This window comes from Bos indicus, chromosome 14, assembly GCF_029378745.1.
Source record: "Bos indicus isolate NIAB-ARS_2022 breed Sahiwal x Tharparkar chromosome 14, NIAB-ARS_B.indTharparkar_mat_pri_1.0, whole genome shotgun sequence".
Classification (NCBI taxonomy): domain Eukaryota; kingdom Metazoa; phylum Chordata; class Mammalia; order Artiodactyla; family Bovidae; genus Bos; species Bos indicus.
The window spans coordinates 80,988,484-81,060,572 of NC_091773.1; the positions used below are offsets into that span (position 1 = coordinate 80,988,484).

The 72,089-nt window shown below is 41.5% G+C and overlaps 1 long non-coding RNA gene across 2 annotated transcripts; it reads right to left on the reverse strand.

Annotated features, from left to right (window-relative positions):
- Nucleotides 1–28,383: 28,383 nt before the first annotated feature.
- LOC139186980 (uncharacterized) lies at nt 28,384–44,676 on the reverse strand. Of its 2 annotated transcripts, XR_011570687.1 has the most exons (3): nt 39,187–44,676; nt 31,761–31,884; nt 28,384–31,009 (listed from the first exon to the last, which is right to left on the reverse strand). It is a non-coding gene; the product is annotated as an uncharacterized lncRNA (long non-coding RNA). The 2 variants fall into 2 exon arrangements; XR_011570686.1 differs by lacking the exon at nt 39,187–44,676 and having other exon boundaries at nt 31,761–38,572.
- Nucleotides 44,677–72,089: the final 27,413 nt, after the last annotated feature.

A 72,089-nucleotide genomic window follows, 5' to 3' on the forward strand; every position in this document is an offset into this window, starting at 1 on the left:
AGAAAGTGGTCAAAAAAGGAAGAGAAAGCACAAATTTGACTTCATAGCACCTTTGCGAGTCTAACCACCCTTCACGTTTGCTGTTTCCACATTTCTACTAGCTGTGTGGCGATCTTACGCACTCTCATCTAATACGGCATCTCTGACTCCTGAAGTAGAGGCAGCAGCTGCAACAGGAAGCACAGTTCACGGAGGGGAGAGTGTCATTACCAGTGACACAGAATCATCATTGCCCCGTCACCATTAGTAAGCCTACCACACTCCTAAACGGGGCAACGTCAGTGAAAAATCGTGACATCAGACTTCCCTACCCATGCCTAATCTAGTTCACAAGCCAACCTAAAGTTGGGAATACTGATTTATTACCATTTCCCAATTTTTTTCCTGAAGGCACACTGTATAATTTGAATAACAGATTTCTGGAGTCAGAGCCTCATTACTGCAATGATTCAGCCCTCTATATGTATCATTTATAATACTATTTATGTCCATTTCATAAAAGAGCTGCAACATTTTCTCCATCAATTTCTGCTGCAAATTGCAAATGAGACAAAAGCCTTTCACTTGCATATATATCATAATGTTGCCCATTGATTATAGTAATGTTTTTCAAATTTGATAATCACAACCAGCCATTAAAAGATTACTCCTTTCTATAAACTATAAAGCTTAAAATCATTAAACAGATTGGAAAAGCAATTATTAAAGCTATTTAGCAGAAAGTTTCTCTCAACAGAAATTTTATTATGCCTAATTTATGAGATCTTATACCAGAAGATGGCATAAATTTCCTTTTCTCTCTACGCTCCCCTTGAAGCACAGAAAGGACCCAAAAAATCATCTCATTATTATATTTTCACATGAAACCCAGAAGCTTACTCAAAATTTGTTACACAAAAAACTATCCAACAGTCTCATGAATGCAACTGAAGAGTCCGACCTCATCTTTCACAATGACTGCAAGAATGTGGATTTACCCAAGGGGGTCCATCGTGAGCATGAAATTAAGTATTATTTGGCTATTGACCTTGAATGGAATTCAATGATCTAGTTACAGGCAAAATCACCTCTGCACATGTTATTCATCATCATATATCACTGTACTTAAGAACATGGATACCAGTACTGAGCTTGCAGACAAGTCAATGCCTAAAGCCTTTAAGTCAAACTCATGTTTCCTCCCTGGCTTTAAGTTTTCCCCTTGGATGGATGAGGGTAGTAATCTTGCCCATCTCAAAGGATTATTGCACTGGTGAATGACCGATGCACAGTGCCCGGCATACAGGAAGCTGTTGCTGTTTAGCTGCTAAGTCGTGTCTGATACTATTGTGACCCCATGGACTGTAGCCCACCAGGCTCTTCTGGCCATGGGATTTCCCCAGGGAAGAATGCTGGAGTGGGTCGCCATTCCCTTCTCCAGGGGATCTTCGGAACCCAGGAACTGAATCCACATCTCCTGCTTTGGAAGGTGGATTCTTTACCCCTGACCCACAGGGGAGCCCTAGGAAGTACACAGTGGGCAATTATTATCATGGAAATTTTTCTCTCACCACACACTGGATCTGCAGTTCAGTTAGTGGGCAGTTAGAAGGATTTTATTTGGGAAATAGAGTGACAGCAACAAGGTAGCAGAAGAGCACTTTTTAGCCCTCTCTCCCCACCGAGAGGAACACAGATTTTGACAAAACACTTACAGATAAGAGTACCTTTGTGAGAGCTTGGAAGTACAGTGGAAAGGTCCTTGCACCCCACTGAAGCAAAAAATCTGAGAACAGATATATCAAAGAGGATAAGAGAAAGTTTCACTTTATCCATAGGAGCCTTTGCCAAGATGGTACAGTTCAGGGCTAAGAGAGGCCTCTCAGCCCATGATTTCTGCCATGAAGAAAGTGACAGCATCGTAAATGACCACCTTCACAGCCGCAAGGACACTGCCAGGAGGCCTCTGCTTCCCCAACCAGCAGGCTGAAGTGACCAGCATGGCTGATTAAACTGTTGTTAAGTTATTGCCAGATTACATTTGGATGTTTTACCTATATTTTATAAAACCACAAAGACGCCACCAAAAAAACTGTTAGAACTTTGAACAAATTCAGTAAAGTTATACACAAAATCAACATCCAAAACAGCACTTCCACACACCAAAATGAACGATGCTGGTGGCTTCCAAGTCACAGGTGCTGGAGGGAATGGGAAGATGCTGGTCACCAGATACAAAATCTCAAGTGTACGGGGCAAATAATTCTGGTAATCTAATGTGCAGCGTGGCGACTGTGGTTAACGACACTGCATTACACACTTGACATTTGCTAAGAGGCTGGACCTTGGACGTTCTCAAAAAAATGTAACGATAATGGTACCTATGTGAGGCGATGGATATGTTAATTAGCTCAACTGTGGTAATCATTTCACAGTCTGGGCTTCCCTGATAGCTCAGTTGGTAAAGATCCGCCTGCAATGCAGGAGACCCCAGTTTGATTCTCCGGGTTGGGAACATTCACTGGAGAAGGGATAAGCTACCCACTCCAGTATTCTTGGGCTTCCCTTGTGGCTCAGCTGGTAAGGAAAATGCCTGCAGTGCGGGAGACATGGGTTTGATCCCTGGATTGGGAAGATCTCCTGGAAAAGGGAAAGGCTACCCACTCCAGTATTCTGGCCTGGAGAACTCCAAGGACTGTATAGTCCATGGGGTCTCAAAGAGTCGAACATGACTGAGTGACTTTCACTTTCACTTTTCACAATCTATACATATATTAAACCATCACTTTGTACATCCATATATATACTTTTTATTTATCAAATATACCTCAATAAAGATTAGGAGGAGAAATAGTATGTAAATAAGTTTTTTGAATCAGTAAAAAGACTGAGCTAAAAATGGAAAAAAGCAAAAGATTCTATGAAGCACCTCTAAAATAATAGTATGCTCAAATGACCAATAAAAATTTTTATTAAGATGCATGTAATGCATTTCTTACAGAAATAAATATGATGAAGCATGCACCAAAAGAGAATATTTCAAAATTTCATAGCTAAATATTTTATTTTCCTTCATCCCCAAAGAAACAAATAAAATAAAAAGGAAATTAATTTGCACATTTTCTGAAGGCTTCTAAATGTTCAATAAATCTAGCAGGCAAAGGCATATAGGTGTAGGCAAATCAGATTTACTGATTCTCCCCTTGTACTCAACGTTATTCACTCACTTCTCAGGTTACATAGGAACTGGAGTACTCAAAGCATGTAAGCTTTATAAACATTATTATTTTGATAAGTAATTTTTATCCATAACGTTTTATTATTTCTATAGAACACTGAGTTAGGTCTCATATATGGCAACTTAAATTGAGACTGCCATCAAGAAATCTAAAATTAAGAAGCAAGACAGACTACCATATAAAAGAACAAATAAGCCCATAGGTTAAGACGTGTACATGTCTTATGGATACTAGTATCAAAATTAGCAGAAATGTAAAAATAATAACAGTATTTTACAGTTAGCACTTCTCTAATATACATGTTAAATGCTTCTCAGACTAATACTCTGAAATAAGACTTTATTCCCATTTCATAGGTAAAGAGACTGACACCAATCCTGACTGGTATGTATTCATTTTCTACTCATGGCACTCACTGAGCATTTCTGAACTTTCCTTCATTCTCCTTGGTGTGTGTGGGTGTGTGTGTGTGGGTGTGTGTGTGGGTGTGTGTGTGTGTGGTTTCTTAAAATTTTAATTATTTTTTAATTGAAGGATAATTGCTCTACAGAATTGTGTTGGTTTCTCCCAAACATCAAGATGAATCAGCCACAGGTATACATGTCCCCTCCCTGTGAACCTCCCTCCCACCTCCCTCCCCATCCCACCCTCTAGGTTGATACAGACCTCTGGGTTTGAGTTCCCGGAGTCATATAGCAAATTCCCGTTGGCTATCTATTTTACACATGGTAATATATATTTCCATGTTACTCTCCATACATCCCACCCTCTCCTTCCTCCCATCCTCCCTTAGTTTTAATAAAATCTCTCAAAGCTTAGCAAGGTACATGGCACTCAAGCTAGAGACTACATTTCCATCTGAGTAAGCTCTGACCACCAGGCAGTGAGTTGAACTGAGCTGTACAACCTCCAGATTCCATAATTCAGGTCCCTTTCCTTCTTACTCCCTCTCTCTTTCTGCGGGCTGCAAAGCGGATGTGATGCTGACTTCATCCTCAGGAGGAGGACGGCACCGCAGGAGATAGTGGAGCACGGGGATGGAAGGATCTCGGCCTGGGAGGAACTCCCGAAGCAGAGCTGCCCCCCTTCCCTACACCCTGCACTCACAGGTCTGTGTGGTTGCCTAAGAGACACACAAACCCCTCTCCTGTGTTATCTGAGCCCTGTACCTGAGGTCTTGTTCTCTCCTCTCTGTCTCATCTCCATTTCTCTTTACATTATTTCAGCCATAACCTTACCAATCCATCACTGAAGGAGCTAGAGATCACCTGGCTAGAGATGCAGCAAGAAGTTGGTCCTTAATCCTAACCCCTGAGTCTACACCCTTCACGTTTACCTTAGGGAAACAGACTCCTGGCACAACAAACAAGCATGGCTGCAGAGAAACGTGTTATAGTGATTTTCTGGATCTTCTTGACTTCACATCCTGTGGAACAGAGGATGTTAAAAGTAATATGTGCTTCTTTCTCCGTCTATTTCACCAGAGTCACTTCTTAAAAAATAGAGTAAGCATAATGGTGAGTCTCCTCCATTTCCTACAGAAACGGCCACGTCTGTTAAACACAAGGAGCTTGCTGTCTCCGCAGCAAACCCAGCTGTTTCCGCACCAGAAGGCAAGCGCGCTGCGGGGGCGCCGGTCTCGCGTTCTGGCACATTCTCCCGATACAGCTCTGAGCCTGAGTCAGGGCCGCTTCCCTTTCTTCACTGTTCACTACTGCACCCATCTCGGCACGAATCTTAACTTTGCCACAACAAGCCCACCATGCGTTTTTATGCCTCTGTTCTCTTCCCTCATTATACTGCTTTTTGCTGATTTATTTGTCGCCCTCTGGTAAAAAGAAACACAATTTACTTTTAAAAATACGTACACGGATAAAACTATACACACATACGCACAAGTTCAAAAACAAAGCCAAATATATATCCAACTATGTCTGATAAAGTAAGGCTGTACCAATGTTAACATGTAATAGAATGGTCTCAATATTTAAATACAACACAGCAAATAATGTCCAATACAAACATGCTGGAGTGATTTTACTAAACGTCATGTACCTGCTTTCCTTGTTACCAGATCAATCCAGTGTAGAACACATGTGGAATACCTGCTGATCTGACCCACTACTGATCTTATTTCTTTTGTTTTTAATGAAAGCCATGGTTGAAAACCCTAATTTATACAAACAAGTCATTGTGAATTGTATTAAGGACAGTACCTTCTAGATAACAAGAGAATTCTTAAAGTTAATTGAAATTAATAGTAAAATTAAATTCTGTGATTATCCTTCAGTGTAAATGAAGAACTACACTATAATATGTCATTTATGTCTTTAGACACTAGGTTTAACTCAATTATTTGTTCAGGACTTTGAAAATCAAGTACATCTTTTATTTAAATGTTTCTCTTAATCTTTCAGATATCTCTTTTGGAAGTAACAATTAAAAATTTGGGATAGAAAAGTGAAATGTAATACTGTATCTAATTTTACTTTTTTCAAATTGTCATTAAAAGTTACAATGCTGAGAAAAAAATAGCTGTGGCCATTACTTGTAAATCTCACTGTAACAAGAATTTTTTATCTCAGATATATCTGATTTGTTGAACTATGTCATGTAATTTCAAATTTAATTGACTTAAGGCTGTCAAAAATATTTTTTAAATATGCTGAACTCTCTTATCTAAATATTGTCTTTAGCTTACTGGTGTGACAAACACACTGACCCCGGCAGTTCCTGATATTTTTAAATAACTCCACTGTATTTTCTAGTTATACTCTCTGCTTCACAAACTCCTGATTCCTTCACAGTTTTTCCACTTTATATTAATCGATAGTACATTATCCTCATTCTATAGATATATCTCATTCAGTTGTAGTGGATTAAATTTAAACACAATAAACGTTTATAAAATCATTTTGCCATATAACTCAGGCCTAAAATTTTGTAACCTGCAAAACTGATACTATCATCAACTTATAGCATAAAATCTCCATCAGCTGTTATTCGTGTAATAACTATTACTTCTAAGCATTCTGCAACTGTGCATATTTGAGAGGACAGCGGGTTACTAGTAAACCATGTAGTTTTAAGTCGTAAGTTGTTTTATCACCAAAATCCCAAGTACCTCACCCGTATCTCCTGAAAGAAAACTTTTTAGCATCTTAATGAGACGTTTTTCCTAATGGCGCCCAATCACAACCACATTTGTCTCTACTGAGGATTTCTCAGACGAGGTCAGGGGGGCCGAGCAGGACACAGGACTCGCCTTGTCCCCTGAACACATCAGAAACGCACGTCCCCGTGGAAGGATTCTCACTGGAACCAACTGGACGCTGGCAGGACGGCTGCCGCAGGACCCGAGCTCTGAGGAGGAGTCCCGGGGGCTGGGTAGGAAGGGAAGGGACGATGGGTGGGCCCTGCGCGCCTGGGAGGGGCCCCGGGGAGGAGAGGGACCCTCAGGGAGCGCCCCCTGGGGAGTGCGTGCTGAGAGCCACACAGTGGGGACCCCGGCCTGGGGTGCGGCCCGGGGACTGATCAGCGCGGCTGGCTGGGGCGCCTGTCGGAAGCCTGGTCTCTGCTACCGAGGGATGTGCACACGTGTGTGTGTGTGTGTGTGTGTGTGTGTGTGTGTGTGTGTGTGTGAAGTCATGTCTGACTCTTTGCGACCCCATGGACTGTGGCCCACCAGGCTCCTCTGTCCATGGGATTCTCCAGGCAAGAATACTGCAGTGGGTCACCATGCCCGCCTCCAGGGGATCTTCCCGACCCAGGGATGGAACCCGGGCCTCCGGCACTGCAGGCGGGTTCCTCACCGTCTGAGCCACGAGGTAGCCTTTCCCTCCTCCAGGGCATCTTCCCCACCCAGGGATCGATCCCGGGCCTCCCGCACTGCAGGCGGGTTCTTCACAGTCTGAGCCACCAGGGGCGCCCGGGAGAGGCCAGCGCTCGCACGTCAGGGGAACGCGGCCCCTCAGACCCGCCCCTCGGCTTCTGCTCCCGCAGCTCTGGACTAACACTGGCCGCTGACGGGCGGTGACGCCGGCTGGGCGAGGAGGAGCCCGCACCGGCTCTGCCTGAGCTTCTCTCATCTCCAGCCCGGCCTCCACCGACTGACGGCCGCCAGCACAGGCTGCGGGAAGAGGGACCTGCGCTCACACCTGACCCAGCCCTCCCGCCGCAGCCCCCGGCACACGGACTGCAGAAACGCTCCCCTACACGGACACCCTTCAGGACCGCGATAATAACTGCTCCGCCTGCCTCCATGAGAGACGAAGATAAGCAGATAAGGAAACAAAGGGCTTTGTTTCAACTGAAAGAGGAAGAAGACGTCTCTGAAAAAAACTAGTGAAAAAGAAACACTTCACCAAAAAGTTCAAAGCATTACTAAGAGGAATGCTGACTGACTTAGGGAACAGAATAGATGAGCACAGGGAGAATGTTAACAAGGAAGGAGAAACACAGAAAAGAAGCAGTCAGAACTGAAGAACACCATAACTGAAATAAAAAACACACTAGAAGGAATTAACAGAAAACTAGGTGATACAGAAAAACACGTTAAGTGATCATCGAGAAGACAAAATAATGGAAATCACCCAATTAGAACAGTAAAATAATAACAAACCATTTTTTAAATGAGAATAGTTTAAGGAATCTCTAGGACAATGTCAAGCATACCAACATTCGCATTATCTGGGTCCCAGGAGAAAAGAAAGGGGTCAAAAATGTATTTTATGAAATTATGGCTTGAAACTTTACAAACCTGAGGAAGGAAACAGATATCCAAGTCAGAAGAACAGAGGGTCCCAAACAACAACCACACCAAGACATACCATTATTAAGACGGCAAAAGTTAAAGAGCATCCAAAGGCAGCAAGAGAAAACAAAGAGTCATATGCAAAGGAAGGCCCCGTAAGACTATCAGGTGATTTTTCTGCATAAAATTTGCAGGTCAGAAGGGAGTGGCATGACATTTAAAGCACTGAAAGGGAAGACCTGCAACCTAGGATACTTTACACAGTAAGATCATCATTTAGAATTGAGGAGAAGTAAGGAAATTCTCAGACAAGGAGAAACTAAGAGTTCATCAATACTACACCCACCCAGAAAGAAATGTTAGAGTCTTCTTAAGTAGAAAAGAAAAGATTATATCAAGAAGTAAGAGCTTATGGGAAAAGAAAATTCCCACTAGTAAAAGTAAACATATAATAAAGGCTAAGGATCAACCACTTAAATAAGCTAGTATGAAGATTAAAAGACAGAAAAATTGTAAAATCCACTATAACTACAATAATCAGGAAAAGGATAAACGTAAAGATGCAGAATAGACATCAAAAACACAAAACGTGGGGGGAGGGTATTATTTAGATCTTTTAGATTGTATTTCAACTTAAATGACTACCTGTTTAAAACAAGCAGATGTAATTATAGGTCAACATATACAACCCCCAGGTACTCACAGATCAAAAATAATAGATACACAAAAACAAGAGAGAAAGCCTATATGTACAAGCTATGTATAATGACACGTGTTACACTCAACATGTCAGCAGATATGGAAGACCCAGAAGTGGCCACAAGACTGGAAAAGGTCAACCTTCATTCCAGTTCCCAGAAGGCTAGTACTAAACAACCTCAAACTATAAGACAATTGCACTCATCCCCCACGGTCCTACGGTCATGCTTAAAAGCTTGCATGCTAGGCTTCAGCATTACACCAATCAAGAACTTCCAGGCATCCAAGCTGGGTTTAGAAAAGGCAGAGGAACCAGAGATCAAATTGCCAACATTCACTGGATCACAAAGAAAGTTAGGGAATTCCAGAAAAACTTCTATCTCTGTTTCATTGACAACGCTAAAGCCTTTGACTGTGTGGATCACAATAAACTGTGGAAAGCTCTTAAAGAGATGGAACTACCAAACCATCTTATGTGTCTTCTGAGAAACCTGTATACAGGTCGAGTAGAAACAGTTAGAACCCTGTGTGGAACAACTGATTGGTTCAGGATTGAGAAATAAGTACAACAGGGCTGTCTGCTGTCACCCTGTTTGTTTAACTTATACGCTGAGCACATCATGAGAAATGCCAGGCTGGATGCATTACAAGCTGGAATCAAGATAGGCGGGGGAAACATCAACAACCTCAGATATGCAGATGATACCATTCTAATGGCAGAAAGTGAAGAGGAACTAAAGAACCTCTTGATAAGGGTGAAGGAGGAGAGAGAAAAATATGTCTTAAAACTAAATATTAAAAAAACTGAGATCATGGCTTTCCTGGTGGCTCAAACGGTAAAGAATTCACCTGCAAGGCAGGAGACATGGGTTTGATCCCTGGGTCAGGAACATCCCCTGGAGAAGGGAATGGCAACCCACTTCAGCATTCCTGCCAGGAGAATCCCCTGGACAGAGGAGCCTGGTGGGCTACAGTCCATGGGGTCACAAAGAGTCAGACATGACTGAGCGACTAATCACAAGATCATGGCATCCAGTCCCATCACTTTATAGCAAATAGAAGGGAAAAGGTAGAAGCAGTGACAGATTTCCTCTTCTTGGGCTCTAAAATCACTGCAGGTGGTGATTGCAGCCATGAAATCCGAAGATGATTGCTGCTTGGCAAGAAAGCTATGACAGATCAGACTTTGTGTTGAAAAGCAAAGACATGACTCTACTGACAAAAGTCCGTATAGTCAAGGCTATGGTCTTCCCAGTGGGCACACACAGTTGTGAGAGCTGGACTGTAAAGAAGGCCAAGCACTAAAGAACTGATGCCTTCGAACCGTGGTGCTGGAGAAGACTCCTCAGAGTCCCTTGGGCTGCAAGGAGATCCAAGCAGTCAATCTTAAAGGAAATCAATCCTGAATACTCATTGAAAGGTCAGATGCTGAAACTGAGGCGCCAGGATTTTGGTCACCTGATGTGAACAGCCGACTCATTGGAAAAGTCCCTGATTCTGGGAAAGATTGAGGGCAGGAGGAGAAGAGGGGGTCAGAGGATGAGATGGCTAGGTGGCATCACTGATGCAATGGACTTGAACTTGGGCAAACTTCGGGAGAGGGTGAGGGCCAGGGAGGCCTGGTGTCCTGCAGTCCCTGGGGTTGCAAGGAGTCGGACAGGACTGGGCGACTGAACAACAACATGTATAATGACCTGTCTGTCACTAATAGGTTTGCATTTGCATTGAATTTTATACTTTGATAAAATCACATTTGAAATAACATTCATTTTCAAGTCTTGCCCTTAAGTTGTCTCTTGGGGCTATAGCTTACAGGAAATCAAAGTTTACTAACCAGAACTACAGTGGCATTGGACTGTATCAGCTTAGCCAATCTAAATCCGCATTTCCTAGAATCTTGTATGGCTCCAACTGAGACTGACCACAATAGAAATTTGCAGGATATTAATATTTGAAAATGAAAGTGAGGAAACAACACTTTCCTCCCCTTCTCTCCCCTTTCCTCCTTTTTTCTCTTCCTTATTTCTCATCTTGAAGGTCATTGTAAGAGTGTCAGGCAATACAGCAGCTCAGGCACCTCACTGCTGATCTGTTGCAAGCTCATCTTACTGGTAGGAGGTAACAGCCAGGCCCATGGCATCTCCTATAGCTTCCCAGCTTCTAGGGGATTCCCTCCTTATGCTTCTCCACAAGCTGGGAAGGTCTGTGTGTAGTACTATAAAAAGGATGCCAGCTTCTACTGCAGGTCACCCACCCCATCTCACTGAGTTGGAGATGCTGAATGACTAGATTCTAGCATGTCCTTGCTCCTATTTCATGTCCTATTCTCCGGCCCACAGCAACATCAGGTCTAACACCAGACTCAAGAATCCTTGCTTAGACATATCCATTAGGTCTCATAATTATAAGAGCTAAGTGAAAGAAAGTGAAAGTGAAGTCTCTCAGTCGTGTCCGACTCTTTGCGACCCCATAGACTGTAGCCTACCAGGCTCTTGCATCCATGGTATTTTCCAGACAAGAGTACTAGAGTGAGCTACCATTTCCTTCCCCAGGGCATCTTCCCAACCCAGGGATCAAACCCAGGTCTCCTGTGTTGTAGTCAGACGCTTTACTGCTTTACCGTCTGACTACAGTATTCTATATTACTCATTCTGGTTGTTCCTTCCTGACCAAACCTTGACAATAGTCAACATTTTCTCAATGTTGACCATTTCTATTTCCATACCCAACAGCTGAGGGCTTCCCTGATGGCTCAAACGGTAAAGGATCAGCCTATAATGCAAGAGACCTGTATTTGGTTCCTGAGTCAGGAAGATCTCCTGCAAAAGGGAAAGACTACCCACTCCAATATTCTTGCCTGTAGAATTCCACAGACTGAGGATCCAGTGGGCTGTAGTCCACAGGGTCTCAAAGAGCTGGACACGACCGAGTGACTAACACACACACACACCCCACAGCTGAAACATAAACATGCCTCTGTATTTTTACTTCATTATCTTCATTCTAATAATAAAAACTACTTATCTAAAGGTGGGACCAGATGCTATGATCTTCATTTTCTGAATGTTGAGCTTTAAGCCAACTTTTTCACTCTCCACTTTCGTGGCATCCGGTCCCATCACTTCATGGGAAATAGATGGGGAAACAGTGGAAACAGTGTCAGACTTTATTTTTCTGGGCTCCAAAATCACTGCAGATGGTGATTGCAGCCATGAAATTAAAAGACGCTTACTCCTTGGAAGGAAAGTTATGACCAACCTAGATAGCATATTCAAAAGCAGAGACATTATTTTGCCAACAAAGGTTCGTCTAGTCAAGGCTATGGTTTTTCCTGTGGTCATGTATGGATGTGAGAGTTGGACTGTGAAGAAGGCTGAGTGCTGAAGAATTGATGCTTTTGAACTGTGGTGTTGGAGAAGACTCTTGAGAGTCCCTTGGACTGCAAGGAGATCCAACCAGTCCATTCTGAAGGAGATCAACCCTGGGATTTCTTTGGAAGTAATGATGCTAAAGCTGAAACTCCAGTACTTTGGCCACCTCATGCGAAGAGTTGACTCATTGGAAAAGACTCTGATGCTGGGAGGGATTGGGGGCAGGAGGAGAAGGGGACGACAGAGGATGAGATGGCTGGATGGCATCACCGACTTGATGGACGTGAGTCTGAGTGAACTCTGGGAGTTGGTGATGGACAGGGAGGCCTGGCGTGCTGCGATTCATGGGGTCACAAAGAGTCAGACATGACTGAGCAACTGATCTGATCTGATCTGATCTATCTAAAGGTAATTGTGTTATTTCAACTAAAGTGTTAGTATTTATCCCAAACTCTAAAAAGTCATATTCCATGATGTTCTTTCAATAAAACTCATACAAGCACTGAAACTCAGTCTCAATGCTTTGCCAACTGTGAGTTAGTTTATTCTTTACTTTGTTTCACAATTAAATGTAAATCTCGTTAATATAAAATTAATTCATACAATATTGGCACCTCAGTCAAGTGATGGTTGGTATAGCATCGTGATTATAAATATAGATTGCAGAGTCAAACACCAAGTGTTGAACCCAGCTTCTCCTCACACTTGCTGTGTATACTGGACATGTTACTTATCTCTCTTGTCCTTCATCTCTTCATCTGTAAAATGGGACTAAGAAGAGTCCCTATGATTATAGACTTGCTGTAAAGATTTAAAAATTAATGTAGTGAAAGTTTTTAGAACCATCCCTGGTGTAATGTAAAGAAAGACTGTATTGACATTAACTAGCTATTATTATTGGAGAAGGCAATGGCACCCCACTCCAGTACTCTTGCCTGGAAAATCCCACGGACGGAGGAGCCTAGTAGGCTGAAGTCAATGGCGTCGCTAAGAGTTGGACACGACTGAGCGACTTCACTTTCACTTTTCCTTTCATGCATTGGAGAAGGAAATGGCAACCCACTCCAGTGCTCTTGCCTGGAGAATCCCGGGGACGGGGGAGCCTGGTGGGCTGCCATCTATGGTGTCGCACAGAGTCGGACATGACTGAAGCGACTTAGCAGCAGCAGCAGTAGCTATTATTATTAAATATATGCCACAAATTCAGATAAGACACTAATGAGCAAAAGAACAAAGCTCTTTCTAGCTAGTAGGCTGCATTTATAACTCCTTTCCACTAATATTCTGTCTCATAACAACTCACAAGTGGCTACAGCATAAATTCTAAAGTGCCCTGTTCTTGCTAACAATGCCTATAACGCACTCTAATATTTTCTATTATTTTCTATTTGATTTTATTAACATGCTGGCCACATAACTGTTCCTCTAGGGAATTTATTTTTTTTTGTCTCAGCTTCTTGACTTAGACCTGGAAGCCTGAAACAATTATGATGGGAAAGCTGGGCAGAGCTACAGTGAATTGCTTAAATTAATCAGTTCCTTCCCCTGGAGCTGTGATAAATTCCCCAAAGTTCATCCTGCTACGTGATGGGGGAGGAGGGGGAAGGATGTTGAGAAGACCTCACCAATATCCACTATCATACATGTATTATCACGTCTCTATGAGTAAATATTTTGGGAAATTCTCTTTTTCTGAGCTTTGGTCCTTAACATTAACTCCTGTCACGTGGGTTATGACGTATTTTAATACAATCTCCTAAGACTGCCAGCTCCCACGCCAAATGCTGCTCATAATCTACTAAGTTGATTTCATGACCTACTAAGTTCTAATTTAGCTTACAAAACCCTGTATTACCTTCGGTGGCAGAGCTGTCAATCCATGCCTTCTCTTCCCAAAAGAAAAAGAGCAAAAGTAAAGAGCCACGCAGAGGCCGGGATCACCTTCTGGCACCTCATTTGCCCCTTCCTGGCCACCAGCCACTTCAGTGCTTCCATCAGCCTAGTTGTTAATTTTTTCTCTCCCTAGTTCCCTAACCTCACCGTGTAGCATTTAAGAACATGAATACTAGAGTCAGAGACTTGAATTGGAGCCTCAGTTTTGCCCGATTAGTTCTCTGACCTTGAACAACACTATTTACCTCTTTGAGCGTCAGTTTTCCCTACGTGCAAAAATAGGGTACTGTAATCAACACATCCATAATGTTAAAGCGAGGACCAAATGAGATAAGACACGAATACCTGGAACACATAAAGTACTTAATGTAAATCAGCCGTGAATGTTGCTCTAAAAGCTAACTCACATAATAAGCTAATTGCTCATTTTTATAAAAGACTACGTAAAAGTAGCCTCCAATTAAAATAAATAAGTAAATTAAAAAAAAAAAAAGAATGGGCCAAATTAAATAAATAAATAAAAGACTACTTAATGATTCCATTTCCAGGACACTAGATGTCAAAAACTTTAGCAAAGAACTTCTAACTATAGAATGTCAAAGATCAGCCAGCTTACAAAGAGAAACTTTATTTATGGCCAAAAAGCACTTCTCATGTCCTCAGGTCACATTTGTTGCTGCTGTTCAGTCGCTCAGTCGAGTCTGACTCTTTGCGACCCCATGACTGCGGTACGTGAGGCCTCCCTGTCCCTCCGAATCTCCCAGAGTTTGCTCAGACTCATGTCTGTTGAGTCAGTGATGCCACAGCTCAGCGTCAGCGTCCAGTCGGTAATGCCACTGGGCGCCGCTGACACGTCACAGTACAGACATCTGTATATTTGACTCTATTGTTGCTGAAAAGAGGGGAAAAAAAGAAAAAAGCAGACTTTTTTTCTTAAAAAGTACTAACAATATTTCTCTTTGTCTCTGAGTTAGCCTGGAAATATTTCAGAATTAGACCCATGGAAGTAAATTATTTGACTTTCTTCTTCTAAGACTAGTATTTTAAAAAAAGCAAACCTTAAGAAATGATTACACATTGAGCTCTTTGGGAAAACAAGTCAAGACGTGAATTAGCTGAATGAAAACTGTTTTTAGAATCATTAACAATCTGCATGACACCCCCCAACCCTCCCCCAATGAATCTTCCAATTTGCCACATGCTATTTTATACTTTTGTTGAAATCTATTTATGTATTCATATTACTTATTCACAGCCAGGAGAGCAGAGCCCTAAAACAGAAATCACATTAAATGCAGCAGACAGAATGTGAAAAGGCTGTAAAATTACCCATCCATAGTTATGGAACTGTTATTAACCCTATGGCAACAGGCCAATCTAGAGAAGTTGTTTAAAGTTGTCGTTCAGAGAGTGTTAGCGCTCCACTGTGGTCCCATATTTTTCACATCCATTACTTCTGATTCACAAGTTTTCACTTTGGTGATGCGTAACATTTGCCTATTTTTCACCTCCATTACTTCTGATTCACAAGTTTTCACTTTGGTGATGCGTAACATTTGCCTATTTTTCGCATCCATTACTTCTGATTCACAAGTTTTCACTTTGGTGATGCGTAACATTTGCCTATTTTTCGCATCCATTACTTCTGATTCACAAGTTTTCACTTTGGTGATGCGTAACATTTGCCTATTTTTCGCATCCATTACTTCTGATTCACAAGTTTTCACTTTGGTGATGCGTAACATTTGCCTATTTTTCGCATCCATTACTTCTGATTCACAAGTTTTCACTTTGGTGATGCGTAACATTTGCCTATTTTTCGCATCCATAACTTCTGATTCACAAGTTTTCACTTTGGTGATGCGTAACATTTGCCTATTTTTCGCATCCATTACTTCTGATTCACAAGTTTTCACTTTGGTGATGCGTAACATTTGCCTATTTTTCGCATCCATTACTTCTGATTCACAAGTTTTCACTTTGGTGATGCGTAACATTTGCCTATTTTTCACATCCGTTACTTCTGATTCACAAGTTTTCACTTTGGTGATGCGTAACATTCGCCTATTTTTCGCATCCGTTAGTTCTGATTCACAAGTTTTCACTTTGGTGATGCGTAACATTCGCCTATTTTTCGCATCCGTTACTTCTGATTCACAAGTTTTCACTTTGGTGATGCGTAACATTTGCCTATTTTTCGCATCCATTACTTCTGATTCACAAGTTTTCACTTTGGTGATGCGTAACATTTGCCCGTTGGTAGTATTGCTTTTTGCAGTTAGTTATAACTAAATAGAAGTTATATATTGTATTTTGACAACAAATGCATGAGGTAGATTTATGTTCATGTGTTCAATGTTATACAGTTCTGAATATTCAGTTTCCCAAAAGCGAACTTCAATGGCTTCAGCTGCTACCCATAAGCTTCATTTGGTACTAAACAGAGGCACTTTAGGCTAGAGGACATGAGTGAATGGCTAAAAGAGGGAAAGCTGAATAACTCTACACACACAAAAAAAGAGCCAGGATTTGATCCTTTGAGTTTTTCCTCTCTTTCACTGCTTTGATATAGGAGTATCTTATGAGTGAACTGAATTCCAGTAAGATAATCAGCTATGAATGCACTTTTAATTCTTTCAGTACACTGTAGTGATACATCATTCTTTAGATTTATGCTTCATTACGCTGAATTGAAATGGCTAAAGAAGACCTAACTTATGCCTGGAATAAAATGGGAGCATGAAAAGAATAAAAAGCTAACTTTGTATCTCTGACTAATTATAGAACTTCTTTGTATAACTGATTATATTTTGAGATGAGCTTTTACTGTCTCCAGTGTTCTTGCCTGGAGAATCCTATGGATGGAGGAGCCTGGTGGGCTGCTGTCCATAAAGTCGCACAGAATCAGACACGACTGAAGCGACTTAGCATGCATTTACTGTCTTATGCTAAAAAAAAATCCATCCCATTACATTCTGATCATTGCTTCTTCTAATATACTTAGTAAAAAACTATTCAGTTTTTCTTAAAGGATTAAAATTAAGCTAAACAACAAAAAGAAGCAGAATGCAAAGATGTAGGAAGGCAATCACTACTAAATAATTTGTATCTTCAACAATAACAACTCCTAAAAATGCTTTCATAATTTACCATGTTTCCAGAATAACCTGTATAAGAGTGCAAAACAATTTTACAAAGCTCAAAACCAAAGGAAATTAAACAATTTATTATTTATAATATATGCGTACATGTTCATTCCTTTCAGTCACATCCAACTCTGTGCAACCCCATGGACTATAGCCCGCCAGGCTCCTCTGTCCATGGGATTCTCCAGGCAAGAACACTGGAGTGGGTTGCTGGGCCCTGCTCCAGAGGATCTTCCTGACCCAGGGATCGAACCCGGATCTCCTGCATCTTCTGAATCACAGGCAGATTCTTTACCACCGAGCCACCGGGGAAAAAGCTAATGAATGATGCATATTCACTTATAACCAAATAGAAAGTAGAAACAGAAATTTGAATAGTGATTACCATGGTAGGCAGAGATGTATGATAAAGGAAGAAACTTGAAAGATGAAAGCTATTGCTGCTGTTCCAGGACAAGGGTTGGTAAACTTATACCCACAGGCTAGTCCCATTGTAACCTGCTGGCAAGAGAAAGATTTCCTGGTAGACAACCATGTTCATTTGTTTACATACTGCCAAGTGAAAGTCTTCATACTACAGCAGCAGAGTTCAATCTTCATTCGTGTCCGACTCTTTGCAACTCCATGGACTGCAGGACACCAGGCTTCTCTGTCCTTCACCATCTCCTGGAGTTTGCTCAAACTCATGTCCATTGAGTCGATGATGCCATCCAACCATCTCATCCTCTGTCGCCCCCTTCTCCCCCTGCATTCAATCTTTCCCAGCATCAGGGTCTTTTAGAATGAGTCAGCTCTTCGCATCAGGTGGCCAAAGCATTGGAGCTTCAGCTTCAACATCAGTCCTTCCAATGAATATTCAGGACTGATTTCCTTTAGAATGGATTGGTTGGCTCTCCTTGCCGTCCAAGGGACTCTCAAGAGTCTTCTCCAACACCACAGTTCAAAAGTATTAATTCCTCCGCGCTCAGCCTTCTTTACGGTCCAACTCTCACATCGATACGTGACTACTGGAAAATCATAGCTCTGACAACACAGACCTTTGTCAGCAAAGTGATGTCTCTGCTTTTTAATATGCTGGCAAGATTTGTCATAGCTTTCCTTCCAAGGAGCAAGCGTCTTTTAATTTCATAGTTGCAGTCACTGTCCACTGTGAATTTGGAGCCCAAGAAAATAAAGTCTGTCACTGTTTCCATTTTTTTCCCCATCTATTTGCCATGAAGTGATGGGACTGGGTGCCATGATCTTCGCTTTTGAATGCTGAGTTTGAACTCAGCTTTTTCACTCTCCTCTTTCTCCCTCATCAAGAGGCTCTTTAGTTCCTCTTCACTTTTTGCCATAAGGGTGGTATCATCTTCATATCTGAGGCTTTGATGTTTCTCCTGGCAGTCTTAATTCCAGCTTGTGATTAATCCAGCCCGGCACTTTGCATAACGTACTCTGCATATAAATTCAATAGCCAGGTGACAATATACAACCTTGTCACACTCTTTTCCCAATTTTGAATCAGTCCATTGTTCCATGTCCGGTTCTAACTGTTGCTTCTTGACCACACACAGATTTCTCAGGAGACAGGTAAGGTGTTCTGATATTCCCATCTCTTTAAGAATTTTCCAGTTTTTTGTGATGCACACAGTCAAAGGCTTTAGCATAGCCAGTGAAGCAAACAGATGTTTTTTCTGGTATTCCCTTGCCTTCTGCATGATCCAAAGCATGTTGGCAACTTGATCTCTGGTTCCTCTGCCTTTTCTAAATGCAACTTGTATATATGGAAGGTCTCCGTTCACATACTGCTAAAGCCTAGCTTGAAGGATTTTGAGCATTACCTTGCTAGCACATGAAATGAGTGTAACTGTGTGGTAGTCTGAACATTCTTTAGCATTGCCCTTCTTTGGGATTGGAATGAAAACTGGCTTTTTCTAGTCCTGTGGCAAGAACTGAGTTTCAATATTTGCTCACATATTCATATTGACTACAGCAGTTAAACAGCATCGTCTTCTAAATTCCAGTTAACTTTTTGATCAAATACAAATTAAAGTACAGTGTTTCTTTTTAATGCTTAGCTGTCCTTATACACCATTTCATTAGAGCAAGTTTATGTATAGACCACTGATTCTCAACTAGGGTCAATTTTGACACCTCTCCACCCCCCACATGGAACATTTGGCAATATCTGGAGACTTTCCACTTGGCTGTTACCAACAAGTTACCTAGTAAGTAGAGGTCAAGGATGATATGGAACAGCCTAGAATGTACAAGGTAGCCCAGATCAAGAAAGCCCCAAATGTCAATTGGGCCAAGGTTGAAACACCCTGATAGAGACTCTTGGATTGAATCAGAGAAAAATAGAGTCAAGATTCTTATGGTGAGGCCAAATTCAACACAAGAGATACCTCTTACAAAATTCCTTCTGGATTCGGTCCACAGGATGCATACCCAGGGGCTTCCCAGGTGCCACAGTGGTAAAGAATCCGCCTGTCAATGCAGGAGATGCAAGAGACGTGGGTTCCATCCCTGGGTCAGGAAGATCCCCTGGAGTAGGAAATGACAACCCACTCCAGTATCCTTGCCTGGAAAACTCCAGGGAGAGAGAAGCCTTGCAGGCTAAATTCCTGGGGCTGCAAGGAGTCAGACAGACTGAGTGACTGAGCCTGGACACACAGCCAGACACACACGCATCCTACACACCTTTGTACAAATCGTCCACACGGTGAAAAGGCTCGCTGCTCTCTCCATGATTCAGACATCCTGGGTGCGTACTTTTCTCAAATCAAAAGCATCCTTCAGTCTGAATTCCCCACACATACGGATTGCCCACGTTCATTGGTGTGTTCTCCATGCAAGGAGACAGCACATGGACACAGGATTTTAATCTGTCCCATGGCTTACACTTCATCATTTCATGTAGATAACTGACCATCTTTCAACAATACGGATTGCCAAAGGACACTTCTGCGAGGCATCTTATTTGTTATGCAGCTTCAAGTAGAGTGTGTGGCATCCATACCTGCCTTGATCCACATCCAAATGATATTAGTGAGCAGCATTTTTAAAGAATGTCTGGAAAATTACATGTCATGAACTTCAACAGTCTGGCTGTCACCACTAGGAGGAAAAAAATGATTTCAGCAAATGTTTCAGATGTATCCCAAAGAGGCAGTGAACATTTTCATTGAAATAAAAAATCTGTTTTATAATTAGTATTCCATATGTAACTGTTTCCTTTTTAATTTTACTGCATTAATGGGCATTTCTAATCTTCACAAGAAGATATATGACAGCTTTGTTGTTCATTAAGTGTCTCATTAGTAGCCTCTGACAAAGTAGGATTCTAAACAACCAAAATTAGTAAATGTTAATAGCCAATTCTGAATCTTCTAAAATGCATGCTCTGATGTTCATAATCACAGCTAGCATCCCCATTATTATTTACTTATAGATGTTGTTAATAAAGACCTAGTAGAAACACTTATTAAGGAAATTGAAATAGTTTCTCTGCAAATTAATTAATCAATGTCTTTTTCTGTGTGGTCTATTTTAAATTGCAAAATTATTTGGGTTTACAATGTGCCTTAATATGTAAAGTTCACCAAGTGAAATATAAGACATTCTCAGAATTAATCTTAATTAATTGCTCTATCCACGACTAACCTAGACAAAATTATAAAGCAGATAGTATACATCTCAGCGTGCTTTCTATCCAATATATTTAGAGGTGCAAGAGCCTCTTTTCATCATTTTATTTTATTTTTAACTAACTTCATCCCTATCGGTTCCAGCTGTTCACGTTCCCAACAGTGCAGTTACTGTTGGGAACACTGTGTGGTTCAGTCTATCACACAAACGCCACACCCACAAATCCAGCCAGAGCGAGCCGCCTCTACCTTGAGCTACCTCTGAAGCTGTTGTAAGACCACCACGCCCTTCACAGTGTTACTGTCTAAAGGCAACTATTTGCGTAGCATGCTCTTAAGATTCTTTTTTTAATTATTTCCTTATTTGGCTTTGTGGGGTTTTAGTTGCATTATATGGGATCTTTCCATGCAACGCTTGGATTTATTTGCCCTGAGTCAGGGATCAAATATGTGTCCCTGCATTGCAAGGCTGATTCTCAACCACTGGAACACTAGGGAAATCCCAGACCTTAAGAGTCTAAAGGCATGTTCTTTCATGTTTGAGAATTCATCTTAACATTACATTTTATGTAAAACAGCAAAATATTACTATTAAGTATGGTGTGGAAAGTTAAGAATATATGTTATAATTCCTACAGCAAATCCTTAAAAAGTAATGTGGAAATGCCAAAGTTAAACATGGATTTAAAAAAATTTTTTGATTAATCATAAATGACAAGAAAAGAGGAGCAGAGGAACAAAAAATAGAAGTGGCAAAGAGAAAATAAATAACAAATTGACAGACTAAATCCAACAAAACCAATAATTACATTAAATATTAATAGACTGAACATGCCAATTAACAGAATTAAAATATCAAATTCAATTTTAAAAAAGGAAATCCCAACTACATGCTGGCTATTGCATACATAAACTTTAAAGATAAAGAACATGTAGACTGAAAGTAAATAGGTGGGAAACATAATAGATTGCTAACAGTGAGCAAGAAAAGACTGAGGTAATGTTATATCAGACAAAATATATTTCAAGCCAAAGTGTACCCTCTCTATGACCTGAGTGATAATAAAAATACATTATATGAAATAAGTAGGATGCAAATATTGCTGTTTTGCTTAGTTGTGTCCAACTCTTTGTAACCCAATGGACTACAGCAAACCAGGCTTCCCTGTCCTTCACTATCTCCCAGAGGTTGCTCAAACTCATGTCCACTGAGTTGATGATGCCAACCAACTATCTCATCCTCTGTTGCCCCCTTCTCCTCCTGCCCTCAATATTTCACAGAATCAAAGTCTTTTCCAGTGAGTCAGTTCTTCGCATCAGGTTGCCAAAGGATTAGAGCTTCAGCTTCAGCATCAGTCCTTCCAATGAATAGTCAGGGTTGATTTCCTTTAGGATTGACTGGTTGGATCTCCTTGCAGTCCAAGGGACTCTCAAGAGTCTTCTCCAACACCACAGTTCAAAAGCATCAATTCTTCAGCTCTCAGCCTTCTTTATGGTTCAACTTTCACATTCATACATGATTACTAGAAAAATCATAGCTTTGACTATACAGACCTTTGTCAGCAAAGTGATGTCTCTCCTTTTCAATATGCTGTCAAGGTTTGCCATAGCTTTTCCTCCAAGGAGCAAGAGACTCTTCGGTTTCTCTTTGCTTTCTGTCATTAGGGTAGTGTTATCTGCATATCTGAGGTTATTGATATTTCTCCTGGCAATGTTGATTCCAGCTTGTGCTTCATCCAGTCCAACATTTCTCATGATGTACTCTGCATATAAGTTAAATAAGCAGGGTGACAATATGCAGCCTTGAGGTACTCCTTTCCCAATTTGAAACCAGTCTGTTGTTCCATGTCTGGTTCTAACTGTTGCTTCTTGACCAGCACAGAGCATACAGTTTTCTCAGGAGGCAGGTAAGGTGATCTGGTATTTCCAACTCTTTAAGAGTTTTCCACATGCAAATGAAATCATCCATATAAAGAAATGTTTAACTTTAATGCTTAATTTAAATCTAGTTTCTTAAACTTCTGCCAGAAGAAGCTAGAAACAGTTCAATAAACCAAGAATAAACAGAAAAAAGGAAAAAACAAACATAAGAGTGGAAATCAAAGAAACAGAAAACTGGCAATTGAGAAATCTCAAAATGCCAAAAATTGTTTCTTTGAAAAGATCAAAGAAATCTATCAACCCCGGGCTATACTGATTCAGAGAAAGAGAGACAGAATGCAAATTATCATGATCAGCTTTGAAAGAAGGCTCGTCACTACAGATCTAGAAGACATTAAAAGGACAATAAGGAAATATTTTGGCTCAGCAAGTAAAGAATCCACCTGAAATGCAGTATACTAGGTTAGATTCCTGGGTCAGGAAGATTCCCCTGGAGGAGGAAATGGCAACCCACTCCAGTATTCTTGCCTGAAAAAATCCCACGGACTGTGGCCTGGAGGGCTACAATCCAAAGAGTCACAGTCAGACATGACTGAGTGACTGAGCCCTCAAGGGAAATATTTTGAATAAATGAATGCCAACAATTTGGACTAGTTGATAATATCTACTGTGAGAAGCTGTTGAAAAGAATAATGCATATAAGAAAATGTAATTTGGCAAAACTAATACAATTATGCAAAGTATAAAAATAAAATTAAAAATATATATATAGGAAAATGTATATAAAAGGCTTAGGTTACATTGGTGCCAACAATAACTCTCACACAGCCTCTTAACTCCATGGGCAGGAGTAATTCACTTAATAAGTGAGAAAAGAGGAACTTAAAAATAATAACTAATTTTCAGGTTTACACAGAAAATAAAGAAGAGTTGTTATTTGAACTCATTGTCTACTTGGCTCTAAAGTTTATGCCTTCTTTTCTTCCAGAAACATTTTAGTAAAACTTGGCTGTTTCCAAGAAACACCCACTACATGCCCATGAATAAAAGGGAACCATAACACAGCAGAAAATTTACCATATATCTATGGGCTTCCTTGATAGCTCAGCTGGTAAAAACTTCACTTGCAATGCAGGAGACCTGGGTTTGATCCCTAGGTCAGGAAGATCCCCTGGAGAAAGGATAGGCTGCCCAGTCCAGTATTCTTGGGCATCCCTTGTGGCTCATCTGGTAAAGAATCTGCCTGCAATGCAGGAGACCTGGGTTCGATCCCTGGGTTGGTAGGATCCCCTGGAGAAATGAAAGGATACCTACTCCAGTATCCTGGCCTGGAGAATTCCAAGGACTCTATAGTCCATGGGGTCAAAAAAAGTCGGACGCGACTGAGTGTCTTTCGCTTTTCACTTTCACTATGGTTTAAAGAAAAGGAACTAGTGAACGCTCAAGCACCCCAGCAAACTCCAATATTAAAGTCACATTCTTTCTTAGGGGCTATTATTAGAATGCAAAAGTAGGAAGTCAAGAGAAGCCTGGAGTAACAGGCAAATTTGGCCTTGGAGTACACAGTGAAGCAGGGCAGAGGCTATAGAGTTCTGCCAAGAGAATGCACTGGTCACAGAAAACGCCCTCTTCCAACAACACAAGAGAAGACTCTACACATGGACATCACCAGATGGTCAATACCAAAATCAGATTGATTATATTCTTTGCAGCCAAAGATGGAGAAGCTCTATACAGTCAGCAAAAACAAGACCAGGAGCTGACTGTGGCTCAGATCATGAACTCCTTATTGCCAAATTCAGACTTATTGAAGAAAGTAGGGAAAACCACTAGACCATTCAGGTATGACCTAAATCAAATCCCTTATGATTATACAGTAGAAGTGACAAATAAATTCAAGGGATTAGATCTGATAGAGTGCCTGAGGAACTATGGATGGAGGTTCATGACATTGTACAGGAGGCAGTGATCAAGACCATCCCCAAGAAAAAGAAATGCAAAAAGGCAAAACTGTTGTCTGAGGAAGCCTTACAAATAGCTGAGAAAAGAAGAGAAGCAAAAGACAAAGGAGAAAAGGAAAGATTATACCCGTTTGAATGCAGAGTTCCAAAGAATAGCAAGGAGAGATAAGAAAGCCTTCCTCAGTGATCAGTGCAAAGAAATAGAGGAAAACAATAGAATGGGAAAAACTAGAGATCTCCTCAAGAAAATTAGAGATAAAAAGGGAGCATTTCATGCAAAGATGGGCACAATAAAGGATAGAAATGGTATGGACCTAACATAAGCAGAAGATATTAAGAAGAGGTGGCAAGAATACACAGAAGAACTGTACAAAAAAGATCTTCACGACCGAGATAATCATGATGGTGTGATCACTCACCTAGAGCCAGACACCCTGGAATGTGAAGTCAAGCGGGCCTTAGGAAGCATCACTATGAACAAAGCTAGTGGAGGTGATGGAATTCCAGTTGAGCTATTTCAAATCCTAAAAGATGATGCTGCAAAAGTGTTACACTCAATATGCCAGCAAATTTGGAAAACTCAGCAGTAGCCACGGGACTGGAAAAGGTCAGTTTTCATTCCAATCCCAAAGAAAGGCAATTCCAAAGAAGGTTCAAACTACCGCACAACTGCACTCATCTCATATGCTAGCAAAGTAATGCTCCAAATTCTCCAAGCCAGGCTTCAAGAGTACGTTAACCATGGATTTCCAGATGCTCAAGCTGGATTTAGAAAAGGCAGAGGAACCAGAGATCAAATTGCCAACATCCATCCTAAAGGAAAGCATTCCTGAATATCCATTGGAAGGACTGATGCTGAAGCTGAAACTCCAATACTTTGGCCACCTGAACCGATTGGATCATCGAAAAAGCAAGAGAATTCCAGAAAAACATCAACTTCTGCTTTATTGACTATGTCAAAGCCTTTGACTGTGTTCAGTTCAGTTCCAATCAGTTCAGTCGCTCAGTCATGTCCAACTTTTTGCAACCCCATGGACTGCAGCATGCCAGGCTTCCCTGTCCATTGCCAACTCCCGTAACTTATTCAAACTCATGTCCATTGAGTTGGATCACTACAAACTGTGGAAAATGCTTAAAGAGATGGGAATACCAGACCACCTGACCTGCCCCCTGAGAAATCTGTATGCAGGTCAAGAAGCAACAGTTAGAACTGGACATGGAACAACAGACTAGTTCCAAATCAGGAAAGGAGTACATCTAAGCTGTATACTGTCACCCTGCTTATTTAATTTATATGCAGAGTACATCATGTGAAATGCCAGGCTGGATGAAGCAAAAGCTGGACGAAATATCAATAACCTCAGATATGCAGATGACACCACCATTATGGCTGAAAGCAAAGAACTAAAGATCCTCTTGAAGAAAGTGAAAGAGGTGAGTGAAAGAGTTGGCTTAAAGCTCAACATTCAGAAAACGAAGATCATGGCATCCAGTCCCATCACTTCATGGAAAATAGATGGGGAAATGGAAATAGCAAGACTTTATCTTTTTGGCTCCAAAATCACTGCAGATGGTAACTGCTGCCATGAAATTAAAAGACACTTTCTCCTTAGAAGAAAAGCTATGACCAACCTAGACAGCATATTAAAAAGCAGAGACATTACTTTGCCAACAAAGGTCCATCTAGTCAAAGCTATGGTTTTTCCAGTAGTCGTGAATGGATGTGAGAGTTTGAATATAAAGAAAGCTGAGCGCTGTAGAACTGATACTTTTGAACTGTGGAGTTGGAGAAGATAAGAGAGTCCCTTGGACTGCAAGGAGATCCAACCAGTCCATCCTAAAGGAAATCAGTCCTGAATATTCATCGGAAGGACTGATACTGAAGCTGAAACTCCAATACTTTGGCCACCTGATGCGAAGAATTGACTCATTGGAAAAGACCCTGATGCGAAGAACTGACTCATTGGAAAAGACCCTGATGCTGGGAAAAACTGAAGGCAGGAGGAGAAGGGGACAACAGAGGATGAGATGGTTGGGTGGCATCACCGACTCAATGGGTATGAGTTTGGGTAAACTCTGGGAGTTGGTGATGGACAGGGAAGCCTGGTGTGTTGCAGTCCATGGGTCGCAAAGCGTCAGACACTACTGAGCAAATGAACTTAAGGTTAGGGTCCTGAATGGACACTGACATAAAGCTTAATATGGACACTGAACTATTAAAGTCAAAGGACCTCTATGGAAGAACCTGTCCTCAAAGGCATTCCAGTTTGAGACTGTCGGCTGAAAATTACAGCTGCAATCTAAAAGTAGAGAGTTATTTTATTTGGTGGGAATTTTTAGGACTCCAAGCCAGGGAGACAGTATCTCAGTAGCTCTGAGAAAACTGCTCCAAGGAGGCTGGAGGGGGAGTCAGGCAATATACAAGTTTGCCACGAAGGGAGCAGGCAGTCTGGACATCAAAGATCAGGTATGGGGGAAGGAATTTCGTGTTCTCTGTGGGGGAAGATGCAAGCCGCTGGGTTTACTGGTTTCATTCCTTTCGTATGCACCACAGCTCAAATCCTGTTTCCCTGTTCACCCTAAGGAGTGGCCCAAGGCTGCTTCCTGCATTCCCCGGCTCCTCCGCAATCACCGTGCGGGTGGGGTGCCAGCGTCCTCTGGATAGCAGTTTGGGGAGCCCACATTCACAGTTGGAGACCGGACGTCCTGATAGCTGCGACATTTCTTATCTACTGATATGGCAGGAGATAGTTTCATTTCACAAGACTCAATTTCAGAACAATAAAGCCTATGCCTTTTAAATGATGTAACATGATGCTTTAGTAATAGATACAGTTTACCTTAGTGGATGCCTGTAAAAAATTATATCTAAATATTATTCTGTTTTCTTATTACCCCTAACGTTCTAGTTGTCAAAATTGTATATTGTGAAAATTTTTTTTAATTTTACTTTTAAATTTAAAAATACAGTATAATAATTTGCACTTTAAAATTCTAAAATTACAATTAAATTTTAAGTACTATGAACATAATATAAAATAACCATAATCATAGTAACTTCTCTAGGTCAGGAAGTAGGTTTCATACAGCTTAATACTTGCTATTAGATAGTTAGAATAGGAAACAGGAATCCAGAATGGCGGTGGCTAAAAGACAAGGAAGGGAAAAGCCCTCGAAAATAGAACAAAGGAAGGTCGGAGGACCTAGTGCAGACCTCAGGGAGAACCAGCAGCACTCCTGGGTAGCCCCGATTACACAGCGCAGGCCTAGCGGGGGAGGAAAAAACACGCAGAAAGAGGCGCCACAGGGCCGGGGTCCCTCTCTCTCTTTCTCCCACGCTCTCTTTCTCTCTGTCTTCTCTTCTCTTTGCGTCTTTTGGGTCGGCACACGCCTCGAGGATGTATTTTCCTTTATTTTCTAAATAACACTGAGCTGTAACACGGAGCCATAACACTGGTCCATCCAAGGGCTGTAACGCTGGTCCGTCGCTTCCAATTTTTGTTGTGACGAGGCAGAACCGAGGAAATTACATCCTCCCCTGACACTTGCCATAAAAATTCAGTGCCATCCAAATTACTTATTTATTTTTACTGGCATATAATTCCTTCACGGTGTTGTGTTAGCTTCTGCCGAACGACAAAGTGAATCAACCGTACGTACGCACATAGTCCCTCCCTGGTGAGTGTCCCTCCCGCCCCCGCCCCATTCCACCCCCCCTCCCCCCCCTCCCCCCCTTAAATAAGAGTGGAAAATAAGAAAAAAGACTTGGGATATGAAATAAAAGCTTTCCCAGGATTCTGATAGAATGAAGTGCGAAAATAACAGCTGTGCAGCAGGTCTAGGAAATAAGAGGTCCAAATGAGAACAGGAACTTAGTGGGCTCTAGGAAGAAATTTGGATGTGAGAGCTGCACTGTGAAGAAAGCTAAGTGCCGAAGAATTGATGCTTTTGAACTGTGGTGTTGGAGAAGACTCTTGAAAGTCCCTTGGACTGCAAGGAGGTCCAACCAGTCCATCCTAAAGGAGATCAGCCCTGGATATTCATTGGAAGGACTGATGTTGGAGCTGAAACTCCGATACTTTGGCCACCTCATGCAAAGAGTTGACTCATTGGAAAAGACCCTGATGCTGGGAGGGATTGGGGGCAGGAGGAGAAGGGGACGACAGAGGATGAGATGGTTGGATGGCATCACCAACTCGATGGACATGAGTTTGAGTAGACTCCGGGAGTTGGTGATGGACAGGGAGGCCTGGCATGCTGCGATTCATGGGGTCGCAAAGAGTCAGACACAACTGAGCAACTGAATGGAACTGAACTGAACTGAGGAAGAAATTCCTCCTAAAGAAAACCATAAGAAACAACACAGAAATGCAGTTTATGAAAAACTCATCTTTGTTATGTGAAGTCAATGACAGTGTGGTGTGATTTACAGAAATTTATGAAGGGTTGGAAACGCTAACCCAGGGACTTCCCTGGCAGCCCAGTGGTTGACTCTGAAATTCCACTGCAGGGGCGTGGGTTCAATCTCTGGTCAGGGACCTGAGACCTCACATGCTGCTGTGGTACATCCAAAAAAAAAAGTGAATCCATTTGTCCTTAATCTTGGTGATATTCTTTTTCTAACCATGAAGTATTAACAGTGGACCTTTAGGAAGGAATTCTAGCAAGTGGTAATGATTCTAAAACCAAAAATATTAAAACAAAATTTATTTAGAATCAATATATGAAAGATCCTAAAGTATTTATTTAAATATAGACAATACATGAAATATTTATCCAGATGTAGGCAAAGGATAGGGTAGTTACCTCAAGTCAACCTCTAGATTAACAGTGAAAGACCCCATTATGCTTGCAAAATCAAATATAAATATTATTAGTAATAATAATGTGTAAGTAAAACTATAGATGGCACAATTAGGAGAGGAATGATAAGGGTACTGACAATTATGTCTTATATTAGTGCAAAACCAAGAAGAATTACTGCCTGATTTTGCTGAAATAATAAGTGTAAGTTGATAAATAATGCTTAATGTTATGAAAGTGAAAGTGTTAGTTACTCAGTCATGTCTGACTCTTTGCAACCCCATGGACTTCAGCCTGTGGGGCAACTCTGCCATGGGATTCTCCAGGCAAGAACACTGGAGTGGGGGCAGCCGTTCCCTTTGCCAAGGGGGTCTTCCTGACACAGGGACTGAGCCCAGATCTCCAGCGTTACAGGCAGATTCTTTACCGTCTGAGTCACCAGAGGAGAGTTACTGTCTGGATTTGAGGAATAGTAAGGATAAGTTGACAAATAATGCTTAAAGTTATAAAAGGAGCTAATAATACAAATAACAATGATTGAGAAAAGAGGAAGGGATGGAAAAATATGAGTTAAATACCAATCTTTCCTAGTAGAGGCAATAGAGTTGATATTTCAAGAAATACCTTATTATCTAGATGCATGGGATTATCCAACAAAAGATCTAATAACAGTTGAAAATGATTGTTTCTGACAAGGGAGTATAAAGGATAGAGCTTTTCATTATAAGCTTTTCTGTACTGCTGGAATTTTTAGCAACCCATTCTGTTTTGATTGCAACAAATAATTTTAAATAAAATATAAAACAAAGAGAAAGAGTATTTCACAGATAATAGCATATAACCTTGACTAACAAATGAATACTCTGAATATATTGCCATTGACATGAGCAAAAGAAGCCTATAAAGGCAAGAATAGAACAAATTTCTTTAAGAGGTAGACAATGGCTATAATTCATATAAATTATTCTAGATGCAATTTCATTAGCAATAAAACAAAAATTGATACAGCAAGAATAATTCTACTTCTAGAAGTTCTGCAAGCAATGCTCTTGTACAAGCTAAAGGAAATGTCGAGTCACAACACTGCAGGGCAGCTTCCGGGCTAAGTCAGCCCTGAAAAGATCCAGGTCATCAGTAAATCAAGGACTGCAACAAATTCTTAATGGCATAAGAAGGTTTAACTCTATCCCAATAATGAGATATATAAATAATGAAAAATGTCGGCCAGAACAGTCTCCAGCAGAATTTCTGAGCCATCCACAACGCTTTCATTAAAGTCTGACTGTCACCAACTAATATAACAGAGAAAACGTCTCCTTCAAAGCCAAGACCTTAGGCTCCAGAGGCCTTTCTCTTCACTTGCAGTCTTTTACTCTATGTCACCTAAATGCCCAGACTATTTTAACAGTTTCAGAAACCTCAGACCCCAAACTACATAAGGAAGATGCAATGTAAAAGTTCACGATTTTACATTCAACAAGCATAAATACTGAAAACACCAATTGTCTTACAGAGAGTTTCAGCCAGCTCTGGGAGTTGGCGATGGGCTGGGAGGCCTGGCGTGCTGCAGTCCATGGGGTCACAGAGAGTCGGACACGACTGAGCGACTGGACTTCTCAGCTTCATCCCTTCTCCACGTGAACTGGATTCAGCTGTGAACACATCCATGACGCATCAGGTGCTTATCAGGACACACTTGTTCCCACCTGCTTCCTAAGAGTAGGTATTCTATTTCTGACCACAACCTTGAAAAATAAGCACATTTTCTGTACTCCACATCTGCAACTTGATTTCAGGGAAAATCTACTATTCTCACACAGTCATCTAGGTGCTACTCAATATCTTATGGTGAGTAGTATGGTCCAAAGAATCTTTCTGCTCTGAAATGCATTCAAGTAGATTCTGTTATGTTAGTTACTACAGGACTGCATGACCGGGTGGATTACACTGCTTGTGCCAAGACGGGGAAATGGGGCGGGAGATCTGTGTGTGTGTCTTTTGTTCATGGTCCTGGGAGGCGAGGCGTTATTAAAGTTACTAGAAGGAGGGAGCGGGAGGAGATCATAAGTCATATTATGTAACATAACAGTTATAGTAACTGGTACTCCAAACAGATTTGTAACTTCTTGTAAAGCACTGTAGTATGACTCAACTGCAAAGCTCCAACAAGAAACACGATGCAAAACCCAAGAAAGCCCGAGAAACACAGGCAGTAACAGTGAACAGTATCAACAATTAAACGACAAGTATGAGTACTTATGAGTCATATTGTTTACCTCTACTTACGTTTATCTATATTATCTTATTTAATCTCAAAAAATCCTATGCACTGAGTGCTATCACAACCCTTATTTCATTGATGAGGAAACAGAGACTTGGAAAGGATATCTAACTTGCCCATACCTCGCAAATGGTGTAACAGTGATTCAAATCCAGACAGTAGAATTCCAAATCTGACATGATTAAGCACTCAGCTCCTGCATAGCTCAAGGGGGCTTCCCCGGTGGTTCGGTGGTAAAGAATCTGCCTAAAATGCAGGAGACAGAGATTCTATCCTTGGGTTGAGAAGATCCCCTGGAGAAGGAAATAGCAGCCCACTCCAGTATTCTTGCCTGGGAAACCACATGGACAGAGGAGCCTGGTGGGTGACAGTCCATGGGGTCAAAGAAGACTTCGCGACTGAACAACAACATGGGTCAAGACAAAGACTTACACGTAAAGAGTAGACGACTGATTTTACTGAAGCTGAGCTAAAAGATACGCATTAGGGATCCAAAAAAAGGGTTATAAAGTAAAATAAGAAAAGGGGGGTTAACAACCTGTGGAGCTAGTACTAAGAAAAATTTAAAAGTGCCTTAATCTCTTTTGTAAATATATCCCAAAACCCAAGACCGATACAAGAAGTAGTTAGGTATAAATCACAATTAACAAAATACGAGAAAGGCAGAGGTAAGGTGAACATATTTTAAGAGTTTATTTGTAAGCAGTTTTAATTTAATAGCATATTTTAATAAGGGCTTCCCTGGTGGATCAGGCAGTAAAGAATCTGTCTGCAATACAGGAGACCTGACTTTGATCCCTGGGTCAAGAAGATCCCCTGAAGAAGGAACTGGCAACCTGCTCCAGTATTCTTGCCTGGAAAACTGCATGGACAGAGGAGCCTGGTGGGCTACAGTCCATAGGGTAACCAAGAGTCGGACACGACTAAGTGACTAATACTTTCACTTTTTAATAAAACAAGTTAAATTTATTTCTATGCATAAACAAAGTATTATGAAAGGAAAAGAAAGTATATTTAAAAAACTAAAGGGTCTAATCTTATTTTAAAAAGACTGATATACAGCGATTTGTATGGTAAAGGGAGGTGATGAAATTATGAGGTTCAGTATTACAGAGGTTTAATAGGTCATTAATATCTATTTCTGTGTTCAATCTGACATTCGTTTTTCTCTTTTTCTGTAAGCGTTATGGCTGCAACTACGTTTTCCCTATTTGCTGAACTTTGAACCTGATACCCATAAGACCCTCAGTAGTCTTTCAAAAGAAGGAATTATCTAGCCTTTTGGAGAATAGAGTAAGCCCAACCTAATTGAAAAGACTCAAGATTCTATAACTCTGGATCTACTTTGGGACAGAAATTTTTTCAAGACCATTTGGAGTTGAAATACTATCTTCTTTGAGAATTTTGTTTTCTAAGAGTTATCAATACATTTAAATATTAGATTAATAGATGAATAGGTGAAAAGATAGGTAGGTAGGTAGGTAGAGAGATGGACTGACTTGATTTCTAAGAAAACTTGTGAACATAGAATGTAAACTATGATGTAAAAAAAAAAAAAAAAACAAATAGTGTAGTCAAAAGGAAAGAATTAAACTCAAAATTCTATCCAAAATAATTCACTTTTGAGATTTTTCCTATAAATTATTTACTCAAGTTACACAGACCAAATGTAATATTCTATGTCAGTGGGACACTTCATGGCTTGTCACCTTCATATGTAAAAACAACTTTTTAACTCTTTTTTCTCGAGCTGGCTCAGGTTCCCACAAGTTTCTCTCAGATACTGCCAGTTAGCACAGTGTGATTGCTACATGTAATACAATATGACAAGACTGCCCGTTAATGTGTTCTCTACAACACCCTGAAGTAACTGGCTCAATACAATATTTAGAATGGTGCAGTCAGCTGGGAAATCATGCTCTTGACTGTAGTGACTGCTGAGCACAGATTGTGGCATTTCCCTCCAGGCTTTCATCCCTGAGCTTGCAGGGGCAATTTGTTCCCCCTGGAATCAAGTGCTCCAAATCAAATAAAAGTTTTAAAACAATGTTTTCTTCTCTAGAGCACAGACTTCAAAAGAGAATAAAGAGGATTCTCCTGCTAAATTTACTATTTTCTTCCTTTCTCTACAAAAACACTGGTCACACTCAGTCCCCATTAATTGCTCAACTACAAAGTTTATTCAGAACTTCAATGTAATTTATGTGGATTCATTACAACAGGAGAGGTTTTTCTAAACGTTACTTTTCCAAGCCTCATTTTTTTCCTTATCTAGTCAAAATACAAATGTAGGATCCACTGTTAAACTGCATTTCTCTAGCCATGGAACATAAATGTCTGTTTCTCTCCAGAAATCATCTATCACTTACAACAGAATCTCCTGGGGAGTTGTCTTTATTTCAGATTTACTGGATCAGAATCTCCGAAAAGGAGGCAAGATAAATTGCATTTTAACAAGCTTCACAAAAGCTTTTTGGACATATTAAAATTTGAAAGTATTAAATTATATATTCCATAATTCCTCATCTTGATTGTAGACTTATTAATTGAAGCTTTATGAAGAAGTGAAAAAATAAACATTATGTATATATATAAAAATGTATGTGCACATATATATATAATACATTAGTAAAATATTATAATCAAACTTCAAGACTTCAAACTCAGACCCATTAACTATAAGATATTTTTTTAATTTTCAAATAAAAAGGTAAGCCATACTAAATGAAACTTAAAGGGATTGAGGTTCTTATTCTTTTTAACATGGATATGAAAATATCGAATTCAGGACCAAAAGTTAGGTCAATGAACTCATTGCTCATTCATTCTTTAGCTGATCCGTGTCAATCCTTCTCCTAAGTGCTGGAGATAGAAACACGAATTAGATATACTCCGGCTAGTAGAATAAACACAAAAAACAGATCTCTGTAACATAATGCAGTAAATATAGGCAAAGGTATATCAGAAGCACCAAAGAGTACAACTATCTCTGGTTGGGTAATGAAGGGATAGTGACAAGAAGGCTTTTTGGACATGACTCATGGGTTGAGACTTCAAACAGAAGAATGAGTTAGATTGCTCAAGAGTATGAGTTAAGAGGATTGTAGGCAGAGACACCAGAATGAACAAAGATATGGAGACAAGAAAAAGCATGCTTTGTGAGATAAACTGTGAGTAACTCAGTGACCTGAAGAGAAAAACCAGTGTCAGGAATTGGTTTAGATTTGAAACTTGAAGACAGGCAAAAGTCAGATCATTAAATGCCTGGTAAGACATGTGAACTGCCTTGGATTTTAAATACTTTTTACTTTGCTCTTCCCTTCTCCCGGGACTCCAGTTACAGGTTTGCTAGACCGCTTGGTAATACCCCCACAGTCACTGAGATCACACGCGTTTCAGTTTCCTCTCCCCAGGCCTCGCTGTCTGTGCTGTCTGCATCCATATACTCAGGCTCACTGACCCCTTCTGCAGTGTCTCACCTGCTATAAAGTCAATCGAGGGGATTGTTTTCTGATTTTATTTTTATCTCTAAAACTTCCACCTCACTTTGTATCCTTTACTTCTCTTCTCTTTATGCTCATTTCCTTTTTTTCGCTTTTTAAGCCTTTTTTGTATTGAAGCATAGTTGACTTGGGCTTGCCTAGTGGCTCAGATGGTAAAGAACCCACCTGCAGTGCAGGAGGCCCAGGTTCACCCCCTGGGTGGGGAAGATCCCTGGAGGAGGGAATGGCTGCCCACTTCCTGCCTGGAGAATCTCATGGACAGAGCAACCTGGCAGGCTACAGTCCATGAGGTCACAAAGAGCTGGACATGACTGAGAGACTCAGCAGAGTTAATTTACAATATTACATTGGCATTAGGTGTGCAACAGAGTGATCAGAGTTTTTATAAATGTCAGGCAGAGAGAGACAAATAGTGCATATTTTCACTTGTAGAATCTAAAGAATAAAACGAATGAATGTAACAAAACAGAAACAGACACAGAGAACAGACTAGTGGTCACCACTGGGCAGAGGAGGAGGGGTGGGGCAAGATCGGAGAAGGAGAGTAAGGAGAACAAACTAATATGCATAACATAGATAAAATAAGAGCAGGTAATGCACAGCACTGGGAATATAGCCAATATTTTGTTCACATTTTGTTTTAAATCTCTGAGTGTATTTATAATATGATGTCATTTGCTAATGTTATAATATTCATCATTTTGTGCATGTTTTTATAACCTGATTTTTCTCCTAGCTATGGTCACAATTTCCTTCTTCATAAGTCTGGTAATTTTTTATTTATTGATAGATATTGTGTGTGTTTTCCCATTTTTGGAGATTAGCTTTTGATCTGACAGGCAGTTAACTTACACGATACTTTTGAAATTTTTTTTTAAACTCTGCAGAGTGGATATAAAATATTCCTTCTCAGTTAGGTTTCTGCAAGAAAATTAAACCCTAGTGCCTAAGGCAATATTGAACATAATGAATTAATTTATATCTAATGTATTTAGAATGGTATTATATCAACCCTGAAAGAAACAAGAAAAGAGTTATTCAAACTTTTTTTCCACAGAATGCCAGTTGAGAAACACCAACGGTTCAGCGGCACCACCAAGGCATGACCCTTTCGAAGTTTCTCGGAAGGTCCAGGTGTTTAAGGAGGACTCCTCATTCGAACTAAAACTCAAATGTTTCCCAACCATGTGTGAATTCTGGAAACTTTTCAGCTTACAGCTTCATGGCTCTTCTTTGCCTGACCTCAAGCAGTTTCGTCATACACATGTACAACTTAGTATTTAGCAACAAATTCAAGCCCCTAAACAAATTTCTGACATTCTTTTCTCCATGCAGCCTCTACCTTCCTGCTATTTTGCTCCATAAATTCCAGATGCCTCAAGGTTCCTGGACAACAGTTCTGTCTACTCAGCTCAGTAATACCACTGTGCTCTGTTCAAGACCCCCTCTCTACACTGTAGTCCGGAAAGCGTTTGAAGACAGAATAAACCGTAGGCTCATCTGGTTTCCCTTCTTTCATTATTGTGCCAACTATTTGACCAATGTCCAAAAATTGTTACAGCATATATATTGTCCGGTTTTATCATTATTTATGGGAGGAAGGTAAGTCCAGCCCCAGAGCGAAAGCTTTATCTTGGACCTTAAATTACAGTTGATGGAGAGCCAACAGAGGATTTTAATCAGAAGACTGACATGGTTAGGTTTGTATCTCAGATGACTGTAGCCGTCCTGTGGAAGGAGAAGGTGAAAAAGATTAGACTGATAAAGGGAGAAGCTCCAGACATATTTAGCAGCTGAAACCATCAGGATGAGATGGTTTATTTTTTTTTAAATGTGAGAGGAAGGAGTCAGAAATACCTGTTAAGAACTTAAGCTTGGGCGTCTGAGTGCCATCAACTCATATGAGAAAGGGGACCTAGTTGATGGCGGTTTTGTTGTTCATATTGTCTAGGAGGCATCTTTGGAACACCCAAATGGAGAGAACCTTTGAAGACTTGAATACACAAACCTGAAACTCAGGGGATAAGATTTTGGTTGGAAGAAGTAAAATCACGAGAATGAGCACATAGTATACAGAAACTGTAGAGGAAATACTAGTGTTCAGGAAGAATATATGGACCCCTAAGACAGCACAGGGGAAATAAGCACACTAACATTTAAGGATGAAAGGGATAAGGTGGAGCTGGAGAAGTCCTCTGAAATGAAGAGAACCAGGAGACTGCAGAGTTATCAAGGTAACAAAGACTACGATTTCAAATGAGAGCTCTAGCTAAGTAAAAGCTAAGAGAATGGTCATTTGCTTATGCAATTAAAGAAGCAGAGGACCATTACTCACTCAGTAGGTGAGTGTAGCCGAAAGCCAAATGCCAACAGGCAAAGAACGTGAGGGGGAACAGAGAACAAGTAAAGCCAACTCCTTTAAAGGCTGAAGAAAGCTCAGGAAGACATGTGTGGGTCAGGAGAGAATAATACCTTTAGTATATGAGACTTGAATTCCTGAAAGCTGAAGAGAGGAACTTAAAAATACAGGAGAGGGCAGAGAAAATGGATTAAGGTCACAGAAGAGAGAGGCCAAGATGAAGTCAAGAACACAGAAGGATAGATTAGCCTCGATCAAGAGTCTTAATCTCCACTGGTGTCAGAGGAAAGAACATATAAATTAGCAACGAAGCCCATAAAGGTTTGTTCTGACCGAGGGTTCCCACCTGTTTCCAGAGCAGTGACAAGACCTTGATCTAAGGATAGACTGCTATAGAGGTTGGGAAGAGAGAGCAAGGGTGTTGGAAACTGAGGGCAAGGGCCTTATTCTGAGAGACAGCTTTCATTCAAAGCCTTTACAGTGCTTTCTTGTTGACTCAGTCAGTAAAGAATCTGCTTGCAATGCAGGAGACTGCCTGCAATGCAGGAGACCCAAGGTCAATCCCTGGGTGGAGAAGATCCCCTGGAAGAGGAAATGGCAACCAACTCCAGTATTCTTGCCTGGAGAATCCCATGGACACTACAGCCCATGGGATCTCAAGAGTCGGACACACTTAGAGACTAAACCACCGCCAACAGCAGTGACAAAGACCCTGGTCAGGGACAGTCACTGACGGCCTTGCTGTCGATGCGAGCTGTCACATAGCATGCCGAGAGTTCACATGCGAGCTGTCACATAGCATGCCGAGAGTTCACATGCAGGCTGTCACATAGCATGCAGAGAGTTTACATGCGAGCTGTCACATAGCATGCAGAGAGTTCACATGCGGGCTGTCACATAGCATGCAGAGAGTTTACATGCGAGCTGTCACATAGCATGCAGAGAGTTCACATGCGAGCTGTCACATAGCATGCCGAGAGTTCACATGCGAGCTGTCACATAGCATGCCGAGAGTTCACATGCGGGGATACACACGAGAATGTTAGTCACAATGATGACGATGAAAACATATGTCCTGACAGATTCCTCTCCACCCCCACCCTAACCCACCCGCCCTGCGCCCCTACACACAGGAACTCCCTTCAGAACCGCAGTCCCCTGGCTGCCGAGAAGGCAGCGAACCCTCAAGGCAAGGGAATCTCTGCAGAAGAGAGGTGCCGTCCCCAAGGTGACAATTCATTCCCTGCTATGGTCTGTATCCCATGACTGGTCAATGCAAGGACCCAGAAATCCGGCCTCTGTGCCCCACGGGCGGGCTGAACTGCCATTCCAGTTCCAGGTCCCTGGAGAGCCGTTGGAGGCCATGGTCGCTGAGGACCAGCAGTCGGACCTCTCTGTCCACCCGCTCCCCTTCCTCCTCACACAGGGGCTTCACACACAGGACAGGCCTGAATTTCAGACAATCACGTTCTGAAGACTGCATTTCTAATTAAAAAGTACTCATTGCTTGCCATAAATTTTTAACTGCTCATCCTTTATTTTTACTTGCTAAATCTGGCAACCTTATCCACAGGTATTAATCCTGAGAGCACTTCCTAGTCAACTTCCTTCACACCAATTCCATTTCAGGGTTGGCCTCCCAGGGAATGCAACCTGCAATCGTCAGTGGATTCTGGAACTAGTTACCTACTGGACGGCTGGCCGTGAGGAACCCATATCTGGGCGTAGGCAGAGTATAAACAGTTCCCAGAAGTAGAGTGATGCATGCGTGCTAAGTCGCTTCAGTCGTGTCTGACTCTGTGACTCCATGGACTGTGGCCCGCCAGGCTCCTTTGTCCATGGAATTTTCCAGGCAAGAATACTGGAGTGAGTTGACAGTTCCTCCTCCAGGGGGATCTTTCCAACCCAGGGATCGAACCAGAGTCTCCTTCATCTCTTGAATGGGCAGGCAGATTCTTTACCACTGAGCCACCTGGAAAGCCGGAAATAAGAGACAGCGTTACTTATATCCTCCCAGGGAAGAACTTGGAGAATTTTTGCTTTGGGGCTCTATGGGTTGAGAAGTCCTGACTCCCAAAGCAGGAATTCTACCAGAGGAAACGACAAAAATCTCACTAAACGTTAAGCTCTGGTTATCTCTCGAGCACCTTAAGCTTCACATGACAAAGGACCAGCAGGCAAGAAGTTACCAGACTGGGCAGAGGCAGTTGGTCATTAGAAAGAGATAAAGCTACTATCATGTCCTGGAGGCAGGGGGAAATACGTTTGGCGCCCTTAGACATTGCTTGTTCCTCCCTTGCTCAGTTTTGATGGTAAGCAGACAAGTATAGAAATCATGACTAGAGAAGGCATAAATGACTAGGTACTTGACTATACGCCCTAAAACGTACTGTGGCAGGACAAGAAAAAATTAAAAGACAAAAGAATCACAGAGGAGTGTTATATAGAGGTCAGAACAAGCTTTCTCTAAATTCAGAGTATATTGATTTCTCCTATCATCTTCTCCTGATTTTCCAAGAATACAGATCTATTATCACTGAAAAAATTACTACATTATAGAGAATACAAATTAGTGTTTACTGAGAATCTGCTATATGTCAGGCAGTTTTCTTACATTATTTTCACATTAATTCTTACAACAACCCTACAGGTTAAGTCTTACTCTCCACAGATTGGAAATTGAGTTTTAAGAAGTGAACAGTGAAAGATATTTCTCTTACAGGATGCCCACCTGGGAAACTAATAGACCCTTGGGCTTCAGATAGACTGAACAGGACCATGGAGATTGAAAACAACACTGATATGGCCAGTATAAATGCTCAAAAGCATGACTCTGCAATGGAACTTTCTAGAATGATGGAAATGTTCAATATCTATGTGTTTTCTATCTCACATGGTAGCCGCTAGCCACAAGCAGCTAGTGAGCAATTGGAATGTAACTAATGCAACTGAGGGATTTTCCTATTTTATTTAAGTTTAATTAGCTTAAATTCTCATTTAAATATCCATTTGTATTTGTTAGTACAGATCTAAAGTACCCCAGGAATTTTCTTTGTGCTTCTAATAAAATATACCCAGGGGTTAAGATGGTTGTTACATCAACGCAACCCTGAATTTCCAGCATACGATTTCTGCTTTATTGACCATACTTTTCCTCTCCCTCAAGTTCTGACAAAATTGCACTCACGGCACTCCAAGCTCTAATTCTTAATATAGCAAATGTATCATACATATTATGGGCTTCCCTGGTAGCTCAACAGTAAAGAATCCACCTGCAATGCAGAAGCCACAGGGGAGACTAGTTTGATCTCCAGGTAGGAAAGATCCCCTGGAGGAAGGCATGACCACTCACTCCAGTATTCTTGCCTAGAGAATCCCATGAACAGAGGAGCCTGGCGTGCTACCGTTCATAGGGTTGCAAAGAGTTGGACACGACTGAGTGACTTAGCATGCACACACGCATCACAGACATCAAATAAAGATTTTTTAGCAGCTACTGCTAATTTCAGAGAGACCCTATTATACAGAGGCTTCTCTGGTGGCTCAGACTGTAAGAATCTGCCGGCAATGCAGGAGACCTGGGTTCAATCTCTGCTTTGAGAAGATACCCTAGAGAGGGAAATGGCTACCCACTGCAGTATTCCTGCCTGGAGAATTCCATGGACAGAGGAGCCTGGTGGACTATAGTCCATGGGATCGCAAAGAGTCAGACACGAGCTACTTTTTCCTTCTTCATAATTCCTTAGCTAGATAAAGTCTAATTTTTCTTTCTCAAAAATAATGTAGATCTATATTAAGTTAAACAGCTGTTTTCTATTTTTTGTTGTTGTTTTTATGCCTGGTTTTGTTGAGAGGGGCCGGTTTTGTTTCGTTTTTCACCGTGTGACTAATCTTTAAATGTTGCCAATTTACTGTTTACTGTCTGTTCAACCTCCCTCTCTAGAGATTTAGACCAAATAGATTTTTCCTGATTAGGTTGCTCATCATTATTTTCTGAGCTTCCAATTAAGTATCATCTGGCAATCTGGCAATTTTGTGAAACATTAAGGCAGGCTGTATTCAGTTCTGCCTTTTAACGTTTAACTCTCATTAAAGAGAATCTATTTTGAGACCACTGCAGAACTGAGACCTCCAAATATTTCATAAGTTTTGACACTCTGCCAAACCTACAAAAAGCTACACTCTGCTTAAAAGGATTTTTTAAAATCAAATCCTGACAGACCATTTACCAAATTGAGTATCTTTAATTTTCTGGCTTCTCTCATTCAATCTAGCGAGTCACATTGAAATTCTTAAGTTCTGGTGATTTCACAACTCCCACAAATGTTTTGCAATTAACACTGCCTTTCTACAGGTTAAGTATGAGGTGAGAGAAACACGTTCTTGAGAGTGTTAGCAAGGTATCTCTCCTGCCTTCATGTGAGTACTCACTTTTAGCACCTGCTTCTTTGCTGAGGTGAAAAAGGAGATGTAGATTTTTAAAACCTAGAGTGTACTACACATTAAAAAACCAAAAAGAAACACCAAACTTTTCCCCTCAAGTTCTTATGGCTTTCAAGTACCTGGCTAGATGATCGAGGCCACACAAGGAGAATCTAAGCAAATGCTCAGCTCTCTAAAGCCAGAGAACCTGAGTTTGAATCTTGATTCTATTGTTGAACATTAGACAATTATTGAACATGTCTGTACCTCTGCTTCTTCATCTAAAAAATAGGGATAATAATACTACCTACCCTATAATGCTGTTTTGAAAATTAAATAAGTTAACATCTGTAAAGCACTTAAAAACCGTGCCTGGCATAAAGAAACCTAGCCTGAGTACATGGGATCGTAGTACGCAAGTGTTGACTAGAGCTCTAGGTATTACAAACTTTATGTGTATATTTAACACTTGCACGATCTTAGAAACACTTCTTACACATACCTTTGAGACTGTAGTATTTAGATTCTAGAAATAGCAGTAAAATTTTAAATGTTCATCGTAATTTTATATAAAGAGAATTCACAGAAAAGGGGTTTTCACTCAAATTGGAGATTGGTGTTGTGATACTTCTGTAATGGATACAGACAAGAGCTTTGTCTTCCTAATGGAAATGATGCCTACGATTCTCGTAGTGATAACAGTTATGGGCAGTGATGTATCTATGGGCACTGCACTGCATTATTCATTCTGAGCAAACTTGCTTATTCAATCAACCAATGCTCCTAAGTCACCTCCATTTCACCTCTTTCTTTTATTTTATTCACCTTTATTACTAAGTATGAGCAGTAACATTAGCACCAAAATGGCTTTCATGACATTTTATCCTTTACTCTAGTAAAGGATAAAGACATTAATAAAAAAAAATCACAGAAATGTGAAACTTCAACTGATTTATATGAATGTATTTGAGCATATTAATTGAAGATGTGATCTAGTCAAGAGATTAAGGAATTTTCCCTAGAGAAGAGAGGACTGAACAGATGCCTGAAGGTGTAAGGAAGTTAACCATCCTAGAAACAGCATGAGCAAAGTTTCATGGGATGAAGTGAAGAGAACAAGGCAAATGAGATCATCAATAAAGCCGGAATGGTAGGTAGAGAACAGACCATACTGCGATATTAGGCTACGCTAAGGAAGCTTACCCACATCATACAGCCATAAAATCCACTGAAGGATTCTAACCAGGAGGCGAGGAGGGAACAAACGTGATCAGGTTTGACTTCACAGCAAATTAGTAGGCCTTCAAGGAGAAGAAGACAGACAGCGAGAGAAGGAGGTAAAGTTAAGTCAGTCGGTAGGGAGACTATTTAAATATGCTGCCTTGAGCTCCCAGGTGGAGATGGAAAGAGGTGTAAATTCAAGAGACACTTAGGAATCTTGATTCATTGGATGTGGAAGGTGAGGAAAAAGAGGGGTCAAAAGTAATTTCTAACTCTCTGACTTGCATAACTAGACCAGATTTAAGGAAGGAAAAATCATGAATTTTGAGGAGCGGGGGGGATTACTGCATTTGAAATGCTTTTCTGTGTGTGTTGGTTTTTTCTGTTCTTTTTTTTTTAATTTGAAATACAGTTGATTTACAATATTGTATTAGTTTCAGGTGTACAACAGAGTGATTCAACATTTTTGTAGATTATAGTCCATTTAAAGTTATTATAAAATATTGGTTATATTTCCAATATTTTGTGCTAAACAATATATCATTTGGCTTTACTTTTTTAATTTATTATTTTTAAATTAATTTTTGTTGGAGAATAGTTGCTTTACAATGCTATGTTAGTTTCTGCCGTACAGCAGAATGACTCAGCCATACATATACATAGACACATGCCCTCTCCCTTTTGGATTTCTTCTGTTCAGGTCAGTACAGTACATTAGGTGCGTTCTCACTCGATATCTACTCCAGACATATACCAGCAGTGCACGCGTGTCAGTCTCCAGCTCCCAGTTCCACCCCCTTTCCAAACCCTTCAGTTCAGTTCAGTTGCTCAGTCATGTCCGACTCTTTGCGACCCCATGAATCGCAGCACGCCAGGCCTCCCTGTCCATCACCAACTCCCGGAGTTCACTCAAACTTATGTCCATCAAGTCAGTGATGCCATCCAGTCATCTCACCCTCTGTCGTCCCCTTCTCCTCCTGCCCCTTGGTGTCCATATATTTGGCCTTCCCTGGTGGCACAGACAGTAGAGAATCTGCCTGCAATCCAGGAGACCTGGGTTCCATCCCTGAGTCGAGAAGATCCCCTGTAGAAGGGAACAGTGACCCACTCCAGTGTTCTTGGGGCTTCCCTGGGGGTGTTCTCTATGCCTGTGTCTCTATCTCTGCTTTGCAAATGAGATCATTTATGCCATTTGTACCTCTCAATTCCTACCTTATTTTGCCCCTCTCTCTTTCCCTCTCTTAAAATATTCAAATAAAAATATCAAGTTCACAGTGAGAAAATGTCTAATTTTAAGTTTAACAAATTAACTGGTACCAGTCTACTCTTCCCATAGTAAATGATTATAAAACTGACAAAATATATGAAATAGTATTTTCAGATCTTGGTCAAAAAGGCAGCACTGAACTCTAATCCCTGAGAAAGGAAATACACAAAAGAAGTCCCATGCTGCTGCTGCTGCGAAGTTGCTGCAGTCGTGTCCGACTCTGTGCGGCCCCACAGACGGCAGCCCACCAGGCTCCCCCGTCCCTGGGATTCTCCAGGCAAGAACACTGGCGTGGGGTGCCATTTCCTTCGCCAATGCATGAGGGTGAAAAGTGAACATGAAGTCGCTCAGTCGTGCCCGACTTCTTAGCGACCCCATGGACTGCGGCCTAGCAGGCTCCTCCGTCCCTGGGATTCTCCAGGCAAGAGTACTGGAGTGGGGTGCAATAAGAAGTCCCATAACTGCCCTGAATTTCTGCCCCGGGGAAAACTTCCAGACTACACTGCAGGGAGGTGGAGCCCAGCAGAGCACGGCAATACCGCCGAGCTGGGGGATCGAAGCCTGAAGCTGCCGAAGAAACTAAAGTCCATGGAGCTGGACATTGTAGACTAGGAAGCTGCATGGAAAAAGAGCTCACAAACTGACATAAGGATCATCTGTTATCTAGATATCTGAATATGTTACAAACTTTTGCTCTAAATATTTAGCAGGTCTTCAGAACAGACAAGCATTCAGATGCATCTTGTTTTCCCGTTTCTGGTGGCTACCAGTATTCTTTGTTTCGTAGCTACATCACTCCCATCATAAACACAGTCAGTAATGTTGTGTTGGTTTTTTTTTTAATAAGAAACAAATTAACTCAAAATGACTGAGAAAAATGTTTTAACATTTTAGCCAATGAAATGCCAAGAAAATGCAAATTCCAGAATCTAAAAAGTACACTGGTGCCTCATGGACTGTCTCAAAGAGGAAAGCGGTATGTTTCCTCAGTCATTTCTTAAGGACAGAAATGAGCCCTGACTTTTACTCACACCTGGAGGTAAAGGTCTGTAAGTCACATCTCCAAGCCAACAACCGCCATAAAAGAAAAATAAAATAGGAATTGCACTTTAACATGATTTTATACCTACTCCCGGAGAAGGCGATGGCACCCCACTCCAGCACTCTTGCCTGGAAAATCCCATGGATGGAGGAGCCTGGTGGGCTGCAGGCCATGCGGTCGCAAAGAGTCGGACACGACTGAGCGACTTCACTTTCACTTTTCCCTTTCATCCATTGGAGAAGGAAATGGCAATCCACTCCAGTGTTCTTGCCTGGAGAATCCCAGGGACAGGGGAGCCTGGTGGGCTGCCGTGTATGGGGTCGCACAGAGTAGGACACGACTGAAGGGACTTAGTAGCAGCAATAGAGAGTGGAATTTGAAGCCAGATAGACTTAACTTTGAACTCTTGTTTTCTAACTTTCTAGCTTAAGTATATTTATTAATTTCTCTAACCTATATTTTCTCATCTATAAAATAATAGCAATTCCATTAATGTATAAAATAATGCACATAAACATCTTGTGGTGTGCATAGCATGCAGTAGGTGTTCAATAAATGATGGATATTTTATTACATCCATTACATGATGGATTTCTATGGTATCTTCATCAGAATTTTGTAATCTGAGTGCCCATAAATTCAAAGGCCTACAAAACAAGGCCATGTATCCTTTTAAAGTTTAAAGTATCATGATCCAACTGTCCACAAGCTTTATTAACCAAAAAATGGTACCCCTAAATGTCCCCAGTTATTTTGGGTCATCCAAAGAGCCCTGACAATTGTCCAGAAACCATCACTCCACACTGCTCCTCAAGGTCCTGCCCGTGAGGTGCCTGAGAACCCTCCAGACCAGCTCCACCACCACTTCCCGTGACCTACAGGGCCTGAGGGAAGACTCAGCGTGAAGAGGCAATGCGGTGAGAGCGCAGAGGGAAAGGGGAGCCCTGTCCCGCATCAGACTACAGACAAGATCTGTGAGAGTTATCTGGGGGTGGGGGAGGGGGATAATTTAAGTTAGGAAACTGAGAGTCAACTTTTTTTTTTTTAATGAGGCAGGTTTTTAGTCTGTGTATGGGAATTACTGCAGCTAGTTTATCTGCCTTTGGTAAAAAAGAGGAGCTAAAGCCATTCTAAATGCTTAAGATTCAAGTAGTGGGCATGTTTAGAACCAAAAAAGTTTCTTGAATCAAAGTAACTTTGTACCCATCTGAAAAACACAGTAAATCTTCATCATTCGCAGATTCTGTAGCTGCAAATTTGCCCACTTGCTTACAATTTATTTGTAGCCCCCAAATCCATACATACGGTGCTTCCGAGGTAATTCTCCAACATGGAGACGCTGAGAGTGGTGAAAAATACGTCATCTGTGCACGTTCCCGATGGGAGGCAGAGACACTGTGCCTCCCTGATCTCACAGTGTAAACGGTGTCCTTTTAAACAAGTGTCCCTCTCAAGGGTACTTAGTGCCACATTTTTTACACATCGTGCTTTCTGTTGGTCATTTCCCTGTGGACCTGACCGCAGTGCTGAAGGGCTGGCTAGTGCTTCCAACCAAGCACAGGGGGGCTGTGATACGTCTTATAGAGAAAATACACGCGCTAGACAAGCTTCCTTCAGGCAGGGCTTACAGAGCTACTGGCTGCAAGTTCGCTGCTGATGAATCAAGAATATATATTAAATAAGGTTTTTTTAAAAACAGAAACACGTATAAAAAAAGGTTACGTACTGATTGGTTGATGAAAATGCTGTGACTATAGGCTCACTGGCATCTAACCCTGTATTTCCCCCGGGGCAATGATTCCTCTTCTCTAACTCAGTGTTCCTGAAAACACCTCAATAACAGAAGCGAATCTTAAGAATCTACCAGAGTCTGATTTATTATAGTTGAGGGGCCTCTTCTTTGGGCACTAGGGGAAAATAAGCCAGGGAGACGTAAGCTCACTGGGACAGGCTGGGGAGACAAGAACTAGTGAGGTTCTGACTCTGCTGTGACAGAAGTTCTTGAGAACGCAATGGGGGAAAGCTCCAAAGGTCTGAGCCGTAGGCTGCTACCGGTGGTATCGTCCATACCTCAGACGGACCCTTCTCCAACTCTCCTAGGACTAGAAGACGACGGTCCAGGCCATTCAGCCACGGTCCAGGGGAAGCCATCCACACTGCAGCTACCCAGCTCATCTCTGCCCAGGGATAGGACGCCTTATTCCCAAGAATCAGCGCCGGAGCCAGAGGGGCAGAACGGGGCCTGGAAAGGACTCATTCCTAGGTTTTTCTGTTTGGGGCCTACACTTACTAAATGGGTTTCTTTTTCGTTTGTTTAAGTGCCCAGTGTTAAAAGGGTATTGATTTACTTGAACTAGGCAAGTAGACTAGAGTGAAATGGAAAAGAGATGGTTAATCAATAAAGTCAACCTTTAGAAGCTCTTCTGAAACACTCCAAAGTAACTCTGTTTGCTGTTCACAAGGTCCTGCTCGAGAGTCCTCTCAGCTTCTGACCATCGCCTCTTCCTGGCACCTCCCCACATCTTACTTAGAGCAGCAGTTCTGTTAAGTCTTTAAACACGGCTAATTCAAACCCAGGAAATCAGTCCTGAATATTCATTGGAAGGACTGATGTTGAAGCTGAAACTCCAATACTTTAGCCACCTGATGCAAAGAACTGACTCATTTGAAAAGACCCTGATGCTGGGAAAGATTGAAGACAGGAGGAGAAGGGGACGACAGAGGATGAGATGGTTGGATGGCATCACCAACTCAATGGACATGAGTTTGAGTACACTCCCGGAGTTGGTGATGGACAGGGAGGCCTGGCGTGCTGTGGTCCATGGGGTCACAAAGAGTCGGACACGACTGAGTGATTGAACTGAACTGAACTGAATTCAATTCAAACCCAGTTTGTTTGCCTGCTTGGAAACAGATTCCAAACACTGGCTTCATTCTCAGCTCCTTTTCTTTCATATGCAACACACACACACAGAAGCATACCAACTGGTACAAATAAATACTGGTGGAGGCAGGTCTTACATTATTATTTTTGTAGTTTAGCTCAGTGAGCCCCAAATGGAGAAAAGAGCAGACAAAGAAATGCCCTGCCAACTAAAGACAACAGCAAGAACACAGTGCTTACCAAGAACTAGGGACAAAGTCTTACCTACAGTAATTCATTTAATTCTCACAACTCCATGAGATGGTGATTTTCATAACCCTCATTTGAGACGTATGGCAATCAAGGGGTAGAACAGCTGAGTAACTTGCCCAGAGTTGCACAGTGACGGCCTTGAACTCGGGCAGTGTGGCTCTACAACCTGCTTTCTGAACCAAAGCACAGCACTGCCTCCCCAGTTATCTGGACACTCCTAAAATGAGAGAACTTGTTTGGTTTTTCTCTAGCAGTTCCTAGCATGATGCGGTTACACCATTAGCTCACAAATACAAGTATCTACATGAGAACTTCTCTGAAGCTTGGGCAAGTTTTATAGTATGAAACTACCTTGAATGCTTTCAAGGATGTGTGATGTCCCGTGTAATGTCGTTACCAAGGCAAAACTGTTCCAGTTAGCAGGTGGTGCTGTTTTTCCCTTTCTAGAAAAACACAAGCTAATCTGAGGAGCAGCAGGCCTTTCCCCAGTTTCCCATAGATAATCCAGTTCAGATCCAAGAGCATGGAGGTCTTGGTTAAAAACTAGGGTTATGGGCTTCCCTGGTGGCTCAGGGGTAAAGAATCCACCTTCCAACGCAAGAGACGTGGGTTTGACGCCTGGTCCAGGAAGAACCCACATACTGCAAAGCAACTAAGCCTGGGTGCCACAACCACTGAGCTGTGCTCTGGAGCCTGGCAGCCACGACTAAGGAGCCCGCGTGCCACAGCCACTGAAGCCCAGCGCCCTAGAAGCCGTGCTCTACGACAGGAGAAGTACCGCCGTGAGGAGCACACACCACAACTGGAGAAGGGCCCCTGCTTGCTGAGACTAGAGGAAAGCCACCAACAGAGAGCCAGCAGAGTCAGGAAGTAAAATAATAAATAAAAGTAAATTAAAAAAACACAAAAATACAGTCATGGTTCTGTGGAGTAGGGAAATAATAACTTTTCTTGATTCTACAACAGCTGGAATATGAGATGAGAAAAAGGTGAGGTGAATCGGAGATCACATACTCAGAGGAGATGGTACAGCGTTTATGACTAAGGATGACAAAAAAGCTGAGGAAGCGAGGAAAGCCCGTAAACCATGACAAGCAAGGCAGCTTCTGCTCTACTGAGACTGCCAACAGAAACATCTGTCAGCCTGCGAGCTCGGTGTCCTGTCAGTCAAATGTTCATCGACTGCTTCTCAGGAAGATGCTCAGTGGTAAACATTCTGCAGAGACAAACACATTATATAAATGCCGTAAAATGTGTTGGAGAGATTTCCAGCCACTGCTCACCTCATCTGAGCAAATCTGAACAGTTCATTAACATCCAGAGAACCATCCACATCTGACACTCCAGTCATTTTAAACCTTTCAAAAGTGAAAAGATTCAATAAAAATCACCAAAACAAAGTCTGTTTCCTACTGTTTGATAAATCACCAGTATTGTGTTTTTCACAAATATCTGACTGTAGACAGAACTTCAGTGTAGTGATCTGAACAGACTTACAAGCAATATCTTATTTCATTTGTTTGAAGATACCTGTTGATTTCTTACATATAAGCTCCCTAGTTGATTTGATTACCTCTAGGTGGTCCGGAACACCTTGTTAAAGTTGACCACCCTCCTTTCAGGCTTCCCCGGTGGTGGTAGTGGTAAAGAACCCACCGACCAATGCAGGGCAGACCTAAGAGACACGGGTCTGGCCCCTGGTTCGCGTAGATGCCCTGGAGGAGAGAATGGCAACCCACTCCTCGTCGGAAGAATCCCAGGGACAGAAGAGCCTGGCGGGCTATAGTCTGTAGGTTCACAAAGAGCCAGACACAACTGAAGTGACTTATCATGCATGCACACTCCCTTCTTTCACATGCCAATCTCTTTGAGATATAAAGATTTAATATCTATTAATAAGGCAACAATCATCTGAATTCTATGTACATAAAAGAAGACATTTCCACAATAATGTCTCATTCTTAAATACTGGTCATGTTGTAACAGGATAATGTTGCCATGTATGTACTAACACAGAATTACTTTACACAGTAGGTATTGATTTTCAAACTGCTCTCCTGAAGCCCAGGGTTCTGGGATGTGTAAGGAGTCTATTTGAGTGAGAAAGATGAAGAGAACGAAATGGCCAAGGGAACTGGGTCCACAAGCATCATTGTAATCAATTTTTAAATCTATCATAAATTACAGTCTTACATAAAATATTTTGGGGAGAAAAATAATTTCTAGCTAAAAAAATAGGTAAATTACCTCTAATGGAATTCTGTTCTGCCAAAGGAAAATACTCCAAATCTAATTCTAGTCTTCACCCTGTAAAAATGATCATTATTTTTAGTGGTTTCCAAGATAATGTGCTTCAATTATGCTCAGCTATTGGTTTAGGTAATTTCATATTAAGTGAATCTCAAATGTAGTCAAATATCACAAAACATTTAAGTCACACTTTTAATCTAAAAAAAATCTAGATATTTAGACACCTTTTCCTAAACAAATATATTACCTTTCACAATAACCATCAAAATGAGGTAAATTTTTCTTTTGTTTTTCATACCTATCAATAATGTTTCTTAGTTATTTGCACTTAAACTATTTTCTCTCCAAAGTATTCTACTGTCTCCACTAGTTTATTTTTCTATTATTCTATGTGAATAAAAATGAGGCATTCCTATCATACAACAAAATTAAATTATGTTATATGCCTGAAGTTCAAGGATAATTTAATTTTACATGTATTCACTTGTGGTATTTCTAAATTTATTTGAAGTGCTATCTTATTGTACAGAAAAATGTTTCCATCTTTATAATGAAAAATACCTCAGTAATTTCATCAAGATTCCATTTAAAGTTATAGAGATAAGAAATAGTCAAAATCTCATCAACACAATTCCTTCATAAATGTCAATAGGTGATCAACATGTGTGAGTTGTGAGAAATGTTTTATACAGAATTAAACTGCATGTAGATCTTTTTTTATTCTTCATCACCTCCTTAAAATATGGGAAATTAATAGATTGACAACACTGGATAGAAACTTTGAAATTAGTTTATCTAACACATTGTTATATTGTTTAACATGGTGAATTTAAAGTCCCCCAAAACTCTTCCATCTAAAGCCCTTCCAATTACATTATCATAAAACAGAATACTATAGACAATGGCATACATTGAATGTAGCTGCGTGTCAAGACAGCCTTCCATGAATTCCTATCCTCCAACAGAAATTATAACAATAACCAAAGCACACAAGACATGTTCTATTTAAATATATTTACCAGAAGATTATAGGAATAGCTATTAACATAAAAATATAGATCAGTTCAGTTCAGTTCAGTTGCTCAGTCATATCCAACCCTTTGCAACCCCATGAATCACAGCACACCAGGCCTCCTTGGCCATCACCAACTCCCAGAGTTCACTCAAACTCAAATCTATCAAGCCAGTGATGCCATCCAGCCATCTCATCCTCTGTCGTCCCCTTCTCCTCCTGCCCCCAATCCCTCCCAGCATCAGAGTCTTTTCCAATGAGTCAACTCTTCGCATGAGGTGGCCCAAGTACTGGAGTTTCAGCTTCAGCATCAGTCCCTCCAATAACACCCAGGACTGATCTCCTTTAGGATGGACTGGTTGGATCTCCTTGCAGTCCAAGGGACTCTCAAGAGTCTTCTCCAACACCACAGTTCAAAAGCATCAATTCTTCAGGGCTCAGCTTTCTTCACAATCCAACTCTCACATCCATACGTGACCACTGGAAAAACCATGGCCTTGACTAGACTGACCTTTGTTGGCAAAGTAATGTCTCTGTTTTTGAATATGCTATCTAGGTTGGTCATAACTTTCCTTCCAAGGAGTAAGCATCTTTTAATTTCATGGCTGCAGACACCATCTGCAGTGATTTTGGAGCCCAAAAAATTAAAGTCTGACACTGTTTCCACTGTTTCCCCATCTATTTCCCATGAAGTGATGGGATCGGATGCCATGATCTTCGTTTTCTGAATGTTGAGCTTTAAGCCAACTTTTTCACTCTCCTCTTTCACTTTCATCAAGAGGTTTTTCAGTTCCTCTTCACTTTCTGCTATAAGGGTGGTGTCATCTGCATATCTGAGGTTATTGATATTTCTCCTGGCAATCTTGATTCCAGCTTGTGTTTCTTCCAGCCCAGCATTTCTCATGATATACTCTGCATAGAAGTTAAATAAGCAGGGTGACAATATACAGCCTTGACGTACTCCTTTTCCTATTTGGAACCAGTCTGTTGTTCCATGTCCAGTTCTAACTGTTGCTTCCTGACCTGCATAGAGGTTTCTCAAGAGGCAGGTCAGGTGGTCTGGTATTCCCATCTCTTTCAGAATTTCCCACAGTTTATTGTGATCCACACAGTCAAAGGCTTTGGCATAGTCAATAAAGCAGAAATGGATGTTTTTCTAGAACTCTCTTGCTTTTTCCATGATCCAGCGGATGTTGGCAATTTGATCTCTGGTTCCTCTGCCTTTTCTAAAACCAGCTTGAACATTTGGAAGTTCACGGTTCACGTATTGCTGAAGCCTGGCTTGGAGAATTTTGAGCATTACTTTACTAGCATGTGAGATGAGTACAATTGTGCGGTAGTTTGAGCATTCTTTGGCATTGCCTTTCTTTGGGATTGGAATGAAAACTGACCTTTTCCAGTCCTGTGGCCACTGCTGAGTTTTCCAAATTTGCTGGCATATTTAGTGCAACACTTTCACAGCATCATCTTTCAGGATTTGAAATAGCTCAACTGGAATTCCATCACCTCCACTAGCTTTGTTCATAGTGATGCTTTCTAAGGTCCACTTGAAATATAGATAGCAAGCATTAAATGAGAAAATGACACACAGATACTAAGCCAACTGCTTAGCTATTTATCACAACTTTCCCATCTTTGGAACGTTTCTCTGCTCAGGCACGACCAAGGGGCAGATGGCTCCTCGGCGTCCCTCCCACTCTGGCCGAGGAGGCCTGAGCTCTCCCGTCAAGCACTGGCACGCTGGCACCTTTACCATTTCCAGGGTTTGTTATAGGAAGCATCTCTAACTTTCAGAGAATGGTTTTCAGCAGACTGATGGAAAGTCACTCTCCTCCTCTCAGGCATGTTCAGCCGTGTTCACTCTTTGCAACCCTATGGACTGTAGACCACCAGGCTCCTCAGTCCATGGAATATTCCAGGCAACAATACTAGAGTGGGTTGCCGTCTCCTCCTTCAAGGGATCTTCCTGACTCAGGGATCAAACACACATGTCCTGCGTTTCCTGCACTGGCAGACAAGTTCGTCACCACTGTGCTCCCTGGGAAGCCCCCAGGGACAATCAGAAAGTCTAGCAAACAGACAAGATAGCACACGCAAAATTCACCCGGGACCGCAGGCAGGGCGTGGTGAGGGAAAACCACCTGGAAACTAGTAAAGAAAGAAATCAGTTTTAAAAGGGAATAAAAGGCTGTTTAATCAGAATTTGCTGACAACTGAAAAGAGACATGTATTCTCAAAAATATCATAGACTGTTATTTAAGGTGAAGAACTTTCGAGCACCCTAAGAAATAGGCAATCATTTGCAGGTACTCAAAAGACTGACTGTGTAGCTCAAGAGGGAAACGTTTGTTCATGGACAGTTGAAACTGATATTAGGCACTAGAGATATAGGCTAGCTATCAAAATCTCATTGACAGAGAACATAGAGGTTTCAAAATTAAACCCAAATCAATTAGGCTAACATAGTGGGATTACAAAATAAATCTCTATTACTACAATATGGGGAAATGAAAGCAAATCTAATCTTTCCAGTGAACCACATTCCACTGAGTAACAAGGAAATTTATACTTTCCAATTAATACTATCTCAGTCATTTCAAGTTTAACTTGTCTCCTTTTCATATACAACATTTCCTTTCAACTAACTGTGGTTCAAGGATTCTCCCTGTACTTTCCAAAGACTACCAGAATATCTCCCATTTCACCTTCTCTTCTACAATGTGACCTTACCACATACTATCAAGAAATGGGGTCTAATTTCTCCAAAGAAGATATACAGATGGCACATGAAATGATGTTCAACACTGCTTAGTGTTAGAGTAATGCAAATTAAAATTACAATAACTCGCACCACTTAGAACAGCCATCATCAAAAAAAAAAATCTACAAACAATAAATGCTAGAGAGGGTGTGGGGAAAATGGAACTCTCTTTTGCTGTTGCTGGGAATGTAAATTGGTACAGCTACTATGCAGAATAGTATGGAGGTTCCTTAAAAAACTAAAAACGGGACTACATTATGATCCAACAATCCCACTTCTGGGCCTATACCTGGAGAAAACCATAATTTGAAAAGATACATATACCAAAACGTTCACAGCAGCACAATTTACCAAAGCCAGGACATGGAAACAACCTAAACATCCATCAACAGAGGAATGGACAGAGAAGATGTGCTGTATACACACACACACACACACACACACATATACACACATGTACACACCCACATATACACACCCACATATACACACACACACATACACACACATACATACACACACATACACACACATAACACACGCACACACACACACACACACACACATATACACACCCGTACACACACATATACACACTGACCCATACACACACATATAACACATACACACACGTGCACACACACATACAGACAGACACACACACACATACACACACATACACACACACATAACACACTCACACATACACATGCATACACACACATACACACATACACATACACACATATACACATACATACACACACGCGTATGCATACACACACATACACACACACACATATAATGGAATATCACTCAGCTACAAAAAAAGAACAAAATAATGAAGTGAGGCCATTTGCAGCAACGTGGCTGGACCTAGAGGTTGTCATACTGAGTGAAAAGAGTCAGACACACAAGGACAGATGTCATATGATATCCCTTATATGCGAAATCTGAAAAGGGGTACAAATGAGCTTAGTTACAAAACAGATGTAGAAATTAAATTTATGGTTACCAGGGAATAAGGGAGGGGGCCTAAACTGGGAGATGGGAGACTAGGATTGACACATAACACTACTATAGATAAAACACATAACTAATAAGAACCTACTGTATAGGACAGGGAACTCTACTCAATATTCTGTAATAGTTGATATGGGAAAAGAATCCAAAAAATGAGTGGCTATATGCATAAGTCATCCACTACGCTGTACCCCTGAAACTAACACAACACGGTAAATCAACTATACCAAAAAAAAATTAGTTTTGGAAACTGCACAAGGTGCCACCACACACCACCAGAATGGCTATCACCAAAGAGTCTACCAGTGACAAATGCTGAAGAGGGTGCGGAGAATAACGAACCGGCTCACACTGTTGGTAGGAACGCCAGTTTGTACAGCTAGTGTGGGAAACAGTATGGAGGCTTCTCAAAAAAATAAATCAATACAAGTAGAGTTGCCATACGATCCTGCAATCCCATTCCTGGGCATATAGTCAGAAAAAACTATAATGTGAAACGATATTTTCACCCCAGTGTTCATAGGGGCACTGTTTACCATAACCAGGACATGAAAGCAAAATAATGTCCATTGACAAGTGACTGGATAAAGAAATGTGTGTGTAATGGAATACTGCTGCTGCTGCTGCTGCTACATCGCTTCAGTTCTCATTAGAAGACGAGTCTTAATGGCTGCTGCTGTTGCTTCTAAGTCGCTTCAGTCGTGTCCGACTCTGTGCGACCCCATGGACTGCAGCCCACCAGGCTCCCCCATCCCTAGGATTCTCCAGGCAAGAACACTGGAGTGGGTTGCCATTTCCTTCTTCAATGCATGAAAGTGAAAAGTGAAAGTGAAGTCACTCAGTCGTGTCCAACTCTTGGTGACCCTATGGACTGCAGCCCACCAGGTTCCTCCGTCCATGGGATTTTCCAGGCGAGAGGACTACTCAGCCATAAAAAAACGAAATAATGTCATTTCTGGCAACATGGATGGACCTACAGATTATTAGAGTAAATATAGTAAGTCAGGAAGAGAAAGATACCATATGGTATCACATCTATGTGGAATCTCAGATCGAAGAAACAAGAGCTACAGTCCACAGACTCCAGAGTGAAATAGTAAGTCAGAAAGAGAAAGATACCATATGATATCACATCTACGTGGAATCTCAGATAGAAGAAACAAGAACTACAGTCCCACAGACCCCAGAGTGAAAAACACAATCACAGAGAGCTAACCACACGATCACAAAGATCACAGCCTTCTGTGACACAATGAAGCTACGAGCCATGCCATGCAGGGCCACCCAAGACGGACGGGTCACGGTGAGAGAGTTCTGACAACACGCGGTCCACTGGAGTAGGCAATGGCAAACCACTCCAGGATTCTGCCTCAAGAATCCCATTAACAGTATGAAAAGGCAAAAAAGATATGACACCAAAAGCTGAGCCCCGCAAGTCAGGAGGGATCCAATATGCTACTGGGGAAGAGTGGAGAAATGATTCCAGACAGAATGAATGAAGAGGCTGGGCCAAAGCGGAAATGACGCTCAGTTGTGGCGGTGTCTGATGAAAGTGAAGTCTGATGCTGTAAACCATATTGCATAGAAACCTGGAATGCAAGGTCCATGAATCAAGGTAAATTGGATGTGGTCCAGCAGGAGATGGCAAGAGTGAACATCAATATTTTAGGAATCAGTGAACTAAAATGGATAAGAAGGGGGGAATTTAATTTATGGCCATTATATCTACTACTGTAGGCAAGAATCCCTTAGAAGAAATGGAGTAGCCCTCAAAGTCAACAGAAAAGTTCAAAATGTAGTACTTGGGTGCAGTCTCAAAAACAAAAGAATAATCTCAGCTCCTTTCCAAGGCAAACACGCAATATCACAGTAATCCAAGTCTCTGCCCCAACCACTAATGCCAAAGAAGTTGACACTGAACGGTTCTATGAAGACCTACAACACCTTCTAGAACTAACACCAAAAAAAGGTATCTTTTCATCATAGGGAATTGGAATTCAAAAGTAGGAAGTCAAGAGCTACCTGGAATAACAGGCAAGTTTGGCCTTGGAGTACAATATGAAACAGGGCAAAGGCTAACAAGATTTTGCCAAGAGAACACACTGGTCATAGCAAACACCCTCTTCCAACAACACAAGAGATGACAGTGCATATGGACATCACTGGATCATCAATAATGAAATCAAACTGATTATATATTCTTTGCAAATGAAGATGGAGAAGCTCTATAAAGTCAGCAAAAACAAGACCTACAGCTGACTATGGCTCAAATAATGAACGCCTATTTCAAAATTCAGGCTTAAATTGAAGAAAGTAAGGGAAACCACTAGACCATTAAGGTGTGATCTAAATCAAATCCCTTATGATTACACAGTAGAGGTGACAAATAGATGTAAGGGATTAGATCTGATAGACAGAATGTCTGAAGAACCATGGATGGAGGCTCATGTACAGGAGGTGGTGACTAAAGCCATCCTCAAGAAAGAGAAATACAGGAAGGCAAGTGGTTAACTGAGGAGGCCTTACAAATAGCTGAGAAAAGAAGAGAAAGGCAAAGGAGAAAAGGAAAGACATACCCAACTGAATGCAGAGTTCCAAAGATAGAAAGCCTTAATAAACAAACAAGGTGAAGAAATAGAGGAAAACAATAAAATGGGAAAGGCTAGAGATCACTTCAAGAAAACTGGCGATACCAAGGGACCATTGCAAGCAAAGATGGGCACAATAAAGGACAGAAACAGCAAGGACCTAACAGAAGCAGTAGAGGTCAAGAAAAGGTGGCAAGAATACACAGAGAAACTGTATAAAAAAGATCTTAATGACTTGAATAACCATGACAGTGTGGTCATTAACCTACAGGCAGACACCCTGGAATTTGAAGTCAGGTGGGCCTTAGGAAGCACCACAACAAACAAATCTAGTGGAGGTGATGGAATTTCAGCTGAGCTACTTCAGATCCTAAAAGACAATGCTGTGAAAGTGCTGCACTCAGTATGCAAGCAAATTTGGAAAACTAAGCAATGGCCACAGGACTGGGAAAGTTCAGTTTTCATTTCAATCTCAAAGAAAGGCAATACCAAGGAATGTTCAAAGTACCATACAACTGCATTCATTTCACATGCTAACAAGGTAATGTTCAAAATCCTTCAAGCTAGGCTTCAACACTATGTGAACTGAGAACTTCCAGGTGTATAAGCTGGATTTAGAAAAGGCAGAGGAACCAGAAATCAAAGTGCCAACATCCACTGGATCATAGAAAAAGAACCACTCCAGGAAAACATCTACTGCTTTACTGACTACACTAAAGCCTTTGTGTAGATCACAAAAGAACTGTGGAAAATTCTTAAAAGAGATGGGAATACCAGACTGCCTTGCCTGTCTCCTGAGAAACCTGTATATAGGTCTGAGGTCCTTTACACTCAGACACTCAGGTCTTCGTCTCAACTCTGGGCCTCTGATGGGCCATTGACACGACCAGTCCCTCCACATCTCCTCTCTAGAGGATAAGGAACTTTCATTTCCTCACACCCCGTGCATACCCAGGAACTGAGAAGGCCGCCTACGCCATCCCTTCACCATGCCTGTGCTCTCTCCCTTGCCATATAGGTGAGACGTTCTCTGAATTTTCAGTCTCCCCTGAGCTCGCTTCTACTTGACCCTCTGACGTGGTCAGATTCTTCCACACACGCATGCACGTTTCTACCACAGACGCTGGGCTCCACTCCCAAGAGGAGAAAAATGAGGGCATGAAAACCTAACCTCCTGACCACATCTCTCTCTCTCTCTCTATCTCTCTCTTTTTTCTCTTCCTAAATCTACATGTTCAGAAAAGGAGAGTATCCTACATATATTTTTCCCAAGCAAACACTTCTTCATTTTATCTATTGATAACTCCTTCCCAGGAGACATGAAACCTCAGTTCCCAGCCTCAATAATAGAAGAGGTGTCTTCTCTACACTAAAAGATCATATAATCTGAACATCCCAGGTATGGCTCTTCATATGAATGTCATAAAACTACTAGGAAAAAAGTCCATTTTGGCTTAATACCATGAAAATATCATTCCTGTTACAACATGGAATATTACAGTTTTCTCATCTTTAAATGGAAAAGTGAGCAGAAAGGGACCTGCTTTACCACTGAGTTGTTTCACTCTGGAGACATAATCTGACTGCAATATCTTGGGATCCTATTTTTTAAAGTACAGTGGCAGGCTTTGATCCCTTTGGATGTGGATTTCATATCCTTTGGATATGATCAGAGTGTAAGAGTGAAGACACCTCAGATGGTATTAATAAACACATAATTAGCAGGTGAAATGAAAATCCTTAACAATATGGATTCAAAGAGCATCTTCCTCTTAGTGTTTCTATGTCATTCTGGTAATTCCCAGAACTTCCATGGGGCAAATTTTCTAAAACAGTGAATATTTGCTTATTTTTGTCCTCGTTATCCATCAGTGTTGCCCATTTTTTAAACGAGCAAGATAATTTATATTTTTTAATCAGTTGTCCCCTCTGTACAGCACTAAAAAGCAACAGAAAAACTTCCCATCCCCAAGTCATATGTAAGACTACAGACAATAATGCCAATCTGGAATTGAATAAGAGTCAGTGCGTAGAGTGATCTCTCTAATGGACTCTTGGATTTAAGATACTTATGTCTGACTAAACCCTAGTCTATGTGTAATCAATACATTAACCAATTTTCTGTTGTTTAAAGTCAAGGGCAAAAAAAAAAAAATTAAAACAAGGGCCAATTACTATAAAATAGCGACAATATGTTTATCACAATTTAACCATTAAGACTTGTCTTCTAATGAGAACTTTCAATCATATGAACATCAGTAAAATATGCTTCTGAATAAAAAAGAAAATATGGATATTTCATTATCCATCTTAATTAACCATTATGCCACATCTATGAAACTCTAAAGGAGAAAGCATTTTAAATTCACATAAGCCTTTTAAATCAGTAGAAGACAGGCACTCTACCTATCTTGCTCATCTCTGTATTTCCAACACTAGCATCTGGCACATAAGCATTCTGAATAAGTGAATGAGCCTAGACCAACCCTTTTATTTTACAACTAAGGAAACTGAGACCCAGAGAGGTCATACATTTTTTGCTATCGTCAGTAAGAACAACTAAGAGGCTGCTAAGATGCATCTGTACTCGGCATGAATGTTTCATTAATGTTGCTTATGTTAATGTATATGCCTATGGCTTATCACCTCCATATACATTTTTAGTATTTGCTCTAGTAATTTAGTTTAATATTGACAAGCACACTCAACTGCATTTAGGGTCTTTTTGATAAGTAAGATATAGCTAACTTTTGCTACTGTTTGTTGATAATAAAACAAGAAGAAAAAAGACAACAAGAAGAAATAATGTATATAAAATATTCAGTCAGTTTGGGACATATGGCTTCACTATACCCTAAGCTAAAACTTTTCTTTGGAGTGAAATATGTAAGAGACACTCAGGTGCAATAATATAATTTAAGTAATTCTGCATGTTACATATGGTCCTTTTGAAGAAGACCAAAAATCTTTAAAATTTCATAATATTGAAAAGTAGGTTGTAGCAAGTCTCTGCTACTGCAATTTATATTATTCATTATATATTATTTAGAATTTTTACTATTTATTGAACAGAAATATATTTATTAAAGGAGAAATACATTTTAATGTTGATTATTCCTAGATCCTTCTTCTACATCTTGAAATTTCTACTTAAATTCGTTAATATTTATTGTGTGCCAAGCAGAATTGCCCACCCTGATTGGAATTTTCAGTCTAAAAGGACAAAGGGGAAAAAATTAAAATATGATTGAAAAGTACCATTGTAGATCTCTATATACAATATTTTAAGGGTGAATATTAGAGATTATTAATTCTGCCTGGGAAATCCTTTGAGGTATTTTTTTAGAAGAGGTGATTTTGAGCCAGGCTTCAAGGCATATGGAGGAAGTCATCAGATTAAAGGAAAGAAATAAAGCTCAAGACCTGCTGGGGTCCAGGCCCGGCTGATCCAGGGTATTTGAAGGGGAGACGGCTTCGGCGACTATTTAAATATTCATCAAAGATACAAAGAGTAATAGAATGAGGATAGCTCAGTAGGAAAATTCAGTGGAGAAAAGAGGCTGAGTAGCTTGGTTTATGCGGGAGACCAATAAAACTTCAAGACAAGAAGCTTGCACCACTTAAGTAGGCCGCAGGCGTCCTTCCGTTCTCCCGAAGGAGAGGAGACACTGAGGCCTCCCCGGTCGGATCTTAGAAGCCCAGGCATAATTAGTAAGTATGGCGGGTTCCACGCTCCAGATGGAGACTCAGCCAGAGTGAGAGAGAGAGCGACATGGGGAGACCAGTCTTTCGAGGAACTGATCCCAATTCTTTATTTTCCAGAGTCTGTTTTTATACACCGAGATGTTATACAAAAGTCACGTGGGGACAGCAGTCCTGACTTTTATTAAAGTCAGGTGCTTCATACAAATGTATACAGAGGTCTTAGGGGTGTTACATCATCTTCTGGCCAGGGGGGCCTGCTGACAATTTATGACCCTCTCCTTGTGACAGTGGTCAGTCAACCACAACACTTTTTTCTCCAAGGGTTATTATTCTTAAAACAGACGCCACCCAAATAAAGTTACATTCCTATAGGGTGAGGGTGTAGTGGGTTTTAGTTAAGGAAAGAATTTACTTAGCCTAAGGTCTAAGGTGATTTATATCAAAGGTTAATACTTATTTCTTCTATATTCATTAATGTGTATAAGGGCAGGGGATGTGGAGACTTAGCAGCAAACATTGGCTCAACAAATGAAAAACCCTTCACCAATACAATTTCTAATCAGCCCATTATACTTATACTAATGGTTTTCTAACTTTTCTAAGGAACCTGTTTTTAGAAGGTTTAAAGCATCTCGTGCCTCTCACAGTTGGGAGGCTGTGAGCAATCACATGTGGCCGGACAAGCCTGTCAGGCGGGCTAGAGAACCTTCAGAGGAGTTTGTAGGTTAAAACACTCTTATCGTGCCCAGGAATTATTATTAACTGGAGCTCTAAGTTAACTCCTTCTCCGAAACAGGTGGTGGGAGACAGCCCCCCGTAAAGTCAGAGGTGTAGGGGAGAGCACAAAGTAGTAAAGTAGGCAGGCTCTGGTTATGGGGGTAGATGCTCAAGAATTTCCAGGGGGACTCCTGAGGCTCGATCCCGCATTTGCGTATGTCGAGCCTCCTTCCTCATGACCTTTGTCGTGGGCAGAGTGCCTCACCCGGCCCCCAACAAAGACCTAAGGAAAAATATGCACAATTACACACAAAAAAGTGTAACAGCCGACAAATATAAGGCGCGTCCATTGGTGCTGTGTGAGTAGAACAGGGGACGTGAAGAACGGACACTTCCCCAGCGTGACTCTCAAAAGTAGAGCTGGGCTCAGATTATGAAGGACATGTTGCATCATGAGAAAGAGTTTAACCTCATCTCCCAGGTAATGAAAAGCAATTTCTAAGCGGGAAACTAGTATAATTTGCTTTATAGATTAGAAAGAATAACCAATTGGAATAAGGGAGAGACTGAAGACAGATAATAAGAAGGTTATTTAAACAGGTCAAATTTGATGACAAGAACATTATCAGAAAGAATAGAAAGGAGGGAGCAGATTCTGGATACCTTTGAAGAGTACCTTCTAAAGCCCTTGGCAACTGATTAACTATGGACCTTAAAAAGACCTGAAGTGAAATTCCTCGGCTGAACAACTGAATGGATGCCTGGCAACTTTAACCCAACTGAAATGCACTAAAAAGAGAGTCAGGAGATCATAGCATTTGTAAGACACAACAGCAAGTACTCAAAATTTGAAAACTAAATAATTGATTGGTTTAATTTTCATTCAACTAGTAAATCAATTAACTATTTTCTCATCACAATGAAAAGCCATATGAGGCCGATAAAGGGCCTGTTTAATATTCTGCTCCTGAAAACATCATTAAGACATAGTTTGATATAGACACAAGTGAGACAGAAGACTTTAGCTTCCCTGACTTCTTGTAATGAAACCATGGGGCGTGCAGCTTATTTTCCAATCCTGATGTCATAGTCCATGTAAAGGATACTTGTTCAGCTTCACACTTATCTTTCTCCTCCCCCTCACTCAGTCTAGGGGAGATGGGCTGAATTACCTAACAAGTCACTGAGTTTGGAAACTAGTTAAGTGTTAGTTCAAGTCCTCCAGGAAGTTTATGCAAGATGGGATGAGACACCCAAGAGGTTACTGGAGGAAGTGCCCGTTAAGGATGAGGGGAGAGGAGACAGGGAAGGCAGAGAGAGCCTTCATAATGCAGTGCGGGTCTGACAGCTGCTAAGGAGCGTCAGTAACAGTCTCAGACCACAGTACCATTCCGAGAGTCTGGGCAAGGTCAGCGGGGCCCTCACAAGGAGGCTGCCCACGAAAAAGCCTGAGGAAAGAGTGGCACTAGTCCGCAAGCCCTGCTCAGTCAGCGGTGAGCAGCCCTAGGAGTGGCCGAGCTGGCTCCAGAAAGGGCAGAAAGTGGGGCAGTCAGCCAATCAGGCTCCCAGCCACAGAAAACGCAGGCACCGCATCCGCCGCTCAGCACAGGAGAGACTGAGCATGCGCTGTCTCGCACCTTCCCCCTCCTTTTCTTGGGAACCAGACTCCCCACAAATTCTTAGACACTTTACTGCTCCAGGTCAGGACATAAGATCTACCCTATGGAGGGCAAGGAGTCCTGTGTTTATTTTTCAGGGAGGAAATATCTTTGTAACAGAAAGGAGGATGAATCTTTGGGGACCGACATACACAAGGAGTGATGAAGGCTTCTGGGGTAAGCCATGACCCATGACTTCAGGCTTTTTTGTTTGTTTGTTTACTTTGACCATGTTTAGAAATTATCAACCTTGAAATCTACTACAATTATGCATTTGTTGCTTTGTTTTGCTGTTCCTGCCCTGGCCTGAGAGACTGTGAGCTTCAAGCACAATGGCGTTTTTTCACTTGCCGTTGATCACAGCTTACAGAGGCGCTTTCTTTGGGAGGGCAGTGACATCTGCCCCAGGACTAACACGATGATGGCCGTAACAAAGGCGGGGTTGCGGCTTCATCTAAGGAAGATCTACAGCTGACTCAGGAGGGCTACAACAGGCTCAGGAGGAGGGCTCCTTAGACCACACAGGTATGGCTTCCTAGGCAGCCATGGCTGAGGCAAAGCTCAGCTTTAAGAAGCAGTCTTTTTACACAGAGGCCCTAAAATTGGACAAGAGACAGAACATTTGCTTCTCTTGTGCTTAAAGGATTTAGCTCATGCTAACCCAAGTTTTGCCTATGCTACACTACACTAATGAGTTTCCAGATTTAGATTTTCAATGTCAGGCACAGATAAACAGTACAAAGAAGACAGGCAAAAACTAGAGGCTTTGACTATGGGATGGAAGTGAGAGACTCCCTGAGATTTTCTGTCTGAAAATTTCTGTTCACCATTAAAAGTTTCTGAATTTTGAAAAGCAGCAGCCATGTCTCAAATGCAAGATCTGGAAGAGGACATGGTCCACAGAAGTGGATTTTGCTCCATGCTCAAAATTCTCCAAGTCAGGCTTCAGCAATACATGAACCATGAACTTCCAGATGTTCAAGCTGGTTTTAGAAAAGGCAGAGGAAGCAGAGATCAAATTGCCAACATCTGCTGGATCATGGAAAAAGCAAGAGAGCTCCAGAAAAACATCTATTTCTGCTTTATTGAGTATGCCAAAGCCTTTGACTGTGTGGATCACAATAAACTATGGACAATTCTGAAAGAGATGGGAATACCAGACCACCTGACATGCCTCTTGAGAAACCTATATGCAGGTCAGGAGGCAACAGTTAGAACTGGACATGAAACAACAGACTGGTTCCAAATAGGAAAAGGAGTACATCAAGGCTGTATATTGTCACCCTGCTTATTTAACTTCTATGCAGAGTACATCATGAGAAACGCTGGGCTGGAAGAAGCACAAGCTGGGATCAAGATTGCCGGGAGAAATATCAATAACCTGAGATATGCAGATGACACCACCCTTATGGCAGAAAGTGAAGAGGAACTAAAAAGCCTCTTGATGAAAGAGGAGAGTGAAAAGGTTGGCTTAAAGCTCAACATTCAGAAAACTAAGATCATGGCATCTGGTCCCATCACTTCATGGAAAATAGATGGGGAAACAGTGGAAACAGTGTCAGACTTTATTTTCTGGGGCTCCAAAATCACTGCAGATGGTGACTGCAGCCATGAAATTAAAAGATGCTTACTCCTTGGAAGGAAAGTTATGACCAACCTAGACAGCATATTGAAAAGCAGAGACATTACTTTGCCAACAAAGGTCTGTCTAGTCAAGGTTATGGTTTTTCCAGTGGTCACGTATGGATGTGAGAGTTGGACTGTGAAGAAAGCTGAGCGCCAAAGAATTGATGCTTTTGAACTGTGGTGTTGGAGAAGACCCTTGAGAGTCCCTTGGACTGCAAGGAGATCCAGCCAGTCCATTCTGAAGGAGATCAGCCCTGGGATTTCTTTAGAAGGAATGATGCTAAAGCTGAAACTCCAGTACTTCGGCCACCTCATGTGAAGAGTTGACTCATTGGAAAAGACTCTGATGCTGGAAGGGATTGGGGGCAGGAGGAAAAGGGGACGACAGAGGATGAGATGGCTGGATGACATCACCACCTCAATGGACATGAATTTGAGTGAAATCCAGGAGATCGTGATGGACAGGGAGGCCTGGCATGCTGCGATTCATGGGGTCGCAAAGAGTCGGACACGACTTAGCGACTGAACTGAACTGAACTGAACACTAAAGGAAAAGTTAAACTCTTACTGATTTCTCCCATTTGATTTTACGACTTCTGGACCAATTATCAAGCCTGGCTTCACAGCAAAGCTAGATCAAGAATATTTTCTGTGATAGGCAGTTAAACATATGGCTAATTTATATTTTGGATGAGATAAAACCTGTAGGAGTTTAGAGAAAATAGTTATCAAAGAAAAATCAGGACAAGAGTCATAACATCAGAAAATTATCATTTGGAACATCTACCAATGAAGATCCTTCTTAAGTCATTTATTTCCTAATTGATAAAAATCTCTAGCTTAAAAAAAAAAAACTTTTTATTTTATATTAGGGTATCATGTTCATGCTCAGTCGCTGAGTCATGTCCAACTCTGCAACCCCATGAAATGCAGCCCACCAGCTTCCTCTGTCCATGGGATCTTCCAGGCAAGAATATTGGAGCGGGTTGCCATTTCCTCCTCCAGGGGATCTTCCTGACCAAGGGATCAAACCCATGTCTCCTACATTGGCAGGCAGATTCTTTATCACTGAGCCACCTGGGAAGCCCTGAATTGGGAGATAGCCGATTAATCTGAGAGTTTCAGGTGAACACAGAAGGGACTCAGCCATACATACATGGATACATGTATCCATTCTCCTCCAATCCCCTCCCATCCAGGCTGCCACATAACACTGAGCACAGTTCTATGTGCTATACAGTAGCTCCTTTCTGGTTACCTATTTTAAATACAGCAGTTTTTACGCGTGTAGCTTTTTTTAAAGTCAAAATCTTCCTTTTTCATACTTCCAATGCTAGATTCAGCTTTGTCTTCTGGGAAAGCTTCAAAATTTAGATATTTTGATTTCAGAGATTTTCTGAGGAATAAAGTTTAAACTAAATACATTAACAAAAATGAGAAAAAAAGAATATTTTTTTTCTGTGTTCCTTCACTTACATATCCTTGAGTCAGTGCTGTGGTCTTTGACAAACAACACTTACTTAGACTAGATCTTGAGTTCTGGATTCTGGAAATATTACTTTGCCTTGTATAACTGTTCTAGGAACTAGGGATTGGCTCATTTCACAATTTGTTGTGTCTGCCTAAAGCCGACACTTTCTGATGTGCATTTGGTCTCTTTAAAAAAAAGTGCAGCTCATAAAATAAACATTTGGCATTAAACAAATATAACTTCTGCAACTCTGAAAGACCTACACCCATTGCAGGAGGAAAGAGTCCAGCCTGCAGCTTTTAAAAGAAACCAAACTCTGCCAAGGACTGAGAAATGACTCTAGCTGAGACTGAGCAGAATATTAAGTTAAACAGAATGGATTTTGCACTTAAATTTCTCTGGCATTCTACAACACAAGGGCAACAGAATTTGATTTTGGACTTTATTTCCTTCACGCTTTTTCTTAAACTTGAATTGATGAGCTGGTTCTTTTCTGCCTGCTCTCCAGGTCTCTCTGTATACTTCTTGCCCCAGAGGCGGCGTGGGTGCTTGGCCCTCTGACTCCCCACTGAACTCACCCCCAGGGAGGCACCAGCAGGACAAGAGGGAACTTAGCGCACGTGTTTATCCCCTCTGTTCCTCCCAGGCCGCGGTGAGTTTTTCTCTCTCTGTGTAAGGTGGCCCTCTCCATGCAGCTCCTTTCTCCAGAGTCTGAGGCTCCCCCGCTCCATGGGTCCCTTCAGGCCCAGGGTGGTATCAAGTACCCGCTCCTGATAACCCCAGGAGGCTGTTCATCCTTCTTCACTTCGGACGCCTTGTCTCCACTGCAGTCAACAGTTCTTTTATTAAACCCTTCTCTACTGCCCAGCGTGAGCTGTCATCTGCTTCCTACTAGAAGTTAATGGATACAGCCTGGAAGGGAGTTCAGTGGACAAGTTGTATTTCTCCCTGGGAATCTGGTAATAAGAAGAGGATTGTATTTTATGATTTTTCATTTGCTCTCTTTGAAGAACGTCTGATCGCCCCTTCTGGATATGTGGTTGGATACATTTGGGATGTGAAGTAACATATAAGTGAACTTCAGCCTTCAGTGCAGAGAAGTCTTGGAGGAGGTAATTTAACTGGTTATTGTTTTGTCCTAGAGCCATTTGAGTGTAAAATCTATACTGCCTACAAGTGGCCCCAGTGAGTACTCAAAGGAGCAGTAACCAGTATTCACGGAGCAGCCTCAGGAGAAGGGTCATCCTGAGAGATGCCTGCTCCCCTTTCTGGCTGACAGGGCTATAACTATGGCTGACCAAAGACTTAATAGTTAAGCCCCAGATGTTAAAGAATCTGCCTGCAATGCAGAAGACCCGGGTTCAATCCCTAGGTCAGGAAGATCCCCTGGAGAAGGGAATGGCAACCACTCCAGTATTCTTGCCTAGAGAATCCCATGGACAGAGGAGCCAGGTGGGCTACAGTCCATGGGTTGCACAGAGTCAGACACGACTGAATGACTACCACTTTCACTTCCCAATGGATTAAGGTGCAGAAGCTTAGGCAGTTCTCATGGTGAGAGAAGTTGAATGGCCACTCCCGATGTTCCCCTGGATGCAGAAGGAACCTCATTAGTGAAACGCTGCTGGCCTCTCTCTACCCACAGCCCCCCAGTTCCCGACCCCCTAAATGATGTCACATGACTGGTGAGTCCATGAGAAAGTGGGTATGAAGCCCTTCTTCCGGGCTGTGTGTTCCTTCAGGAAGCCTCTGCCGACAGTGAGCAGGCAGTCCGTTCAGCTCCAGCCACAGACTCCCACCCTTTGGTTTGCGCTGTGTGCGCAGAAGGCTGCCTTAATCCAGGCAGTTATGACTTCCAGAGTTCAGTATGAAGAAACATATTTGTATACAAACACAGGCCATATTCTAAAGTAAAAGCTTTATGTGGATCAGAGATAATATTTGGACTTCCATCTGCCTTGCTCCTTGGAGAACAGAGGTAGTATTTATTTGTCATCCTCCATGATCTCAAAAAAAGTTAAAAGTTTCTCAAACCAAATTCTGTATTTTGCTAACATGATTTCTTGGCATTTATACTAAGTAAATACTAATAAAGTTAATATCATTAACCTACCATCAAAGACTGGCTTTCCCCAGGGGCTCAGTGGTAAAGAATTCTCCGGCCAATGCATGAGATGCAGGTTTGATCCCTGGGTTGGGAAAATCCTCTGGAAGAAGGCTCAGAAACCCACCCCAATATTCTTGCCTGAAGAATTCCATGGACAGAGGAGCCTGGTGGGCTACAGTCCATAACAGCATTGAAGAGTTGGATACAACTGAAGTGACTTGGCAGGCATGCACCATCCAAGACTAAGTTGTGATTTCATTATTTGTTTCACAAGAAAGGTAAATGCTATAATTCCCAGCAAAAAGATAAAGCATTAAATTATATAGCAATCAAGGAAAAACCAAAAATAATATATCTGCTATTGTTTGGAAGATTTCAATTTAGTAAGCCAAAATGAGCATGTAATTCTTGAAACACCCACCTTGAAAACTGAATTAAAATAAATGGTGGAATTTTTCACTTAGTGTTACCTCTCCTGAGTCTTCCATCATTTTCTGTTCAGATAAACTACCAACTTTGTTTCTTCTTCTTTGTCCTCATTGTGGAGAATAAAGGTCAAAATCTGAGTGTGCATCTCTGTGGTAACTGTGACTGCTGATGAGGGCGTTGGGGAAGGAGCTGCTGACACCAGGTCAGTTAGAATGACAGAAAAAAGCGTTGCACTGATAAGAGTCAGACCTTCCTTGTTTTGTGTCGTGTCTGATAGCCAGCGGAGCACACAGGGTAAGTGCTGGTTGACAAAGATACGCTATTATGTGAAAACTATCAGAGTTCAAACGAGGAAGATTTCTGCTTGGGAGGAATATTTCTGGGTTAAACAATTGAAGAGCTGCCAGAGCAGGCCACTGGAGGGCCGTCGACAGCCCTGTTGAGAAAAAGACAAGGCTGGTGGGGAACTTCCCAACACGAGTCCCCATGAGCCCAGCACTGGTGCTGGTGATTTTGTGACATGTCTCTCTGGTGGTGGAGTTCACTTCCTGAACAAACCCTTTTTTCAGCAAGGTTTGAGCCAGTCTGCACTTGATACCAAGAACACAAGACTGACTTGTCCCAGGAGGGACAGTAAGTCACAACACAAGCAGTGTGGACCAGAAGAAGAATGCTCTGAGTACACCAACGGACGATGCAGCTCTGCCAGGAGAACCCAGAGATTCATGGGAAGTTGTTCTACTCATAAACTACATCTTGCGAGGAAAGATGACTCATTGGAAAAGACCCTGATACTGGGTAAGATTGAAGGCAAAAGGAAAAGGGGGCGGCAGAGGACGAGGTTATACTGTATCGCCAACTCAATGGACATGAATGTGAGCAAACTCTGGGAGATGGTGATGAACAGGGGAGCCTGGCATGCTGCAGTCCATGGGGTCGGTCTCAGAGTCACACCCAACTTAGAGACTGAAAGAGAACAACATGGAAAAACCAATGTTTGAGGAAGGAAGGGGTATTTCACAAATGAGGAGTGTTCTGCATTACTGCATCACCCCGTGCTCATCAACCATAAACGTTCATCCAACATCAGCTCAGTGTCAGGAACTTTGCCAGGCAACGGAAATACCTGCTCTCAAGGAACAGTCAAGTTGAGGATACAGAACATATTTATGAAGTGTCAAACAACATAATAAAGTAGTAGATAACTACATAACAGGTCAGTCAGTCAGTTAGTTCAGTCACTCAGTCGTGTCTGACTCTGCGACCCCATGGACTGCAACACACCAGGTTTCCCTGTCCTTCACCAACTCCCAGAACTTGCTTAAACTCATGTCCATCATGTCAGTGATGCCATCCAACCATCTCATCCTCTGTCATCCCCTTCTCCTCCTGCTTTCAATTTTTCGCAGCATCAGGGTCTTTTCAAATGAGTCAGTTCTTCACATCTTCACAGTTCTTCACATGGTGGCCAAAGTGTTGGAGATTCAGCTTCAACATCAGTCCTTCCAATGAATATTCAGGACTGATTTCCTTTAGGATGGACTGGTTGGATCTCCTTGCAATCCAAGGGACTCTAAAAAGTCTTCTCCAACACCACAGTTGAAAAGTATACAACAGGCAATAATGAAGAAAGCCAAATATCCCAGTTTTAGGGAAATATACCAATATCGGGCTAGTAGAATTATTTTAATAAGAGAATAGAACCAAACCAACATCCTTGAGTACTGGTATGGTTTTTCCAGAAAAAAAAGTTTTCCTGTGTCAATCATACAAAAAGAGGCTAAAGCAGAGAGCTGGGATGGGAAGGGGGCAGTAGGGAACTTGGGTATGAGGGACACTAGTCTCTCTGGGAAGGGGCATCTGATGTACAAAGACGACTGAGAATTCTGGAGTGGTTCTAACGGTGAGGCGTGAGTTGTCCCTGGTCAGAGGACACAGGCTGAGAGCTAGGCAAAGAATGAGGCTATAAGTGGTCAGAGGTGTGAGCAGAGGTTTAGGCAATGACTGTTAGGCATTCTCTAACTTAAACCTCCCTACTCTTCCTTTAACATGGTGCATCAACAAAGCCTAAGCAAGAATTACCAGGGTCTCAGTTGAGTTGAGGATCATTTAAAAAGACCTAGTACAAGCACTGTGGGAAAGAATGACAGGAAT